The 72,089-nt window shown below is 37.0% G+C and overlaps 1 protein-coding gene across 6 annotated transcripts; it reads right to left on the reverse strand.

The window, feature by feature from the left end:
* Positions 1-1,271: 1,271 nt before the first annotated feature.
* Positions 1,272-43,200, reverse strand: GABRA1 (gamma-aminobutyric acid type A receptor subunit alpha1). 6 transcript variants are annotated; one of them, XM_067005512.1, is made up of 11 exons: positions 41,768-41,905; positions 39,501-39,588; positions 35,643-35,755; positions 27,016-27,083; positions 20,484-20,704; positions 18,659-18,741; positions 14,240-14,383; positions 9,746-9,898; positions 6,953-7,155; positions 5,807-5,907; positions 3,955-4,093 (listed from the first exon to the last, which is right to left on the reverse strand). In XM_067005512.1, the coding sequence occupies exons 2-10, from the start codon at positions 39,572-39,574 to the stop codon at positions 5,809-5,811; spliced, it is 1,158 nt and encodes a 385-aa protein (XP_066861613.1). In that variant the 5' UTR covers positions 39,575-39,588; positions 41,768-41,905; the 3' UTR covers positions 3,955-4,093; positions 5,807-5,808. The 6 variants fall into 6 exon arrangements, with proteins under 6 accessions (XP_013033995.1, XP_047920678.1, XP_066861611.1 ...); XM_013178541.3 differs by lacking the exons at positions 5,807-5,907; positions 41,768-41,905 and adding an exon at positions 43,013-43,200 and having other exon boundaries at positions 1,272-4,093; XM_048064721.2 differs by lacking the exons at positions 5,807-5,907; positions 41,768-41,905 and adding an exon at positions 41,969-42,080 and having other exon boundaries at positions 1,272-4,093.
* Positions 43,201-72,089: the final 28,889 nt, after the last annotated feature.

Raw genomic sequence — 72,089 nt, forward strand, 5'->3', positions numbered from 1 at the left:
GTTTTTTCAGTAGCTTCCAGGGACAATCCCAGAAAAAACAGAGGATTTTCCCCTATTGATGTAATATCATAGAGCAATGCCATGTCAGGGTGTCGTGCTGGACTGTCTGGTGACAGAATTTGCCATCTGGCAGAGCTGTTCTTCCACTCTGTGAAGCTGAATGGTGCTAAATGTTTTTCTCTGAGTCAAGTCCTGTTTCATCTTTGTATTTTTCACTCATTTTACTCAAGTTCTGTCCAAGAATGTCTGGGCGGTGATAAAGGAGATGGGGGAGTCTTCATGTATGCTTTGCATCTGGCATGTGAACACAGGAGGTGGATGTTCAGTGTCACTTGCCACTTCCCTACTCCTCCAGAAAATCCTGTGTGGGTTTCCATAGGGATTTGGCTCTGCGTAGTTAGGAGGAGGCAAGGAACAGGGATTCAGACTGCATTATCCTCATTCAATATAGAGGAAAGCAGAATAATTTTTGTTTTTTTCTTTTGTGTTTTTTGTTTTTGAGTGAGCCCATATTAATGCTATCTTTCCTTCTATTTTGATAAGTCGTTTTGTGAGACTCAGTTTCTTAAGAATGCTATAAATATTGTTATATACGTTTATGAGAGTCTTTCCTGCTTTGGATCCTTTGAAAAATGCCTGCCACTGGTTGTTTCTCTTTCTCTACATAAGAGTATGAGGCTTACTCCCAGGACCTTGCCCAAGAAAATTTGAGGGCTGAGTGCACTTGAATTACTTTTCCTGTATCTGGTATTCTTCTATGTGGAAAAGAAAGATTGGAGTATTTTTAAGCTATACATGCACATGTCTAAATGCTATCCCCATAACTCATTAAATAAGTGAAATAGTGTTATTTTATACCACCTGAGGTCCTGTCCTAACAGTCTTTCTTAGACCTTAGATCTGTATTTATACGACATCTACAATAAAAAGATCCACATCTTTACTAATGGTTTATTGGCCACTTAGGTGGGAGAGAGCATATTTTATTCTCTTCCTACCACATATCATATTCATTGTTGTGGTACTAAACCTCACCAATTGTTCATCAGATTCAATTTATTGCTTTACTGGAAATACGTTATGTAGACTGAACGATATTTTTTGAAAGTCAAATCAGATTTTGGAAATATTCCTGTTGAAAACACTGAACAGAAAATTACATCCATTAAACTGCATTCATTACCAAATCTACAAAAAGTTTTTGAATGAATAGCAGTTTATAAAGCAATGCGTTGTAAAAAGCAGTAACTAAAGAAAACCAAAGTAAAACATTCACTTTCATTATTGAACATTTTTAGCTTTATTATTATAGTAGAATTACAGTCTGACATAAAATAAAGAGCTTTTGCTAAACTCTGTAAAGCAATACATGCTTCTGCCATAAACAACCTCTATTAGATTTAGGTTTTATTGCCACATCACTGCACTGAGGTGCAATAAACATTCAATGTCATCTTTTTAAAATTATCTCAGGAGTAAACAGAAACTGTCCTCTATAAGAGTGTATCATTATTTTCAAGGAAGACTTACTATTATTACATGGTTTAGCAAAGCACTGTAAAAAAGCTACATAGAATACCTTGTCTTTGATAAACTCTGCAATCAAGTTTGTACAGTATAATACTATTGGCATAGACTAACAAACTAAGAGGTGATATTATGCAGTCATTGCATAGCAAAAAGCAGACTAATTAAGTAATATTCACATCTAATGTGCAAAATGCAGACCAAAAGGTAGCTATGAATTACTAGGAGGATAAAATGCCCTAAATGGACACACTAGTTTAACGCCAAAAATAACAAGATAAACAAGTACACTGAAGTTAAAGAGCCATAGTTTATTTTTTTCTATACATTTATCTACACATGATACCAGAAGATGAAAACATCCCCTTTTAATAAGATCCAATCAGATAACTTATCAAGTTTAGACAGGACTAGATGTTAGACAGTGAAGCATTAAAAAGAACCAAACAAACAAACAAAAAACAACAAAAAAACACTAAATAAAACATTAACTATTTCCATTTTTTTTTTAACGTAGAGAATGTCAACTTTCTGATTTATTGAGAAAGTTTATAAAACATTGCCTGAAACATGACTATGAAATTTGATTCTCATTCGCAGTTTCTCTGGAGGTCCATGTAGTATTGTTTTAAAATTCATTCTGTACCATGTATTATGGTTTTTGAATTGATGCTTGCACCACCATTCTTCCCATCTCTTTGAAAAATCTTTATCTGAAGTTTTATTTCTAAGAATCAGCAATAGGAATACTGTCTAGATTTTTTTAAGGGAGCACAGTACCTGCAAAATGGACATCTTGTATTTAAAGCCCTTACATATTGTTCCTACAAATATATTGCTACAGTAAAAATGAAATAAGTTTACTCAATAAAATCTATTTTCCTGTACATTCTTTTCTGTATGACTTTTTTTGTATTTAATGCTACATATATTACATCACTTATTGTAACAGTTATGTATCAGCAAATATAGCAGTAATATACAGATGAACTTCTGTCTTAATATTTCATCATTTTTACCTACCAAATATAATCCCATTCTTTATTATTTATGCATGACCTGAGCAGACCAGTCGTTAATCTAATAGTAAACATCAGATGACATTGTCAAATTGCAAGCTACTGTACACTTAACCACTTTACAAATGGAAATAATTCCAAACACTTTCTATTTATTTTTTAGGCTTTCCAGTACCAATACTTTTTTTCATCTAGGCTCTAAATATGTTTTATTGAGCATTAAGTAACATATTAAGAGCTAAGAGGTGAATCCTAAACAATGTTTTAAGATCAAAACTTTAAAAAAAGTAAAAAAAAAAAAAAAAAGGTACAATCTCATGCTGAGTATTTACATATATTATTTAAATACTATATTTTGTCGTTCTGCTATCCATAAATTTCAATCTAAAGCTTTTTTTAATGTATCATTTTATAAAAGAATACATTCAACATATCTAGAGCTTGCGATTTTTTTAACTCTCTAAAACATAGTGATGAATAAAACCTATCTGTAAAAGCATCCAGGATTTGTTTGGATTACACAGGAGATAGAGGGGACTTGGGATATGCACTTGATTGTGCAACTCATTTTAAATCTAGTCTAGTGACAACTTAATGCTTAGAACAAGACTGCAGTAAGACAGCAGATTAAAGCATTTGTTACCATTAGATCTTATGTGCTATACAGTGATAAACTGTACCTACAGTGAATAATTTCCCTTTTTCTTTAAAGACCATTTAATATTATAAATCAGGTGGTTTGGAGTATAGAAGGGACAAAGGATTAGGAAAATAACATTTTATGTTATTTTGGCAAGGATTCGGCAAATGGGAAGCTTTACATCCTTGAAAAGATTATAAACAGTGGTTGAATGGTACAGCATAGTATATGCAACATGGACTTTGTAAAGAATATTATCCTGCTCCTCACAATCCATTGAATAAAAATATCTTTTTCATGTCCATATACAATATCTATTGGGGACAGTCAGTACTTAAGGTATCTAAAATGCTTTCCTTTTTCATTATTAGATCTTTCCCTTTTTAAGAATCAGTTTGTTAAATTATATAGCATATATCCTTCTCTCCCTTGGACACTGGGTTTTTACATATACGGATATATTTTACTTCTGGTTAAATGAAGAAACCTTTATTTTCTTTAAGACAGAGGCAATGAAGCAAATGGGAATTACTGTGTGTGAAAATGGGAAGCAATTCCCAGAGCAAAAGACAAAACAGAGCTAGATGAATAAATGAGGTTATTGGTGGGGAGTTGGGGCTTTTAACTGGGGCTCCCGGTTTAAATAGGTAGCCCAATAGACTAAATTAAAGATTCCAAAAAGCAATGGGAAGGCTATTCTTGATAGTCGATCAATTTTGCTGACGCTGTTGAAAGTTTTCTTGGGTTCTGCAGGTTTTGTTTCTGGCTTAACTTCTTTGGGCTCTATCGTTGCACTTTTAGCAATGGTTGCCAGCCCAGGGTCCCTTGCAATATTAGGGGTGTAGCTTGTAGCTGCGGCTGTGTATGTGTTATTTTTCTTAATGAGAGGATCCTTCACTTTCTTTGGCTGAAAAAAGAAGAAAATATTTTATTCTTACTTTCTTGATAGATAACAAACTGAAAAAGCACCATGAACTTTTGCAACAAAAGAAGTTTATACCACAAATTGTGATAGGCTCTAAGTAAGAAGCTAATATTTGGGCACATAACTCATGCAAAATATTTAGATGAAGACATGGACAGAATCATCAGTCTGGATTACTTGTATTAGTTAAACCGACGTATGTGATTGGTAAACTATAATGAGGACTTGTACTGGTAGCTAGGCTTACTGATACACAAAATTACCTTTAATGGTAATTAGCAGTGATGATCAACTCAGAATTCAACATTGCCTTAATCAACTGTGCTACCTGACCAGGCCAAAAGCTTTAAAAGACACTTAGTTTTTAAATGTAGCTTTCCAATGTTTAGACAAATAATGTTTTTTATAACGCATTCTAACACAGTTCATACATAAAAATATGCAATAAATATATAATGTGATCATCCACTAAAAAAGTGAATTATTTAGGAATAGGCAAATCTACTAGTCTTTTTACATTAAGGATACATGCCAGAAGCATATGAATTAAGGAAAACAAAATTGAAGTTCATGTTTGAGTGTTACCACTGGTTCATAATGGATGAAATGTCATTCTGAATATAGGGCCCTAAATAGCTGTTCAATTTTTTAGCTACCTAGTGTGGTATAGACCCAGTACACCTACCTGTATTGCTAAAGCAAGAACATATTGAAAAGCTTTCAGTGGAGAACTTATTGGAAAGAGTATCTAGATTTTCAAATGGGTCCTTGTGTTTTCTAGTATTTTACTTGTGAGAGAAAAAAAAAGTTTTGTGTGGGGATGTCAGCTGGAATTCAACTGTCCAGGCTGCAGACAGTCTGAACCCTTCTTCCAGCACTGCACAAGGATAAATATAGAGAAGAGATATACTAGATTGATAAGGAGGTGTAAAGAAAAGCACCATTTATGAGAAAACAGATTAAAAAAAAAAACAGAGGGAGCTTAGAAAATCATTAGGCAGTGATTGCCCCAAAAAGCTAAAGCAAATGTTGCTCGTTTAGTCCTCTAGAAGGCAAATAATAATGCCAGGTATGATTTTTTATTACATTATTTCACTAAACAGCAAGCATAATTCTGTTTTCAAGCTGCAGCTATCCCAGGGAGGGAGTGGTTTTTGTTTTTTGTTTTACTATTTATAACAGATCAACTATAGATTTATAGCTGTATAAACAAGCCAGTAGGTTGGCTTTAGTATAAAAAGAAAAAAAAAATCTTGTTCAAGTGATGAACGTTTAAGGAAGCAGAAGGGTTCCTGCAGGACACCTGAGAGCGTGCAGAAAAGCTGCAAAAGCATCTGGACAAGTGGATAGAGGCTTGTAGAAGCATGATATAGAGTCCTACGCAGGAAGGAAACGTAGGCTGAATATTGCGTATTTACTGTTGTGTTTTTTTGTTTTTGTTTCTGAAAGTAATAGTTTTATTTGAAACAAATTAAGTGGCTGGTTATAGTAACTTATGCTACCAGGTAGGCTATGTTCAAAAGGCAATATTTAATATTCAATTATTATGTTTTATTAATACCACCAATTTTATTAAAAATAGATATCATGAAGAAAGGGGCAAAACAAAGAAGCAAATAAATGACTTTCAACGAAAGTATCATCAGTAACTGAAAACTCAATATTGACAAACTGTCGTGAAGCTCAATACCGTACTTTTAAGTTATTTCACTTTGTTCCGCAATACTTTTATGTTTGTTCTCATCTTGTAAATGTCTTAATTTTATTTCTATTTTCTCATTGAGAGTCTTATGCAACTAAAATAGAAAAAAAAAAAAGATAAAGAATATTTATATATAGGCATACATTCCTGAATTAAACACATATATTCGCATACCAATGAGTAACATCTGCTCCTCCAAATATTTATTCTGCTGAATCTCTAATCTGTGAATGTTCGTAATAAGTAATTAGGCAAGTTAAAAGTCTCTTTCAAGATCTCTTAAAAAAAATAACCAAAATTAGCTTCCTCACAGAAGGAGCTCACATGATATTTCATAGGAAATCAGAAACTTTTTCTTTCATCTCGTATGCACCCTCAACAGTTTATTGATGCATATGTGATTTACAGACAGTCTAATCCCATACCAAAGGAGTCAATGTGATGCCCTTCATTTCCTTTAGGGATGTGTGGAACAGGATTACAGACTCCCAAAATGACTGTCAATGCTTCCCCCAAAACAATTCAATTTCTCCTATATGCTAAGAATTAGGAATAACATGTTTTTTTTGTTAATAGGGGAAAAACAGTAGGCAAAAGAAAGAAAAGGCTCTGTAGTGATTTATGTGATGATGGCTACATGGCAACTCTCTTGAAGTTTAAGTTGGGGAGCAATATAATTTGAAAACTCTCAAGTACTGCAGTCACAAGATTTTCTTCTACATATATATTGAGACATGTACACTTTCTCTTGCCAAAATATTAGAGAATGAATTGCCTTCCCTTTAAAAAAAAAAAAAAGTGTCTCCTTCCTGCTTACCTGCACAAGTCAAAATCCCAGAGCCTGTTTGCAAAAATGTTTTTTTCCTCTATGAAAAATCAGAGACTATGCATATTTTTTATGTTATTAATAGCATTAAATATCATCCAGAGAAGAAGACAACATATTGAGGTACTCAGTGTCTAAGCAATTATTGTGTGTGTGTGTGTGTGTGTGTGTGTGTAGAAATGCTGTGTGGGTGAGCATGAGGAAACTTTTAGAATAATTATTTAAATTGCACAGGAGCTCTAATAGGCTAAAATATACAGAGATCATGCATGACATAATATGACCTGTTGCAATAAATATTAAGTGGTGTTACCTTTTCAGGAACGACACTTTTGCCATCCCATGCATAACCTCTCTTTGTGAAGTAATTCACTGTTGCAAATTCGATGAGTGCAGAAAACACAAAGGCGTAACAAACCGCTATAAACCAATCCATAGCAGTGGCATAGGCCACCTTGGGTAGTGAATTCCTTGCACTAATGCTCAACGTAGTCATTGTTAGGACAGTTGTTACTCCTGAAAAACAAAGTTTTTAGGTCTTTATATCAATGGCTATATTTTGTGTTTCAATTCTCAACTATTACAATAGAAGTGAAACCCTTATTTCTACCCCTAATTTTTATAGACCTCTCAACTTAAATTCACTTAAAATCAAATTTCAATTCCTGTGGAAGTTGCAGGTTCTTTGTAACATCTCTTTTATACCTTTGTTCTCTGACATTGTTTTAGTACAATGGTATTTTTTTTAAAATGGGGATGGAAATAATATGTTGAGTTTTGGACTGGATGCTACTTTATGCTTCATGGAATTTGAGGAATTATTGTTCCTGTTCCTTATCCAAGCCCTGTGAATTGCACTGCAGATGTGAAAATTTCATATTTTTAGTTCATTGTTGCAACAGTTCTAAGATAATAAGATATAAAACTTAAAAACATTGTTTTCATGTTACTCAGCCTGATTAATGGTAAAGTAGTTTATATATGTTCCTTCAAACCTATACTCAAACATACTAAGCTTTACATGATATATTCCATATATTTAAGTTGATGGTTTTAGAGATCTCTGTCCTTTTATTTACTGATGCACTCAAAATAGCAAAGACCTTATGTAAGAATGCATTTGTATTTCTGATATCCGCTTGTCCCATTGCCAATGATGCTTTTTTCCTTAGCTGGCCATGGAGCTTTCACTGAGTCGCAGGGCTGTATTGAACTCATTCTGCCTATAGCAGCTTGAAAAAAAATCTACAAGCGTAAGCTAGACATATACATCAAACTGTATTTCCACAAGTTACCTTGACAACTCTAGTGTCACGTATTGAATGTGTTTTGCTAGTTCATCTTCACTGCACTAAGTGTTATTGAAAATGTGCAGCGGTCTAAAATAGGGCAAATAATGAACAATGTATTTATGCACTGGTGTAAAGAACTTGAATTTTTAGTGCCTAGTGAGGAAGCAATTTCCTTCCCCGAGAGACAACCTAATCTCATCTTTGACTCATTATTAGTGAGCTTATATTTCTCTTATGTAGTAGCCAAGCAGGTTTTATAATGTATATGGTCTGCGTTAGTAAGTGGGCTAAAATATCTAAGCTGTGCTTCTGTATACATACATGCATGCAAAATATTCTGTGACATCTTTTCACTGCCATTAGGAAATGAAAAAACTTTCCTGTTATGTTACGAAAAAGCAAACAAAACACTATTTACTAAATAGTGCCTTCTAAGAGGAAAATTTTGAGATATCTCAAGATAACAGCTGCAACATCATACAGTATTATTTTTTATTCATTATGAGACTAGTAAATTTTGTTCTCCATCTAGGGACAATGAAGTACGGCATTGCAAAATGCTGATCTGACATTTCTTTTTAAATGGCATGTGCAAAGCGAGATAAAATAGCTACAATTTCAGTAGCTTTGAGTACAGAAGCTCATATAAGTCCCAGATAAGTTCTCAGTAATAAAACTCCTGAACTAATTTTAGACATTAATCATATTATGTAAATCAAATTTAATTATCTTGTGCTTTAAACCGTTCTTTTGTAAATGCAAATCCATACATCTACAGGAAGTCTTTACTTGGTTCATGAGGTCTAAGGTTATGCATGTTATGAATTATTTCCAGAGGTTTTGGGAAACTAAAGCAAAACTATGAAGAGAGCAAGAAAAAGGTCAATAAAAGCAGCTCTTGTTCAACAAGAGTTGAACAGTGTCTGCATGTTTCTCAACATCAGGCCTTGTTATTCTCTCCAGTTTTGCTGTGTACAGTGTAAATGCATAAACTCTTTTCAGCAAAGCAGGAGGGCCCGTGGCATCTTGCCCCAGCACTGCCCCAAGGCAGGGAAATGGGTCTAAAGGCCAACTTGGCTGTGTGTTTTTCCACCTCCTCCTGCCAAAGATGTTCAGATGTCCCACAAAAAGGCTAGGTAACATTCCAAAAATCTTAGGTTCTATTTTCCCTAACCAGATTTGTTATATATTTTTTTTTTTAACCATGTGCTTGACTTGGATTAATAGCTTCAAAAAACATGCTAGTTGTTTTTTTCTGATTTTAAAATAAGTGTTTGCAGGCAGCAGTTAAAACACCAGGGACCAACTGTATAAACTTAGAATCCCACAGACTCCCTCCTTACTGCATTCATTAAGTGCATCTTTTCACTGCTATAAGCACGATAGATGATCTCTGATTTCAACAGGAGACAGCAGCCTACAAAAGGGATTTTCAGGATAAGAATTTTCAAAGGGCCTAAGGATGTCAAAGGACCAACACCCATTGATTAATACTTTTTGACAATCCCCACCATGGAAGCCATTGCCATTTATTGGAAATGTTTTATTCATATATTTATTGTTTTGGAAAAGTAGAACTGGAATAGATTGATTGAGATATTTTCAGGTCTCTTTTTACAGTCAGTTTAAAAGCTTTTGAACTTGTATCAGCTTCTGATGTATCTTCACAGTGAAACACATTAACTGTTGTGTACTGCACTATGTACAGGCTCCTGCTGTTCTCCAATATAACATTACACATAACCACTTTTATCACAAAATTTCTTAAAATTATCTGGCATGTGATTGCCAAGGAGTTTATAGGTCTTTCTTACCAAATACAGTTCTTGCTGGAACAGATTCTCTGTTAAGCCAGAAGGACACCTGTGACAGTATCACTGTCATGATGCATGGCAGGTAAGTCTGAATGACAAAGTAACCAATCTTTCTTTTCAAATGAAAATGTGTAGTCATAACAACATATTCTCCTAAAAAACAAAACAAAACAAACAACAACAAAAAACATTAAAGCTTTTATAAATAAACAAATTAAAAGACCTTACAGGAACTCACTTTTCATTATAATCACTACTATTATAAAAATAAGAAGTCCTCAGATCAAATTGGGTCAGCTCTGAAGAAAATATTTAATAATAAAGGTTCCACCATTTAATAATCAAGTTCCACTAATAACACAAAACTAGACAGTTCTGGGAAATGCTAATTAAATTTGCATCTTTTTCATCTTCTTCACATAGTAGTGAATAAAAGTCTGCATTAACTGGTGGCTGTTTAGGCCTCTTGTGAAAGGTTTAATTCTATCAGAAGATGGAAACACACTGTAATATACACATGTAAACATCAAACAATGACTGAATGGAGACAGGAAGTCAGAAATGTTTCAGTAGGGCCAAGCTGTAGTTGTAATTGTTGATGTGATTATGTTTGTATTATCACTATTTGTGCTTTATCTGCTCTGAAGACTAAGCATCCCTATACCACTAATTCAGTTCCTTACTAAATTAATATTCTCTCCCATAGTAAATAGCTAAAGCAAGAATAATGTATAATATTTTCATTACCAGTAACTTTTAAGGTGCTACAAGAATATATGATCTGGGTATTCCAATTACATACAAAAGGCATCTTAAGTATTTATATAACTCCATAAACCATTTCTTCCAGAGGACAGCAAATATTTACAGACATTATTGACAACATCATTGAAAACAGATTTTGAAAAACAGTATATAGACGGTAAAACCTATACTTGTGACATATTGTTCACTGTAGATTGATTCTTTATTCAATAGACATTAGCTTAGGAAAGAAACAGGTGGAAATGTGACTGGATGAAAACCTCTGTCTAGATTAGAGATGATGTGAAATTACCATTATTCTCTTTTAAAACGTAGGCAACTGGAAAGAGACTGTTGCACTTGTACAGGAAAAGCTTAAATTGGATCGAAAAACTATGTCTAGACGTTGACTGCTTATGCACTGAGCATGTCAAATGCCCTTTTCTTTAATTCAGAGTGTAAAAGAACATTCAGTTGAACAACCTTTCTCAATATATAACCCTGAGGAAATCTTATAAATAAGATGTGACAATACTCACTGTATGTTTCAATATAAAATAGAAGTCAGTAGCAAAGGATGGAAAAGAGAACCAATTAAAAATTGAGAGCTAGAGCAAAGGATATACAAGGAAAATATTCTTTCAGAAAATAGGACTTCAGGAACAGTAAGGGGGGCCTTGACTTAATTTTTACCTGTTGTTCTGTAACTTTCACCAGAACAACCTACAACAGAGATTATAATTTTCTGAAGGGTGCCAGTCTTAGCTAGAAAAAACAATAATTAAATTTCATCTACTACAATATGTCATGGGAAACTATTTTAATGCAATCAGATATAAAATGTTCACAATGATGTGTCAGAATTAATTCAGTGATTGTAGCTGGCAAGCTAAGAATATAGAGTGAACACACCACTCTGCTCTGAAGCTTTACTTAGCTGTTTAAATTATGAAAGTATTTTTAACCTCTGGAAAATGAGAACGAGATTCGAAGCATGAAGGCAATTTAAAAGACAGGGATTACTCTCATCTGTTAAGACAATAGTTCTGAGCTAGAAGTCAGTTAAAGGTAATGCCATGAGCATCTCAGGCAAAACATAGGCCTAGAATAATGCTTACAGTTCAGTTATAAGTCAAAAACATTTTTGTAGGTCTCCAAAATACCAATGGACTGGAGTCATTTATTAGAATACAATAGATCTTTAATGGATTTTACTTAAATAACTATAAGAGATTAAAACACTCCAGTTATTTACTGAATCTTCAGTTTCCCATATTTTGTCTTTAATTAAAATGCATGGCGACATGACAGCTGCTGACCACTGTCCAACTTCCAACCAGTTCCTCTTCCACTCAGAGAGATGGGGGTGCTCAGCCTGGAGAAGAGAAGCCTCTGGGGAGACCTCATTGAATCCTTTTAATACTTGAAAGGGGGCTTATAAAAAGGATGGAGAAGGACTCTTTACTCAGGTAGATAATGAGAGGACAAGGGGGAATGGTCTTAAACTAAAAGAGGATAGATTTAGATTAGACATTAGGAAGAAATTTTTCACTGTAGAAGCGATGAGGCATGGGAACAGGTTGCCCAGAGAAGTTGTGGATGCCCTGTGTCTGGAGGTGTTCAAGGCTAGGCTGGATGGGAGCCTTGGGCAACCTGAGGGGGGTTGGAGCTAGATGATCTTTAAGGTCCCTTCCAACCCAAGGCATTCTATGATGACTGAATAACTAGATTGTAAAAGCATTTTAGTCTTTGAAAGACTATCTTGAAGACAACGACAATTGCAGATCTCTTTTCCTGAAAAAAATCAGAATTTGTATTTATCTTGTTCTAGACCCCGAACAAGAAAAAAGATCCTTTTGTCTTTTTGTCAGATGAGTCAATCTCCACCCCTCTAAAAACAGGGAGGGGTTTCACAGTTTTAATTACGTATGTCATGTCTTAAAACAGAGATGATCAGAGGATAAAGGTGTGCCGGAGGATTGTGTTGAGATAGCTGCCCAGCTATCTGAATGGGGAGAAAGGTGGCCATTACCCACTTCTGACCCCACCGTTATTTTGGTGAAGGCAAATGTCAAGAAGCACTTTTCCTTGAGATGTTGAATTTGAAAACAATCAATGTTTCTACAACTGTATATTCTTATCAGGTATTAATTTAAGAGAGTTGCAAGTTTGGTACTAAAAGATTATTTAACAGGCTCGGATTTAGTTTTGATAATCATTGTATTTAATTTTTTGGAATGTTTTTCTGCATCTAAACAATAGCATATTTGTTTTAGTAAATATTAATAACACTTCATTTAACTTTATGGATTAGCATGGTAAAAATTTCAGGCGGAAAAAAGGAGGCAAAATTCAAACCTATGAAATATCACGGGCAAAGGAAATGTAATTTAGTTACTTCATGGAAATATATAAAGAATTTTTACACTTCTTAGGTTTGCCTTAATTCTATTTAAACATCTATTATCTGACTGTCTTAAGAATTTAAAGGGTGCTTCTCACAATACCATCTAACTACCCTGAATTATATCTGCTATTATCTGTTCAGTTTAAATATGTTCCCAAGTTTATGAGTCTTTTCTGACTGTCCTGCTGCCCTTAAAATGCATCGAGTAAGCAGGGAATTGGCAATGAGCGCAAAAGGGCAGCCATGCAGGTTGCTGCGGTCTCTCTGAGTGAACAGCCTTCGAAGAGAAAGAGCACAGAGCTCAGGATCCTTGCAGTCCCTCACAAATCACACTGACTTGCCAGGAAAGGGCAGGTGAGGTGAATTACTGGCTCCAAAGAAATCAACAGGAATATTTCTGTCTGTGGCCAGGCCAAAAGTTCTCTCTGCTTTTCTTTCTCTTTGACCAATGCAGACCTCAGTGCTCAATAATGAATGTAGTGAATCTGTGGAAGCAGTTGTGTTGATATTTCTTATGCGAAGTCCTTATTTCTGCCATCCCACTTACTTTTATGATTACATCAACAGAAGCTTCCAAGCAGTAACCTGAATAGTGGTCCACTGGAAATTTTAGTCTATGAGAAAATTTGTTAGCTTAATAGGCCGCATGAACATACACTGAGAGGCTAAATAAAAAAATTAGACACAAGTTAGGGTTCACCTTAAAATGACTCACTTTGCTTTAAATATTTGTTCATTTAATGAATGACAGATTAGAAAGTTTGGTATAGGCAGGTGCAAGTGTACTTCTTTAGTTCCATTACAGCTGCAGGGGCATTCAGAGCAATACAGCTACGTCTGAAGGAGTGCTTCCCTCTGATTCATAGAACATTAATTCCAGTCAACACTTTAAGATCTTGTTCATGCTCAAAGTTCAGTTTATTACTGTATTCAGATTTTTGTGCCTTTCCAAAGTAATAAAAAACAAACGAGCAAACAAAACAACAACAAAACACACCCAAAGATTAAATCTTGAAACAGAAAATGCGAGGTGCAAAATTTTTTAGCCAGCTTCAACATTACATTTAACTAATACTGAAAACAAGGGCTATATGGCTATATTTGTGTATCTCACTTTTAACAGTCTTGGAGTAAAAGCTGGTGGCAGCATTAAGGTACCTAAATACTATGTTTGGATGTTCCAAATGTTTTGTTTTTTTTTTAATTTGGTGACATTTTTTTCACTTTCTAAATACCTCCTTAAGAGACTATATGCTTTTTTTCAGCATCTTATTTCACTGCCTCCAAGAATATGATCTTTGAGGTCTCATTTTGCTATAAACTGGTAAACCTTTTTCACAAACCTGTACTGGACTGAACAATTCCAGAGTCCACAGTTTGTCCAAGCAGATCATACTGGTTCAGTCGAGAGCCATCTTCAGCCACAACCACTGATCTTGCTGGTTCCCGTGTCCATTCATACACAACCTCTGCTCTGGTATAAGCATCTAATTTAAAACAAATAGATTGCATTTCAGCTTTTGTCCATCTACTGCCATATGTCTTTAACAGAACAAGGTTTTGAGCAGTACTTTGAATACTTAATACTCTGTAATCACTTGTAGAAAACCCACAATCAGCATACTGGAACTTTCTGATTATGGGGAATATAAGTGATTTTATAGGTCTATCTGTATTATGATCAGCTAAATAGCTGCTGTAGGGCTGGATTAAGGTTTGCCCTCAATGGCATTGAAAGTCTTTCTCTCCCTTACATCATTCCCACCTATATAAAATCTGAATAACCGGAAGGGAGAGTTAGACATGGAATTTCATGGGCATGCAAGGACTCCAGCTCTTATTCTAATCTTTAACTACTATAAAGAAAGACGAGCCCCAGTATTTTTAATTTGTGGTGGTTTGGTGGTGTCTGGGCCACTGTCAGAAAATAAGTCCTTTTCAGAGTAGCTCCAGTGACCTCTCCTTCAGCCTGGCTAGAGCTCTCCATTTTGTCATCACCCTCTCATGGTGCCTTTGCTGTATAACAAGTATAGCAGATAGTTCTGAGGCCGCCTAGGCTCACATGAGTTTAAATCACAGTGAATCTATTTTCCTCTTTGGTTATTTCTGGGGAATGCTCACACTTATTCAAGTTCACATTTATCAAAGTCCTAAAAAGAGCAAAAGAAAAACACTGTATTTTCCAGACCCAATTAGTCTAGCATGTTATATAGATAATTCAGTAGTATCCTACATATATCATCCAGGTGTTTTGTGCTGTTATTAGTGTGTTATTTCTGTTATTTCATGAATTAAACTATACATAACATTTTTTATCGTAGTACTGTAATATTCTTCTGCCATTTTGTGTAGTCTGCAGTCTGACAGCTCTTGCTTTGAGCATTCAGAGTGGGAGTAAGTTGTCTACATACAGGCATTGAGTGTCATTCTTGGCACCTAGGAGTATCCAAGACATGTATGGGACTGAATGTGTGATTAGAACCTACATAAAACTTGCACCCACCAGAGGCAGCTGGAAACCAGATGGGACATCTTAGGACACCTAAAATGGTACTATAAATGTGTGTATAGGTGACTAACTGACTCCTACCTGCAGGATGAGATTTTCTCTGTGCGTTTTCAGAACAGGCAAGCAGGAAAGGGAAAGGAACAATCTGATTCCCTTGACCTCATTTGTGAGTTAATAATTTTATCGTTATCAGTGTAAGAGATAACAATGATTAAAGAGGTGGTTTTGAATGGAGTGGAGTGTACTGGTAAATTAATTGCATGGCATTTGATCCCGCATTATCGAAGTGGAAGGTTACTTTTGCCCTCAGACTTCTTATTCCCTAAGCACTATAACACATAGTTAGCTCTTTTGGAAGCAGTGGTAAATGCAAATCTACTTCTTCATAATTCTGGCCTTAAAAATAATGGCCACAGTAAGTACAAGAACTGGCCTGCTAATCTAGCTAAATAAAATAAAAAAGGGGAAAAAAAAAGATAATATTAACTTTAAAGCATTTTACTTGTTCTGGATCACATGAGTAGTTTGGAAGAGAAGGAACTGATTTCCTGAGCTGCTGGGCAACAGTGGATTAGGAGTCAGAGGGAAGGCAGCATGCTCATCAGCGCTGGAAATGAGCTCACCCCACCAGGTTCACTTCTCCATTTCCATCACGGATGGTCTGTTCTCCCTCCTACCCACAGCATCCGGTTGACATGTTGCGTAAGTTCAACATACCCTTTTGCTCCTTTCAGTGCTGCTTTCCAGAGTGGCCTTAGTTTTAAACTGACAATCAGATTTTTGTAGGAAGAGTTGAGGACAGCAGCTGCCTTTCTGATTTTGTTATGCCAACATATGGCGTTTTGTTGTTCCAGAAGCCTCTTTAGCATTTGTCACATTGTACTTACATTGGAATAACCTCTAGCTCAAACTGCTATTTTGGCAAATCATTTTAGCCTTGGAGCTGTGTCAAGCATTTATTGGCCTCTACAGTATGGGCAGAGTCCTTGGGAGATATGCCACTCCTTCAAATGTGAGGCTTTTCTGAATCCAGCTTCAACAAGAGATGAGAAATAGTGGAGGATATGGAAAAACTCTTATCCAATTTAATTCAAAACAAACACTGCTGGGCAAACACTACCTTGGGGAGCTACTAAGTCTGGTATTGTAATCTGTACATAAAGAGTCTTTCATTACAATTGAAGGTCTTTTTCAGTAAATTCTTCAGTCCATTAAGATGAATCTTACGAATTGCTTTAGTTGTTTGATAAAAATGTCCCAAATGTATTGAAAGGAGATTCCCACTGAAAAAGCAGCAATTAAATTTTACAACTGTTCTCTTTTTATATGTACAACCGTGAGACCTATTTTCACAACTTGCCTGAGTCTAGCCATTTGTCCAGTGGGAGATAGTTCTATTTGTATCAATACCTAAGTATTCAGACAGAAATATTTTATAATCTGATAACTGTTATATAATGTAATGGGAAGGATGGGAGAGACCCATATCTAAGGTCATCTTTTGGACAGTGAAGTCCCCAAGCAGTGTTTGCAGTAAAAGCATGTTGCAGAAGGCATTCCCCCAGATTAGAAGCTCCTTTTAAATTAATAGCAGAAAGCAGAGTTTCCCTGAAAAGGCCTTGATCTTGTCTCATGGCCCTTCCCAGCATTTGGACTTGCTTGTTTTGTTAGGTCCTGCTAAGAACAGCTGGCTTGAAGGTCATTTGTGTTCAAAGCACAAAAATACTCTAAATAGCCTGTAAAATATAATGGCCCATACCTGCATTCTGAAATTAGAATGTTAGTATTCACCTCTGACTCTGGTGCAGAAAATGATATTTCAGTTAGAAATAACTCTGATTTTTTTTTTGATTTAAGAAAACTAATGTATATAATGATAAAAAAATACAGAATAAATTTAGATAGAAGTGTAAAATTCAGTCTGCTAGTTCACATTTATACAAAACCTGTTGATGGTTTAACTTTATGTTAGCAGGTTTTATGCACAAGTACCCGTCTTCCTATCTTCCAGATCCAACATACAGTCAGCATAAACTCCTTAAAGTGCATTTCAAGAGAAATTCAGCTCTGCAACCACTTCTGATGTAACTGGGATCCTGGGTGATTCCAGGTGCACAGATCTGCTGTTATTGGTCCAGGACCCACTGCCCTATATTAATTAACATTTTCCCCTCTTCTGTTTCACGGGAGATTTGGAAAGGTTTTTTGGACGCGTGCTGTAAGAAAACTTAGCATTCAAATAGTAAACTGTTCCTGTCAGTTATACTCCAACTTTGTATGAGCTTTTTGTTCTGTAAATCTTATCTAGGAGGCTAGTAGGTCTTGAAAGACAAAATATCAGTCCTTTCTCATTGTAAACATAGAGCTATTCAGCCCAAAGTAAATTATCACCCTGTCTGGTACCACTTGAAGAATGAATTGGGTGTTCTGTTTGTTGACTTCTAAAATGTATCAAGCCACTAAGTACCTATTATCAGTGAAATGACCCATTTCTACTAGAAAAAATAGCCACTGAGGAAACAATTTGTACACTATTACATTTTCCACACATTTTTTCTTCTATGTTTGTGTTGAATCAACCAGAGTAAAACAACTCTTCAATTTATTTATTTAATCTTAAAGAGTTGTAGCAGGGATTATATTTAATTTATGGAAATAATATGTTTAGCTAAGTTTCAAAGTATCGGTTACAGGTTGGCTACAATTCAAATCGAAATTTTTGGAAGAAATTCTTGATTTATTGTAAGTGTTGTCAGTTATTACTCTGATTTCAATTACATTATATTTGTTCAATGTGTTCCCTAATCTAAGGTTAAAAAAATGTTGCAAGTGTAGGACTCTCTTAGGAGATTTGTGACATCTTCCACTTCCAGATGTGTCACGATTGTAATATGAATGGTATTGCAGTCTAAGACAAAATTTCGTTCTAAACATAGTAAGACTATGGTAGCGAAACTATTTTTACCTAAACCAATTGAGTTATCCACAGTCTGTATTACTTCTCTCTAAAATTGATTTCGGGACTTTAAAAAAAATCAACTGTAAGATTAATATTTTCTAAGCTATTTTTCCAGAAGTTGAGTGCTACCATTTTTCTCCTTTGTGAATGTCCAAGTATGACACTGCAGGATATTTAAGACACATATTGAAGATAGGAAAATACACAATTAAAACCTTGAAGTTTGCTCAGTTGCAAAATACTTTTGTAAAGTGGCCTTAAAATGGAGAAACCTCAATTTAAAAATAAACTTACAGCTTCCAAATTTCAAGGGGCAAGCATGTGCATCCATAGGAAAGTCTTCTAAATGCATTGGACACTCTGCTCTCACAGTCAATCTATAATGTGAGCAAAAAGACACATTTATTCTAGTTTCATAGAAATAGCAAATAGACTTCTGTGAAGACACATTAACAGGCATTATACTATTTTTTTGTGATTAATAAACAGCTAGAACAGGCCCTGTCTAGGGGTGCTGACAGGCATGCTGACAGGCTACATATGTAAACACAGTAGCGGGAATGAGTCTGCCCTCTACCTTGGCTTACTATACAGCAGAGACACACTCAGACTTGTACCTTGGTGTGAGGATTAAGTTCTCTTAGAAACTAAAATCATTTCCCTGCTGCTGTCATTCAACTGGCCCACTCTGGTTGTTCGGACATTTGCTGAAATCATTATGATGCTATTGGCTTGGATGCAAGGATGTTGCTTAGTATGAGAGGTTAAGTAAACTAGAAACATTCGCTGAAACAGTCGTGTATCAAACATCAGCAAGGAATGGGCAGTAACACTTGAATACCAGGCAGAAGACTGCATTAAAGCACTTGCAAAGATGAAGAAACAGAAATGGTTATGGTCAAAAATGGAGACATGAACCACGTGCTGCCATGGTAGTGTTCTTGTGGATTAAATCCCTAGCAGCCCAAGCATTTAGGTAGACCTGGACTTGTCTAAGCACTAGCCAACCGCATTCCACTCTAGCCTAGGGAGCCTTGAATGATGTTTCAGATACATTGAACACATTTGACAAACTTCCGAAAATCCTGGAGGCTTTTTTTTCTCCAAATACTTGTATTGCTTTTAAAAGCATTTTTAGAATTGTAAAAAGAAAGAAAGTTCAATATTCACCTACGTACTGAACTATTCATCTTGACTTTGAGTCAAAAGATTCACGAACATGTAGCTCTGTAGAGACAATATACCATTTCTTTCATTGTTTAATTCAAGGTCTTTTTAATCCAGAATGTTTCCACCACTGTGTACCATTATTATTTTCAAAGGATATATTTACCCCATTGCTGACAACCGTTTAGTTCAACTTGTTATTGTCATGGAGAGAATACCCCATTTCCAGTAAGAATGATGCCAGTACAGGAATCTTTCATACCCCTAAAATTTCAAATACTATAGTGTATTGTTGTTACAAATGGAATAAGAAATGACCATTTTTAGATTCTCATGTTCTGTATTATCAACAAGCACAAGAAATGAGAATGTGCAATGAATTCTCTGGTCATCTGCTAGTTCTTAGAATCTGCTTTCTATAGGAAGCAAAGATTAGAGACCCTTATATATGATCTAGTAGGCCAGATTATGTTCAACTTTCAGTCTTTATTCTACTTCTACTGGAAGTGGTCAAAGCCAGGCTGGATGGGGCTTTGGGCAGCCTGATCTTGTGGGAGGTGTTCCTACCCATGTCAGGGACATTGGAACAGGATGGTCCTTAAGGTCTCTTCCAACCCAAACCATCCTGTAATTCTGTTTTGCTGATGGAATACTTGAAAGCAGCTCCAAATTAAGGTCCTCTGCAAACTGATGGATTCCTAATACTCTAGGTACCTTTTTAAAATCAAGTATTGAGATGCATCCAGGACATGTAAAGGTGGCACAGCAGCAGGAAAAAAATGAACACTGCAGATGTCTGTTTATCCATCATTCTATGACCTATTGTGAAAATAACTACTAAGCAGGAATCAAATTATGCTGAAAAAGGAACCTGTTTCCTGTTTGGAAAATATCTTGCTTTACCAAGTTAAATTGTCAAACTAAATGAAGGATATAATATTTTAGGGCTCACCTCATTGTGTACAGCAATGTCCCATCCTCTGTAATTCGTAATAATTTATTTGGCATCGTCATGTTATGAGCCACTGACTTCTTTCCATTGTGGAAAAAGGTATCAGGTGTCCAAATTTTGCTGGCCATTAAATTGTTTAACCGGAGAACAGTCATAGGTCCTTTGAATTTTAATCTTTCATCTTTCCAGCTTTGGCGGAAAAATACATCTATAGTGTATTCCTACACCAATTCAAAAAAAAAAAAAAGGTAATATTGTCATATGTTGCAATACAAGAACTTGAAAATTATATTCTTACTGTTCTGTAAAAGCAAGACTATTAATGAAATTAGTAATTACTAGAACGTTTATTCTTTATATTACTTACAATGTATCTGAAGCTGGTTATTTAACAGTTACAATATCATTGCTGTGTTCAATAGAGCAAATGCTGGGAAGAATAGCATATCAAAAATTAAACAAGAATTTGAGGTATAATATAATGGAAACAAAATATTTTGCCCTTTTCTCCCTTTCCTTTCACCTTCCATAAAACTGTGATTTGAAGCTGTGGAAATTCAGCCATTTTGCATAGCCTGCAAAGAATATGTATCTTAGCATAAAATAAGCCTGGTGAGACAGGATCTTACTAGAGCCTTTTGTTTTAGGTGTCTCATTAGCATAAAGAGGTAGTCAACCTGTGAAAAGTTCACACCACTAGAATTATGTGGTCTTATTTATGAGACGTGAAATGGCTCATTGGTCCATATCACTGGACTCAAGAGAGCACAAGCTGAGGATTGCTTTGGACCAACAGTAATAGTTTGGTTATGCAAGGACTGAGGCAGTGTGGAGGAGATGCATTGGCTGAATCAGTGTATATAGGGAGAATAAAACCAACAAACAAAAAACTTGCTATGAAATGAAATAATTATTTTTTACAAAGCAATAGAAATGAAGTTAAGAGGGAGACAGTGAAGTTAGGAAACATATGTTGGTGTATTATAGATAAAACATAGAATACTTTCCCACTCTGATGTGGTAAAAATGTGGAAAACTCCTGTGGATGCAGTATAATTTAATATTTACCTAGAGAAAAATCCCATTCTAACATGGAAGTGCTGTATGGGATTATCCTATTCCTTCTATCACTCATGGCCGAGATTTTGTGATGAATATCAAAAGCAGCTATCCAAACAATGTTCAAAATTACTCTGAATTATAATCATTTGGCTGAGAAGCTGAACCTTTGCTGAGATCTCGTGCCAATGTCTGATGGCAAATCCTGAAGGAAAATGGCTCTGGCACACACTGCTACAAGTAAAAGGACTTCCCCAAGGAATATGCTAGTAAAGAGAAACATTCTGGAATGAACATTTAAAATCTATCCATAGCAGACTCCTTCAGACTCATGAATTTTGTTTTAACAAATTGTAACACTCTGTACAACATAAGCAAGTGTGAGCTGCTTATTACTCGTGCAACTATCAGCAAGCAACAATAGTGAGTCTGGCAGTGGCTTTTCGGTTTTCAAGGCACGTAGTGACTAAATAAATTTATTGTGGACAATAGTAGTAGTTCTATGGGATGGTCTTTGCTGTCGTGTTTTTTTTTTCTTTATATCCGAGACCAGTGAATCATGTTGATGCATATTTAATTGCAAACATAATAGCATTTCTACTTTCTTAGTGCTTAGTGTGCTTCTGGAACCGGGATTTGTTCAGAGGAAGGGGCGTTAAAATACTGTATTTTCTCAGTGTTTTGCTAGCTCCAAAGATTTCTTCGTACACACGTGGGAAAGGTAAAAGACAAGCCCAGAAGGTGGTATCACTTCAGTGTGCATTCCCTTTTTATTTCTAGCAACTGCAAAGTAGGAGGTGAGTGGAAAGTGATACAGGTTGAAAGAAGGGAGTTTGGTTCTTCCCTTTATATGAACACAAAATTTTTAGGTTGGAAAAGATCAGAGTCTGAGACATTTGGTAAGGAATATGACAGCAGAAGACAAAACTCAATTAAAAATTAGCTGATAGGTCATACTGCACACAAACTGCATCATTTTTGGCTGAGCTTTCTCACCTCCTTAGCTTTCACTACCCACTTTAACATGTACAGTAATTCCCCTCAAATGAATACTGACACATGGATGATCTTTAAGATCTCTTACTCTGATTAGAGCTTTCTTCTACAGGAGACTGCCATGCAGAACAAACCATGTATTATAGCACTGGTCTATGTGCAAGCAGATGAGAGAGAGAAAATTCAGATAAATTCTCCACAGAGGAGATTTTTCATCTCTTAGTGTGCAAGTAAAGAAAGAAGATTGCTATCTGCAATAAATTGTATAGCATTGAATATTTATAACATTTTGTCTTACATGTGAGATCCAGGCAGGAAATAATTTAGTATTTTATACATTCTCTAATTCACTCATCTGTTCTCTCTGCCCAGAGACTGTTTATATACAGGGTAGAACACACCATGGTCTGTATTCTATTAGGTGCTGTACAGGAAGGTACAAAGACAGAAATTCTTTCCTGAAGAGCTTACAGTAGAGAAACAGTGAATGAAAGCTTACTAGAAAAACATCGTTTTGTCCTTATGAAAAAAGTGTGTATTTTTTATATGGTTCTTATTTCAGATAATATATATCAAAATTTTCACAAAATGATAGTGACTTGAGAATAGACAGTTATCTGATCATTAGTTCTATCCACCATCTGAGAGATCATACCTGAAAACTTGCAAAGTTCTTCCAAAATTAGATGTTTTTATTTTAAAAAGTGCTTTTCTCCTGTTTAACTTGATTCCCAGGTTTAAGACAGAGCCAAGGCATTCTCTTTATAGAGTAGCAGGTTATGTCTGTGCTGTTCTTAAAAGAGTGTCTTGAGAGTGGGTAGGAACACCATGTACTGCCTGATATATCAACCTACTATCTATATAACTGCCTCATTGGATTCCTGCAAACAGATGGTCTAGGTATGCTGGTGTCTCACTGTGGCTGTAGTTTCATAACATATGGCGTCAGCTGGAATAGCTCATTCCCAGCTCCCATCCGTCAGTCCTCGGCCCAGACAGCAACACATCCTTCCCCTGGTGTGCCAATACAGCTGCTAGTGAGGCTTCCCTGTGCCTATATCCCATAATGCCAGCAACATCGATTGTCGGTCTGCTTGCTGGTGCAAATTTAGGGTAGCCCTCAAATGAGTCCTGCACTTGGGGCACAACAACCCCAAGCAGCGCTACAGGCTGGGAGATGAGTGGTTAGAAAACTGCCTGGCAGAGAAGGACCTGGGAGTATTGGTTGATAGTCAGCTGAATATGAGCCAGCAGTGTGCTCAGGTGGCCAAGAAAGCCAACAGCATCCTGGCTTGCATAAGAAACAGTGTGGCCAGCAGGTCTAAGGAGGTGATTGTCCCCCTGTACTCAGCTCTGGTAGGGCCGCACCTTGAGTACTGTGTTCAGTTTTGGGCCCCTCGCAACAAAAAGGACATACAGGTGCTCGAGCAAGTCCAGAGAAGGGCAACGAAGCTGGTGAGGGGTCTGGAGAACAAGTCTTAGAAGGAGCAGCTGAGGGAGCTGGGGTTGTTCAGCCTGGAGAAGAGGAGGCTCAGGGTGACCTTATCGCACTCTACAGGTACCTTAAAGGAGGCTGTAGCGAGGTGGGGGTTGGTCTATTCTCCCACGTGCCTGGTGACAGGACGAGGGGGAATGGGCTAAAGTTGCACCAGGGGAGGTTTAGGTTGGATATTAGGAAGAACTTCTTTATGGAAAGGGTTGTTAGGCATTGGAATAGGCTGCCCAGGGAAGGAAGGGGTTGAGTCACCATCCCTGGAGGTCTTTAAAAGATGTTTAGATGTAGAGAGCTTAGTGATATGGTTTAGTGGAGGACTTGTTAGTGTTAGGTCAGAGGTTGGACTAGATGATCTTGGAGGTCTCTTCCAACCTAGATGATTCTGTAATTCTGTGATTCTGAGTATCGATAACCAACCTGTAGTATGTATGGAAGACTTTGCACTAAATGTACATAGATAATAATCTAAATTTCTATTCTGATAAGCACTACATTTGATCTTTGTCTATCTGTTTTTCTTGTATTTCACATATTTCCTTAAGCAGAAGAGTTAGCATGAGTAGGCTGTACACACATTACTTTTTCTGGGAGGTGAGTAGGAGTATTACACGAAATACTTTTCTGTAATCTTTTACTTTTCAAAATGTATGAACACCTGCCTATGTGTTTTTTGGTCACACTTTATTAAGACGTAGATAAATTCTTTCTCCTATATTAACTAAATGAAAATGGGAGCCAATGTGTTATGTGTTTTTAAGTATCTTTGAGAGCCTTTTTTCATGGGTCATTAATGCTTATGCTATATTAATGCAGCTAAACTGAGGTCTTTTTTTTAAAACATACCTATTCCTAATTTTGAAAGTAGATGATTTTGAGCCTCAATATTTTATCCCTAAAAACCAAATCCTATGCACATATCAGTTTTTCCCAGGAACATCAAATTAGGTTTACCTTCTACTTCATAATTAAATCATCTGAAAGTATCAGGGATAAGTATACATTGAAGCCTATATGTGAGATAATACCAAGTAATTCAGCAGGCCTATTGGATGCTCTCAATTTATGTCTGTATGTAGGAAAGCATATGTGCCTGTTTATTTAGCCTGCTGTTCTGTACTGGAGTTTCCTAGTAAATCTGACTCAACCAATCAAACAACAGTTTAGCCAGGCAACTCAGAAAAGAACTCTAACAAGTATTACTTTGTATTTTCACCAGCATATATGTAATATTTTTTTTTTTCAGCTCTCACAAACATCCGTGTCCTGCCCTATACTTTAAAGGAGTTTAATTTTCAGGAACTTTTCAGCGTCTACTTCCCCAAAAGACAGATCTCTAAGAAAACGGAGGAACCTCAGATCACCCACAAACTGTAGCTGCTACCGTTTTAATTCAACGCTTATTAACTAAATATATATATATGTGTGTGTATGTGTGTACTAGTTGCATGACTGCGTATGAAGTTTTCATTCGGTCTAATGGTGGTCAGTTAACTATTTCCAGACAGAACTGGGAAAGCAAGATGAAATGTTTTGCTCAGCTAATCACCAGAACACAAACGGGGGATGTCAGTGGCAATCTTTAATCCAAGAAATTTCCCATCTTTTAATGTATAATTTAGAGTAATAAGTAGGCATTTTAATTTCAGAGGATTATCCCATAATAAAAAAAAAAGCAGAAGTTATTGAATGATTGGTTTTTTTTGGAATTACTCTTCTTAAGAGTATATTGGTATAGTATCTAGACAGCATTCTGTGTATGAGCTGAGGAGATGTCTTCAGTGTGGCTGTTTCCCTGGGTTGCCTTTCAATTGTAAGACTTCCCAGCAGAATACTAGTCAAAAAGTCTGTGTTGGCCAAGCTATTCTCTCTCAACTAAATATGATGCCATTGGTTGGAAATATAAATTTGACTGCAGTTTTATAACTGTTGTTATCCATGCAGTCAGGAAAATGGTGGCTTTGTGTAAAGTTCATTCAGGAAAATAAACTATCTTGTAAAAGTTACTTTACTAAAAGTGTTTAAGACCTGTCTACATTTTTAGTTTTAATTAAATAACTGATAATTTTGTAGTGGTAAATGGAACTTGCTTTCTTTCTTGTGATAATTTTTCCTTTTATTTTTCTTTCTTCTTTATTTTGTGAATAGCTTTAGTTTAATGTGGTCAGTTAAAATACTGAAGTGTTTTCTTTTTTGTTTTAAGTTAATGAGGATGTTTTCAGCATTCATCCTAACACAGGATCCAGTAGATACTAGTAATCAAACCAGGCGTTCCCTGTCAGTAGCAACCTACTTGTGATGGCCTCATTTATATGCAAAATTTAAAGTACTTTATCCATATTTTTACACATTTTTTATTATCTCTTAAGACCAGAGATCACAACATCTTCATTCAGTCTTCTGAACCTCTGAATCCCCTGCAGTTATCTAGCAATTTGATTTTCAAATTCATGCCATAAATAAGTGACACTAATTTGCTCATTAATCTTCTCTTCTCATTCAGCAGCCAAGTTCTAGGAAACTCACTTCCCATTGATCAGTAGCTTTTAATATAAAAATACAGGTTGGACTGTATGGATGTCACACTGTAAGCGTAAGTGTTAATTGCATTTTAAGATGATGATCTTTCTCAGCAAATTGGATCAGTGAGGTGCCAGCAAGGACCTGAGCAATCATTCTCAGAAGAGTACTGATCCAAACCCTAATGCATTTCATAATATGTTACGTAGTAATTATAAGGTCTGTTAAAACACATCATTAAAGTCACTGAAGATGGTAATTTCAGGGCACTTAAACGCAGTCACAGTTAACAGGAATCATTGCGCATAAAAGTTGACAACATTTTGGAATCAACATTTTGGAATCAACAACAACAACAACAACAACAGCTTTAAAAGGAGTAAATAAGTTATTGCATAGATCTTCCATCCTTCAAATTGAAAAGACAAGAGAAAAAAAATGCCATAGAAATAGGCCATCACTTACCATATCATGGTCTGAAACAGGCCCAAAACTGGTGACGAAGATGTCAGTCTTCACTTCAGTTACACGCTCTGATGAAGCAGGAAATTAGGACAGTGAGTGTCTATCAACCGTCTTCATTAGGTCTAACCACTACCAATTCTCACAATAAATAGAAAAATTATTGGCCTTGATTAGCCATTCTAAAATTGGTCTACAATACAGTCCTGATAATTTATTGCTTTGAGATGTAATTTCACAGTCAATATTGTCAGCAACACTTTTTTATTACAGTGTTTCCACAGAACTTTTTGAGACATGACTTATGATGCTGAAGTACAGCAGCCATAGTTCTGCTGTTGTATAAATCCTGTCACTCTGACTAATAAAGCTTCTTGTCTGACATTATAAACAGTGCTAAATATTTTACACAGTACTCAAAAAGTCTCATTGGGTACTCAGTGTTTCTGGGCAAGCTGATTGCAGGTCTCTAGTAATTAACCCTAGGCTTATGAATTATGTATATAGTATTGAGACACAGGAACATAGAGGAAAGAGAGAGAGATAATACATCATGCCGTATACAAACATAAAAAATATTTTATTGGCATGAAAAGCTGCATTATTCTTAACTACAATAAAGAAAAAACAAGTTAAAACTTTACCAGATAAATATAATTTAAACCTCTCTACATCTCTTTGACATTTGTATAAACATTCTGTTTTGTAAGTTTTAGGTGGTTTTTTTTAGGTGTAAGTCTAGGTGTTTTAAATTATATTGGAACTAATGTTAGATTTCCCTTAAACTACCAAATTTGTTTTATAGGCCTCAGTGACAGATTAGCATGAATAATAATTCTGTAATCTATAATGTGTACATAACATACATCATTTGTGTATGTTATTTCACAAAGCTAGGCTTCTCTGTGATTTCTAGGATGTAAATTTGCTCAGTGGCACAATGACCTTGGCCACTTCAGAAGAACCTAACAATTTCAGGTGTCACAAGTGTTGAACACGAGACACCTAAAAACAGCACCATAGGTGCTGAAGGATAAATAAAACTGAAGGATGAAATTTTTAATGTATTATTTGTAACCATAGAAAGTAAGATACTACAGTGTGGTTGAGTTGACTAATTGTATTCTTTTGGTTCTTTGAATCCATGACTAAGAAGTGTTAAAATTACAGTGAATATTGACAAAAATGTCTCATAGGTGAAATTTCCTCCTCTGCTGTCCAGTGAAATGAAGCTACGACCCTATCATTGCTTACAACCTTTTCAACTGACTAAGGGAAATTTAAGTATTTTCCTGACAGCTGACTCTGGACTTAAGGAAGTTCACAGTGAGAATTTAATTTTCTATTACAGGAAGAAGCATGTGGTTGTCCAGAAGCTACTTGGCTTGGAAGAGTGTTCTCTCCTTCAGACCATCACTTTTACAAAGTTCAGGAGTTGAAGACTGTGCTCTTGTATGAAACAGCTAGCTAGCAGAAAAAGAAGATGGAGGTTTCATGACGTCCGGTAAGACATTGCTGAATAGATTTTTTAAGTTCCAGATACTCTATCACCTCTTAAGACCGAGAAACTAACATTATCATGAAATCTATTAGCCTTCTGGATATTGAAAAACGAAACAAATGATCTTTAAAAGATCCTTCATTCCAACTTCCAGTCTCTCTATCTCCTTTCCACTGAGGCACTCCTGTGTCATTAGGATACAACAGATGGTGAAAGATCTTCAGTCCCATTGCATTCATTCTTAATGGTACAGCCTCAGAGTCACAGCTGAAGCAAAATGGTGACCCTCTATTTAATGTAATGTGACTATCTTATTTACCTCACCCCAACACAGAATACACTGAATCAGCAGCGAATCATGTAGTGGTATCCTGAATCTTAGTTTTAAGAGATATGGTCATAGTATAGAAGTTAAAGCTTAAGGAAATCACTTGTTAAGGAAATGTTAATTATTCGTTAAGGAAACAAAATGGAAACTATAGAATTCCACAGTAAGATGGAAAATGTCTGAGGAAATTGAAAAATTAGTGGTGCCTTTCATTTCTATATAGCATTAAAGATAATTAAGTGACATATAAGTCATAAATAATGACAATAGAAAATGTAGACTCTGAACTCACAATAGACTGTTATTTTCATATCAGTTAGACTTTTGCAGACCATCTAATACCAGTCCTCATCAAGTCCAAATAAAAACACTGTGAAGATGACCAGATGATTTACTTTTTATTTGGTATGTACCTCATTTTCAAAAGCTGTGAAAAAACGTGTATGAGTACACAGAAAAGCATTAGCCCGTCCAAATATGTGTACAAGTTTCGAAATTTGTGTTTACTGTTTTACTAATTAGATGATTCAACTGTGCTTTGTTAAAAGCTACAAAAGTTGAGTCACTCCTCCACTGAACATACGTTTACTCATACAGTTGGGATATATTTAGAATAAAGGTTAACCATGTTCAGTTTGCAGCTTGATTACCATGGCAAAGCTGAAACTCTGCTTCAAATGCTCAGAATGCATTGAGATTTTTTTCAGGAACTTCAAATCCTGAGCTACATTCAATACCATCACAATGTCCCTGAGAACTGGGGAAAATTGTAAGCCATTGAACAAAACAAGCTCAGGCCAGGAGCAGATCTTACTGCCGAGGATAAATCCATCGGTTGTGAAGACACGTTAACCATGTCTCCTGACTGTACCATCTATCTCATGAACCAGAAATAGAATAGGGATAGAACGTGTAAGGATTTCAGTTTAAAAAATAAAAATAAAAAATAGAAAAGTAAATTAATGACTTACTATCTTTACATTATGTTTAATGATGTACACTATAAGGCAACCATAGGGTCCGAGTGGTTACTAATCAGCATAATAACAATTGAGTTCAACACCTAGACACTGGAACACAACCTCAGGCAATAAACTAGTTTATACCAGTGGAAAATGATTTTGATCCACATATGGCTATGAAAGCATCAGTCAGAGTGAACTGTTGAAGTGTCACTGTTTGCAAGTACTGTGTTTTTCTAATGATGCTAGACTAACGTAAACTCTCAAAATTAATAAGTAAAAACAATAAGTGTTTTGATTTAAACTCCCAGGGAGCTTATTATTTCTAGAATTGTGATTGGATTACAAATTGAGAAAAAAATGAGAAGACTTATTTTAACAGCATGAAATAAGCCCATTAATCATAGAAAACTATACATTAACTATTTCCCTTTCTCACCTGCTGGAATTTGAGCACAACGTTTATTAGAATTACTCATTTTGATAGTTTAAATTAATTCCCTTTTTTCTAATAATGCACCTGCTCCCCCTGCACATCTTGTTTAAGCATTTGCTGTAATTGTTAAAATGGTGAAGAGTCTTCCTGTTGTTTTGAATGAAAAAAGATAGATGCCTGTTTAGCAGACGCCATTCCTACTAAGAAAACAACACACACTCTAGTTGTGCTGGCTGTGTCCTACAAAGAGTTTTGGTTGAAGAACCACAGGAAAAACACTAAGAAGAATTTTGTGCTGCTGCTTTTGCAGAAGCAGAGACCAAAAAGGGAGAACGGTGAGCTGTCCTGTGATTAGTCAGCCATAGTCCATGCCACTATGAAGGGATGACTGAGAGCTGTGCAGTGTCATGCTAGCTATCCGCACAGCAATTAACAGCTCAAAGCTGCTCATATCCTCCCCACCTCCTTACTGTTGTATCAAAGCAATTTTCCTAGGGTCTTCTTACGGATTTTTACTGTTCTCGTTACATCAATGTGGTGCCTATGGTGTGGAAAAAAAGACCAAAATAAGCCCCTTAAACTTTTACAGAATTAAGTGTAGTATCTAGTGCTTCTTCACCAGATTATGAGTAAGGGCCCAGTAAAGGTCTCTCTTTTTATTTAGAGTAGAAACATTTGGGTATAACTAAATTTTTATTGCACATGAAGATCAACACCGTATTTTCACTAAAGTTTAAGTTAGTTCAGATGTGAGTTCAAATTCAACAATTTCTGTTGAGACCACAATCATCAAAAGATAAGTTTATTATACATTAATATATAATGTTCTCATAAAACTGAATTTTAAAACCTAATTAACATAATACTGTCAGGTTTATTCCCCATCATTTTAAATATGAGCACTCTATGGAAGTAATGAATTGCCTAAGATGGACCAACATTCCACTTAGGGACAGTCACACCCAGTTTTGATATACATTACAATGGAATTGCTCTTACTGATAGCACGAAAAAATATAATTCCATTCAATACTAAAGTAATATTTATAATCTATTTGGTGTGACCTAATGGCAATTCAACCAAACTATAAAAGCAAATTTCAGTTAGAAAGATTTACTCTGATCTGCCTAATCAAACCCACTCTAGTTCTTCTTAGTTCTGTATTAAACAGTTTTTTCCACTACAAAATCGTTCTCAAAGGGATAGACTGCATATATAGTTATTCTAAGAGGTCACAGAGCACCTGATATCCTTTAATTTTATAGATGGGATGTGTACACTACAAAGGGGATAGCATAAAAAAAACTGTAGCTAAACTTGATTTCATGTTACTGAATCTCAAACACCAGGTGCAAAGAATCTCCTTTGTTGAAGCCCTCTCTGCCTTGTGGCATTCCAAACCTGTCTCACTGGCAACCCAGGGCTCACATCTATTCCCCACATGAAGACAATCCAGAACAAAAGTCAATGGAACATTCATTTATCCACAAAACTTATTTTTTCCATCATTTCTTGTTTCTTTCCATTTCTTTTAAACTCCCACTGTAGATATAGTGGTTTACTATGAGAGGTCACCAAACATCGACTTCACTTTTCCTCTTTATTTGACTCCTTTCCACTACTATCTGATCCTTTATTTTCTTCAGGACTCTGTGTTTGAAAAGGGGACAGCATCTTTTCACTCCTAGTTCTACGACCTAAATAGTGCACTGAAAATTATACTACCCAAGTGACCTCACTGTTTATTTATACTTTAATGTCTAACATGATTTCCTCTTTTTCATTTTCAATACGTTACTCTATAAAATTCATCCTCCTTAATTTTTGTAAATGATTATCCTCTCGTAGAGTTAATAGGTGTTCTCTAGTGTGATTCAGAATGTTTTTAGATTAATTTTAAAAGTTCTATTTTCCAAGCACAAGTAACTGTAAATGTAGTTATTTGTCCGTGTTTATGGATGGATGCAACAGATGCTATTTCCTAGCGATGCCTGACTAAGTGACTGTGCCCACGTACGGAGGTGGTGAGCATCTAAATAACATAATTTATATCAATAATTATTGATAACAGGTGTAAATGTGTCAATGCATAACAAAGTACTTTAAAGTAAAATCAGATTAAATTTAGCCACAATGTCATTTTCTAAATGAGCATATTCAATTATATTCAATATTTTTCCCCATGGGTAACATACTTCATTTTTTTTTTAATATTCTTTCTAATGAGAAGTAATTCTTTCTTTGTTTAATGGCAAAATGCTCAGACCTGTTCACTTCATTTCAGGTATTAACTTACTAGGTAATCTGGCAAATACTAATATTCATTACCTTAATGTTTATGGACCATATGTGTTTTTTCATTTTCCTTTTGAAGTGATACCTCAAAAGATGTTAAAAAAGAAAAAGGATGATTTAAAATTAATACAGCACTGACTCCACGCTTGGTGAAAGAGTGGTTCAAAATTCAACTCTTCTAGATTTTTCATTATCTTAACACCTCGCCTTTTAACCTGTCTTTCCAATGAATATACAGTATAGCTCCGATAATATATCTTTATAATAAGATCTCACCAGGAGCTTGTTACAGATTTCATGCTGCCACTACGATCTGCTCCACCATGGTATTTCCACGTAACAACGAAACTGTTCACCCCACTCAGTAACAGGAAGTTTGTGAACTTGGGACAGAGAAATATCATGGGGTTTTATTTCAAAAAGGAGGAAATTACTCTTGCAAGCAAGTAGAGCAAAATCAAGATCAAAGCCCTTTCACAATTCATTACAATTTTTTTGGTAAACAAACCTTTTTTTGTCACTGAATTCTTCATGTATACAAATAAGAAAGGGGAAACAAACAGACTGAAGAAATTCTATCATATACCTTTTCTGCTGTAGATGAAAAAGAGAGAAATTGGTTCCCTTTTCTGTTTCTGTTCAAGCACATAATTCGGTTTTCTGTGGGTGTATATATTTGGAGTATTGTAGTACGTAAGGAGAGGTCTTACAGGGATAAGCACAGAGCTTATTGCAATCTGGCCCTTTCTGTAGGAGAAAGTAGCTACACCATGCATTGTTTTGTTTCATCTACTGATTCTCAGAATGCACAGGGAATAGAGAGTAGATAATTTCGGATAATTAGAAGACTGCTACAGTGTAATCAAGAGTAAAAAGATTTACACTGTGCCTAACAGTGTAAAATTCATCAACATAATATGTATATATGAGGGTCTCTGGCTTCTTAATTTCTCTCAGAGCTGCATCATAGCTAATATGGAATGAATGAGTTTTAGGCCTAATTCTGTAAATCTAAAAATGTTCTTGTATTAGTAAATAATAAAAATCCTGGTCTGGATTAAATATTTAATAAGAAGCCATCGGTGACACTGCTGAGAGCAAAAAGGAAACCACTATTCTTCCATGTATATTTAAAACTTGCAGCAACAGATCAAGCTATAACAGAAGGTTGTTGAACTTCCACCTCCAAAAAACATGCCATACTGATACATTGATTTAGACTTCTTGCTGGATATTTCTATGTATTGAACGTTTCAGCATATATTCCCCCATCATATAAAGTGTCTAAATCAAATACATCAAAATTGCATCATCTTGAGGTTCTTAGCTCATAGAAACCATTCAAATTATGCCTTTCCTCCACTCTGTATCCCCCGTGCTCTGCTCATTTTTGCTCTTAACTTCTAATGACGCAAAAGGCTATTAAAGTTTGTGAAGAAAGTCATTTCCTCCTATAGAAGCAGTTACATTATACGGTCTCTAAGTAAGGAGTGAATTTTAACTGGACTGAGTGATCCTTTCATGAGGTATGCAGACCTATTCTTCCAATACACCCTAGAAGTTCGACTTCATAAAACATATTTGTAAACACCTATACCTAGGGGTCTACACTAAAGTGCTGAATTCTCTAAATTGCAATCCAGAGAATGAGAGAAGAATTAGAGAAATTCCTTTCCCTGCATCTCCTTTTGTTTGCTTTTCTAGTAGCTATAACACAAATCATAACAGCTACAAAACTCATAGAAGAAATCATTGTGATCTCAGATTTTTCTTGTAGACATGTACCAGACTTTACACAGTTTACAGAGTTTCATTTATTTATTGCCTTCTGTGCTATGTTTATTTACTGTGATATAGTAGCTTACTGAATTCTACTGTTGCATTAATCACAGATTAAGGAGCATTTATTTTTACACTAATCCGAAGGTTTACAAGCAAACAGGCAAAAGTACTGGTAGATAAAAAGTGATACTTATTTTACGTATTATCTGAAATTGCACACAAAAAAAATTACGGACCAACCCATTTTTAAGTGTGTTTCTTACTGGACACTTTATAAACAGATTTTTGTCTCTAGCCATTCCTTGACATCAATGAAATCAAACTATGGAAGAAGTTGGCTCACAGTTCAAGAAATATTGCATGATGGTAGCCTTGAGTCACAGAATAAGCTTACTTGTAATTATCTTTCTTTTCATCTGCAGGAGATGATATCAAAATTCTTAATGCAATGCCCTGTTGTTCTTATAACGCAGTTCTCCTGAGAACTAGTATATGAAATCAGTTGAACTATACTTTGTGGATTAGGTGGGTTGCTTTGTTTTGTTTTACTTGGACAATCCAAAAGAAAAAAAAAAAGTGATGTGTGAAAAAAGAAATAAAGCTGTCCTTTCCATGCACTGGAAAGAACAGATTTTTAAAAGAACAGACATTTAAAACATCCAACTTTATGAATAACGTCTTTGTAAGACCCGGTTTTGGGCTGATATCACTGAAGAACATATCAGAGTCAATTGGAATGTAGAGATGCTGATAGAGTAGGCTTTGTAACAACATTTTTATAAAGATGTAATTGCTATGTGGTTTTATACCTTTTTATGGATTCAGCTCCAAGAGCAGAAGAAAGACATTTTACCAACCTGTGAAGACAAAATGTTAAAGAAACAAATTCTGACATACCCCCAAAAAACTTACAAACTTCTCTGAGACATTTATGTGACTAAGATTGATTGATGTTTTCTCTTTGAAAACCAAATCCTCTCATGAAGACACTCAATAGGATTTTTGCATACTTAGATGTGCGGTTTAGGCCTAATTCATAAACTTTTGTCGTTCGTCAGATCACATCTTTTATTCTTTGTACATTTGAAAGTTTAGTAAGTATTCAGAGGTCTTCTTGAATTGTGAACCATTTTCTTCTTTTTGGGTGCATAAATGGGTGAAAACAGTATGTAGAAGACAGCATGGCACTTGTGAAAAAAATGGATATTACATATCAGCATTATTTTATGTGTATATAAATTGAATGAAAGTAAGTATATCTTAGAAAAATAACATTGTTTTAACTGATTTTTCTCAAGCATGTAACCTTGAAAATTTTAACACACCTCCCAGTCCTGGTCTCAGGCGGTTATCATAACCATCCAGCAGACGGTCCAATATTCTGGTAAACACTGTGGTGTTGTCTTTAAGTTCATCTTGTGATGAGGTTTGCCCATAGCTGAAATACAGAACAGTTAAAATTGAAAAACAGTAATCAACCAATAACCTTACAAAACAGTAATTCCAAAATGTATTTAATCTTACCGATTTATGGTCACAAAATCTCCTCCATGAAACTACAATATAGAGCTTTATAGAGTCTTTTCATTTAAACGTTTTCTTTTTAATTGTATATTTTTAGCAAAATCTTACAAAACTAGTGCCTTTCAATAAATGGTGAGCAAATATAACTTAAATTGCTTAATGTTTATTACATTATTCATTAATGTTTACAATATTCCAATGTGTTCTTCAGTAAAAGGCTCATTTACCAGCAAAAGTCAATGTGTTTAATTCATTATAGTCATAAAGGGTTTGCATAAGAAAGATACAGTAATTTGGAACACTGATATTTAAGTACTGAAAATAAATGCTAAAACAAAAATAAAACCCCACAAAGATATCCTTACAAGTACATAAGTAAATCATTTTGAGTGTATACTTTCATAGAACAATACATAATTTTGCTTTATTTCCCATTTTTCTGTAGTGATTTCATTCGGAAGAATGCCTCCAATTTTTCCTTACAAACGTGTAATGGAATCATCTGTTGATATGGAAATCTGTCATAAAGCTTCACTTACAAATCCCTAATGCACATCTCTAAGTCAGATAAAGGTACTGAAATTTTCCTTGAATGAGGATAGAATTAAGCTCTTTGAACTCAGCTACCAAAATCTTACTTCCATCAGTAGAAATCAGAATGAAGTCCTTGGGCTTGCTGGTTTCTGTCTGCTGTAAATGGCATAAGAATAAACCTTTTTTTGTAAATCTGAAACCTTTACCAAACATCCTGTCATGGATAATTCCCTTAATCATAGATTACAGTTGTCTTAAAGCCAAACCCGGTACTATTTTTTCGTTCATTGCTGGGAAGACTTCCATTATCACCACGTGTAGTCATCACGACTGAAATACAAAACGCTGCCTTCCAAAACAGCGCTTTCGCACACTTGCTGCTGAACTGGATGAACAGGTCAATACCAAAAGCTTCTTTTAGGATCAGGTCTAGCCACACAAGCGATTCTTTAGGCAGCCTGTTATCCGTATGGCTCTGGTGCTACATGGGTCTCAGTGCTCTGCCAGTCACTCCTGCTCTAACCAGCAAAGACCATCTTGCAAGGGATATTACTGATATGCAAAACAATATGTTTCTGTTAAAATACCTGCAAAATTATTTTATGGAAACCACATCAGTCAGGTATCCTTGTGTATCTCGTGTGTATCAAATCATCTTACTTATATCAAATCCAGGAAGAAGGAAGAAAGGTACTCTGATACTCTGAATGTAGGTATTCTGGCAATGCCTCCAAGCTATTTTGCAGTTCAGATTTGAATAAGTAACGGTACAGATTTAGACAAATTTTAAAACTGACACTCAGAGTATGTGACTTTGTTGAGAACAGTTTTCAGGGTATTTTAATGCATATACATCACTGTTCCTAATGAAGAAGACAAAATCTCTAACAGTTTTAAAAAAATAACAATACTATGAATTCCTTCTAGCCATATTATATAATTTCATTTAATAAAAATTAGGTTGGTCTATACTTATTTTTTATACCCACAGTTGCATTTTAAGTCACAGATGTTATTTTTTTATTTTTCCTATACGTTACCAAATAACAAGTTCTCCTACTGTCTCCATTGAGCAGTATCTCTCAAAGCATCTTTTCTCATACATCTTACGTAGAATTGCAATAGAGAACTTTTCACAGGATTAAATTCTATATTACTACTCACCACCAGTAAACAAGCTGCTGCACATACATATCTCAAGGATAGCAGAAGGTCATCAGGATTAAGGTAGCAAAAGGATATAATAACACTTCAGAAATTCTAGGGGTAAATAAATGCGTATGTTTGCAGAAGCGGCATCAGAAAGATAGTTTAGTGGCAGTGCAATGTGAAAGGATGCAATACAATACGCCGCTTCCATTCTGGCTGACACATTTGTCAGTACCCTTACCTGTTCCTTTCACCATTTTTTCAGAGGCAAAAAGCACCATTAGGGCTGCTTTTAACTGACATATGGTCACAACAGGAAGAATCTGAACATTTGTATACGTATAAAGTATACTGTAACTCCACAGGGACTGTGATTTTTCAGTCAAAACAGTCATGTTAAAATATTCCTAATGCCATTTTGTTTTTTTGTGTGCTTGTTTTGTGGTGTTTTTTTGTTTTGTTTTGTTTTCATGAAAAGAAAGAATATGGAAAGACTGTGTTTTCCTGCATCACAGACACTTTATCTAATTTGATGATTTTTTTTCTTAAAGAATTAACAGTGATCCAGAAGAAAAAGCAAGTAATGTTACTATGACAAAATGGCTTTAAAACAGATAAATTTAATGTAAATTGTGTACATTTTGAGGAAAAATTAACTGTATATGATTGTGTTCATATTAAACCATAGTGTAATAAAACACTGTGCACTATCTCCATCTACAGGTCATTATAATAGTGACACACCATAGCATTTTTAAATACTAGTCAAATGCATTTAAATTCTCATATTAAGAATGGACTTGCATACATTACAGATATAATACATATATAGGTACACATACAGATACAGCTAAACAGTTTCACAAAATTCTCTAGGTAGGCCAAATGAAATACTTCGTGAATACTTCAAATCTCACCTTTCTTAATATATTACCAGGATAAATGTATTTCTTATAAAATGTTATGTTTATTCCAGATGACAATTGTTGCATGAATCACCTGCTTTTATTTTTTTTTTTCCTCTCCCCAAGAGAAAACACTTGTGCAGATGAACCTTCGCCCCTTTGCCCACACCACTCTATTTAAATACTTCAGGGTAGCCAGAACGTAAGTTTATCTAGAGCCACTAATGTATAAGAAGACACTATGGACATCAAGGCCAAATACATCCTTTAGGTATCACTACTGACAATACAAAACTGATAGTGCTTTTTGGTCATTACGTATCTTTATTGGCGGGACATTAATATTTTTAAAATCCATAAATATGTTTGTGAGCCTTCTTGAATCCCTTTACTGAATTTTGAATTGAATAGAGTACTTCAAGTATACTCTGAACTGCTTTGTAGTCTTTAGTTAATCTATTAGTTGCTAGGTAAGTTGTCATACAATTACGAATGATAGTCACTTTTAGATTGTGACTTCAACATATATTTCATAGAGATTCAGTACAGCATTGTCTTTCAAATGCATCAACTGCTTGGGTGTTTGAGCTTTGAAATTGTTTCTTATTCAAGCAGTCCCCCTTCCCCAGGAAGGTCTGCTTTGGCTTTGCAAGAATAGGTACTAAGTCAGGTCACAGTCCTGACCCAATCAAAAAATGAAGTTTTTCCTTGCTTGTAGGGATAATAAAGTTAATAAGTAGCACTTAAATTTAATTTTTAAAAGAAATAAAAAACAGCTAAATTACATTTTTTTCTTCTAAAGAAACTTTTACTTCTGAGCAGTCATTCCATAAGAGTATAAAGAATTGCCTAGGTGTTTTAAAGGTAGTTCAATTTGAAAAAAAAAAATGTTATGCAAACAAATTGCAGTTTTCTTTCAATCTTCTCTTAGATTTAGCTGGGATTTGAACAGGGATTAACTTTCCCCAATACACTGAGTAGTAGTACAGCCCTTGAAATATTTGCTTTATGCTGTTGTATTAAATGCAAGGTTCCTAAAATATGTAGGTGCATTAAAAAGTATCTCCTCACCTTCTTTCAGTCAGTGCATTCAGGAGGAGGCTCCAGGCCCAGAGGCAGTCACAAAGCACCAATATTCTCTTCATGGTGGACTCTGAAACTGGAAGGAAAATAATCATCAATGACTCCTGCATTAAAACAGGTACTGTGGAAAAAGAACATCCAATTTACGCAACTTTTACAGAATAATTTGATGTCAGACAATGACCTCACAATACTGTATCTCATTCAGTATAAGGGAGCATGGCCTTGGCTGTTTTGTTTACTTTCTGCTTTTGGACATGGAAGCCTTGGGTGGGATTTATTTTGTGGTAAAGAAGCATTCTTGTCAGCATTATTCTTGAACTTAAACAAAAACAATTACAAGTTAAAGCTGCTGTCCCCAAAGTCTGTGAGAGTTCTTACTCAGTTTCTCCCAGTGTTGCAAAAGCGACAAGGCAGATCCCTAATGTTTCCAGAGAACAAGTGTAATTGTTTCTTGTTTGACTTGAACCAGCCTGAGTCCTTCCACAGCTCTTGGAAGGTGTCAGCATGTGGCTGTGTGACTGAGGAGAGCGGTGCTTCCCTCTCAGCCACTTCTTCGCTTTGGTATGATGGAAGCAACTTTCTTCTACAGGTAATACCACTCCGCCTTCCCTGAAATATTTGTGTCAGAGAAGGAGTACAATCACCAGATTCTGACTGTAATCTGCTGCTAGGTATGCACACTAACATTTTTGTCAGGCTAAATGGCAGAGTTCATAAAGAAACCATGTGCTGACAGCCTATACACCATCTCCTAAGTCTCTACCAGTCTCTGATGGCTGCAAGGAAGTGTTTTTGCATTAGCAGCCTTTTCCTCCTCTCCAAACATTTCCTGTTCTCTCCCCAGAGTGAGTTACTCTCAGCTTACCTTTGAGTAGAAAGTAATAAAACCCAGAACGTTTCTTTTGCTTTCCAACAAATCATAAAATACAAAGTTAGCTGATATTTGTGGGTTTGGCGTTCCAGATTCAACTGATTGCCCAGGAGATGCTGCAGGTCTCTTTACATATCTATACTGTGTGCAGGAATCCAGATGATTTTTAGCATTCATTACACTAAATAAACAAAATTTGAAGCCTGTATTTTCCCCCCGATAGTGAACTGGAGTTTTCCAAGTGCCTGAGAATATGAAGCACTGTTCATGGAAATGTTTTGTATCTTTAAATAAAGCTACCCCAATTCACTGCACGCTCTCAGGGACAATTTAAATCAATAAAATATCATTACAAAGCTGCATGTAAGCAGTGAGATATAATTAATGCGTTTACAGACAAATGATCGTCAGATAAGCATTGAGTGGGGCTAAGCTAACCTAACTGGGTGGGAAGGAGGTAGATGTGGCAGGAAAGCAGGAATAAAGATTTTCAGGGACGAGACTGCATCTCAACTTGCGCTGCGATCAGCCCCTTACAGAGAGAGGCAACATCTGTGGCTTCAAAATTTGCCTTCTCCGAGTCCTGCTAACTTCTGCCTTTGCAAAAGCCTTCTTGGGATAAGGAATGGAAAGTGAATTATTTTGAACTATCTTGATCTGTTGAGCTCCGCGTGCGCTCCCCTCCAAGCCCCCCAACACCAGCCCCTGCTTCAATGAACCCATAAAGGCACTGAAAATCCCGGAGAAGGAAAGTTTCTTGCAGCTGGAAAAAACAAACGTTAAAGACTTGCACGGAGCGTTAGACAGCAGCAGCCCCTGCCCCCGGCCTCCCCAAGCCCGCAACGCCTGTGCAACCAGCGCTGGTTTTCCCCTTCAAAATGGGAGAAAGCCACGCGTCTGGGAGAATTCCAGCAGCGCCCACTGGAAGGAAGAAAAAAAAAAAAAAAAGGAAAAAGGAGCAAAAAAAAAAAAAGGAAAAGGAAAAGAAAAAAGGAAAAAGAAAGAAAGAAAAAAGAATAGGCATTTTGATGCATTGTGACCCCCGGTGAGAGATTTGCACAGTTCTGAGGTGCAAATCGCGACTTGTTTTCCTCCCGGCATTTCAACTTTGTATTTCCCCCTCACCCTGAGCAAGCCACCCCTCCCACCGCCTCCCTCGGAGAGAGAAAAAAAAAAAAAAAAAAGGCAAAAAAAAGCCCCCAACCCCATAAACCTTTTCCAAGGGGAGCGGTGCAAATCCGTCCACGCTCAAAGGTAAAGAACCCCAAATAAATTTAACCGCCCATCGATCGCTGCGGCTTTTCCAGCCGGAGGGAGGGAGGGAGGGAGGGAGGGAGAGGGGGGGAGAGGCAAAAAAACAAACGCCAGCGGCCGCCGGTACCTGCGGAGAGCGGGCGGAGGAGCCGCGCCTGGCCGCGGAGCCCGCAGCAGCAGCCGGGGGCGCGCTCGGGGGTGCGCGGGGGCGCGCTCGAGTGCAGCCGCCCTTGCCAGGAGCCCCGCGGGTCCGCTGCCCGGCTGTGCCGGGGGTCCCCGCCCGCCCGCCCGCCCGCGGAGGATGCGCGGCTCTGGCCCCGCCGCTCACTCCGCCTCGGCCATCGCCGGCGTCGCCGCTGCTCCGCTCCTCCGGGCTTTTAGCAGCCAAATCTCCCTTGCCGATATTCCGGCCGCCGCTCTCTACAACAAAAGCTTTCTCTTTAGCAAGACAGTAGTAATACGTCCCAGGGTAAACCGGATGTGAAATAGGCTGTGACTTCATGCCAGAGAGATTTTATTTTAGAAAGGAAGGTGGTACCAAGCTCTCATCTAGAGACCAATCCGCCCATTTTTTATATGCAGCACAATTTAACTTCCAGTGCTCTCGCCCTAATCCCTTTCTCTCTGGCTGCAGCCTCAAATCCTTCTCCAATCTGCAGCATTATTATTATTGGGGGGGGAAGCCGCACGGCTGCGCGGGGGGGGCTGGACTGGGAACCTTTTGACACCTGCAGTTTACAAAATACTATTTTAAGGGCCGTGCATTACAAAAATACAAGCGGCTCGCGTTAGCGTTCAACCTTTGATCAAACATTTAATCGCGGCACAAAGATGAATGAAGGCTAGCTGGAAACGTAGAAGATGCAGCACTACGCGTGTGCGCCTATAGACCGCATATGCCTACCGAGCCGGGCCGGTAGCCTATGCATGTAGCCAGATGGGGCCAGGGATGCTTTGCAATCCTAATTAACCACAGGTAACCTGCGTTTGGGGCCAGACCCCAAGAAAACCGGCTCCGGGACCTGCTGCCCCCCCCCCGGCGCTGTCGCACGCCCTTTGCCGGTGGGTGCCGCGTTTGCAGGGAGCGGCCCCAAGGCTGTGCCCTGCGTGTCCCGCCTCGACCCCCGGTGTCCCCCGGGGACGCCCCCCGCAGCCCCTCGGGGCGCTGCAGCCGGGACAGCTCTCCCCGGCTCCCGCTTCTGTCCGGGCCACGCGTGGGCTCGGAGGAGCAGGGCCGGGCTGGGACCCCCCCGGGACCCTGCCGGCCTCCGGGAGCAAAGCAGGAGCGCTGGGAGGGCGCCGCTACTCGTGCGGAGAAGCGAGGAGAAAGTTGGGTGCAGCCGCCCCGCGAGCGCGCCGCGCAGCCGCTCACCTGCGGGCACCGGGGCTCGGGCTCTAGGCACCTCTCATTGCTCCCAGCCTTCTGCTGAAGTGGCAGGCGCTGCGAAGTGCCGGGAGCGCAGCATGGTCAGCTGCCTCAGCTCCGCTCGGAGTAAAGATAATACCAACTTCTCGCTATCTGTTACTTATAAGGCACCGCCAGCATCCATGGGGGGAGAAAAATCCTCGTATCACATGCACCTACTGGATCTCAAATACTGCTTACTTTCCCTCCTCCCCTCCTATTGCCATCACCGATCGAGTTTCTGCTCCTTCCTATGATGCTGCTCCAAGGGATGCAAAATCCACATATTTTGCCAGAGATAACTTGAGTTGGTATCCTATGTCACACTTAACCTATCTATTGCAAGCTTTACCCAGGTTTTTAAATCAAATATCGCACAGTCTACACATCCTCACAGAACACATGATTTGTTTGTCTTTGTAACAGCATGAGAAGGATTTGATTTAATCCTACAAACCAATGACATTCATAGCTAAGGCTGGCAATAACTTCCAAGGTGGCAGTCATTTTGGATGAATGCCTGACTTATAACAGGCTAAACACTGCAATGATTTCCCTAAGCACAAGGAAAGCAGATTTTATTTTTTTTTTAATCAAAGTCCCTTAGTGCACCAAGTCCTGACAGTTCTTATGATCAGCATTAAATAGCCACAGGTTATTTCAAAGAGATCTGCAATGGACTTTTTACTTTGTTTCCTGGCATCTCCAATGTAGTTCATCTTAGTTTGCTTCAAGGTTGTTAGCAGTGCACAGAAAAGTAGGGAACAGGAAAACCTAGTGACTTCCCAAGGGAATTTTAAGTAATGAGTTTTCAAATCACGAACATGCAGACTGTCTCTCAGTGGCTAGAGGTGTTTTCCAAATATGCAATGTTTTCACATTCTTTGCTAATATATTTACTATGCTTTTATTCTTGTCGTGAAATGTCAGAGTTTTGCTTAAGCAACAAGTATGCTGAGGTCCTTACCGGAGTTTACAAAAACAGTGCAAGGCTTTTTGTTAAAGTACATGGAAGTTGTGTACTGTAAAACCGCTCAGATTCCTTGCCCTGTCAATAGAGAGTTAATTACATTATCTACAATGACCTTGTGTGTGTATACACACATAATCTCTTTTAGTCTCAACGAACAGTGTGTTCGCAAAAATAAATACATTTTCAACGTAGCTCCAGTATTTCACTTTCCCCTTCATTTCGTATGAACAAATAAATTTTATGTATATTTGCTGTATTTATGTGTCTGTAAACAGAAAGACAGACAGACAGATGGAGTAAAGAGTGAATGATTCAATGGCAGAGGTTCATGCACCTCTGTGCCATAAAGAGCAAATGGGTAGCTGGAATAGCTTCAGAGCCAAAGAGTCATAACCTCGCATCCCACATTTGCCCCTCTTGAATTATTTTAATTGGTATATAAACAATGGCAACTGTTTTTATTTTAGAAAAGTGTCAAGGGTTACACAGGATGGTCTTTGCCTCCACGGACATGAGTGCTGCATGCCAAAGGATGACATGTTTTTCAGAGTTCTCCCTGGGTGAAAATATTGACCTAAAATTGGAAGTGGCTCATTCTGTCTCTAATTCTCATCTGCTCAGAAAGTAGGACAAAACTATTTTTCCTCCATGGCTGAGATTCCTGTCCATCAGTGCTCACATGTAACCCAGATTTTCTCTTTTCTTTTCAAGGGCTGTTATCACAGTTATCATGTCATTCCATAGTAAATGCTAAAAATATTTGCATGTAATCAAACAAATAGGCTGTTTTGTTATGGATTGTGGTAACAAAATAACCGGCTTTTACAGGAAAAAAGCACAGAAGAAAATGCCTAGTCTTTTAAAGACAAATATAATTTGTTGTTAGCAACAGGAATTCTCTTTCAAAGAACAAGTGCTAAGGGAAAGACACATGTCGCACGATGCTTATTTTCTTTCCCTGTCCTACCCAAACACCAGTAAGGGTAATGCATTTATCAAGACCAAGACTGTTAGGGATTCACTACAGATCTGTTGGTAACTCAATATAAGCTAATGTGCATCTCAGTGGAAAGTGTTATAGTCACATTTGGAAAAGAAGAGATCAAGAAGATTATTTTTTTCCAAGCCAGCTTTATGATTCCAGAAAGTTTTCAAAAAGATGCTATGATGTTACAAGATAGTAAAGAGCTAAATCCTTTAAAAACAGTGTTATTAAAGCTAAACAGTCAGCCCAAACTAACTTGGCACGACTTCTACATGCAGTGCTCTGAGCCCTAAAGTTAGTGTAAGTGATTACTAGCAATAAAGTTAAACCGATTGAATCCTATTGTGGCAAAATAATTAAATTAAATTAAATTAAAATTGTCATAGAAAAAGATTTTTATAGTAGTGAAAAAGTTTAAAGTATTTAACTCCTAATTTACCACTATTTTTTGCTTTTGAATTTCTAGTAAACTCTTTTTAAAATCTGGCCTATTGCTTGAGTGTCTGCATCCTCTCTCTTTATAGGTGTACATAACACCTATACAGAGGATTTATACAGGTCACCAGGGCAGGATTTTTTTTTTCAACATTTTGTTTTTCATATTGTTCTTTTGTGTGCTAAATATACATATGTTTTGTTTTAGTTTAGGAGTCTATATAAAACAACTGACATTCTACAATGGACACAATGTGTCCTGAATAGCCAAGGGATTTGAATAAAGCAAATGAAACTCAGAGATTTACTGGCACACAGCAGATCAGATGAAGAATTAAAACAGAAAGCCCATCTGCTCCAGAGCTTTGAACTCTGTTATTTACAAGTCTTGCTTGTGTGATTAAACAGAAATATTTTGTTAAATATATGATTTGAATTTGATTTGTAATTTAATGTGCTTCAGAAATTTATCAAAGAATAGCTATTGCCCCTTCAGTAGACATAATAAAAGTGCTCTTTAACTTTATTTTTTCCTTTATTTTACAGCCACGGTAAAGAAAGCAGGACATATCATTGTCAACTCATGTTTTTACAAAAGGCACATGATGAGCTCAAACAGAAGTTCACTCTCATTACGCCTCTTTTAGTTCACAGTAGGGTTCTATCCAGTGCCTCTTTCCTCTTCAAAAGATGAGTAGAAAGAGAAGAACTTCCAGGGAAATACAAATGAGAATCTTTACAAAACCAAGTTGCACTATTTTCAAAGAGTCAATCTGAGATACAATGCCCATTAAAGAAATATGAGCTTTCTAGATCTGTGTTGAAAATTGAAAGTGGCATGTCTTTGAACCCATTATCTATTAAAAATGGAATAAAGATGTAAAATATCTGATGCCCGGAAACTTGGAGATGATGATTTTTAAAGTCTCCAAATGTGATGTTTCAAACGGAAAACCTTACTTTCTCAGAATTTCTAATCCACAGAAACAGCAATTTCTTATGCCTTCCCTTGCTGTTGCCAAACATCAACCTGGAAAGCCAGAAATGAAGGATTCTTTCCTAGTTAATAGGAATTCTTGCCTGATGTCAGAAATGAAGAATGAGATAATCTTCTGTTTTCTAAAAACAAAGAAACAAAGCAAACAAAGAAAATCCACTGCAGAATTAACAAAAACCACCACAAACAACAAAGGTTAAAATTGGGAGCTTGTAGGTATTACAAGAGCTTGGTAAATCCAGTGGTGATCACTGATGAGATCTTTTTCAGGAAGCTTTTCTTGCAACAGCTGGATTTATCTGTATTGGCATACAAACACCATATGTGTTTATTCCCTGTTCTCTAACTCACTGCTTCTGATGAGGTAAAGTATTTACTGTATATCTACAACTTCCTGGTGCTTTCATAGAACTGTTAGTGTAAATTTAGCAAACCTATTACATCTAGAAACCTCTTCCACAGAGTATAGAGTGTGCTCTTGTCAATCTACTGTTCAAATATACTTCAGAAGTGAGTGATTTTCTGGCTCATTGGCCTTCCAGCTCAACATTTGGAAGGAAATGTTTGTTTGAGACTCAAATCTTTGAATTATGACTGACAATTTGGTGTACTAAACGACAGTTCATATTCCTAAACAACAGTTCATATTCCTACGGACTAATGAGCTACCCTGTAATTTTGTAATTACTTAAGAAACAAAATCAATCCATAATGATGATTTCTCCTAAAATCAGATCAGGTAAAATCTATGTAAACAGAAGAACTAGACAGTTCTAGAACCTTCAAAGTTCCTGAAAGTTGAAACTTTTTTTTTCCTTTTAAGAATTTATATAGCAATAGAACATTCAGTCCATTAATAGGCCCTTGTTACTTACTACTTGCAGGGAAAGAAAATCAGTGAACATGAAAAGAAGATAAACATTTCCAGAGATTAGAAACGGTAAAATACATTTTTTAAATGAAGAAAAACCTACAGCAGAGAAAAACACAGTTCACCGTTTTCCTAGTATATATATTTGCCTTTGATTGAACTAAAAGATGCAGTGTCAGAATATCTCAGCCTGAATTCAGATAGATGCTTAAAATGCGTTTAAATCCATCCCTATTCAGCCAAACACTTAAAAATCCAGGTAATGCCAATAGGCCATAAGTATTCTTAAACGAGTTTAAGATACAGAGATGAATTTTGCTGCTTTGGAAACCAAATACCCTTCTGACTTCTTTGGTGACCTTGGATACATTTAATTTCTTGGTGCTTTTGTCTAAAATGGGAACACTGCAACCTGTGAAGTTCAATTAGCCAAAATTCCTGTAGATTTCGGTGGGATTTTTTCCAGTGAGTGTAGTGCTACGCTGAAGCTTTCCTGCAAATACTGTTTAGGAACTGTGGAAAAGTTTGAGAAGCAAATGTAATGCACACTTGTAATGTAATGTAACTTGTAATGCTTGTCAGGTGCTGGCTCCCACTGCTGTAGAAGCACACCGTGTTTGATTCACCTGTCCTCTATTATACACCTTTTCCCACTTAAAGACGGTGGCCAGGAGGCTCTTCTGATGACTTTGCCTTTCAGCTGGATACACGATATGCTTCCTGCCTGCTGATGTTGCTGCACAGAGATATGCTTGCTCAGTTGCAGTATACAGGCAAAGGACTCTTGCATACGCTGTCTTGATCTTGAGTTGGAAGCCTGCTGTAGAAAAAAATGGGAATATACTGGGACAATCATTAACAAAGTGGTGGTGTTGTAATGGTACAATTTTATGTACAGCTTTTGTGCTTGTCTTTTCTAAGGTCCTTATCCAAATGGTCCTAACACAGCTCTTTTGTATTTTCCTTACATTTTAAAATTACTCATGTTTGGTTTGATATCTGTTGAGAATTACACTGACAATATCCTAAAAACTGCTGTGCTGGGATGATTGAAGGCCCAGGTAGTGGCATCCATTTACAGGCAGTCTAAGAGCAGGGTGAGTTGCATGCAAGCTCTTTTCTGGCCTTAGGCTCCTGGTTTCTATGCAATAGGCTTCTAAGGTGGGATTTTTCTGATTTATTCTTGGTTTCTTAGTGCTTGTTCATTTGCTTTTACTGTTGTAGATTAGAACCTGGTTTATATGTTTTGATTTTCTTTGCAGAGCTCTCCAGTCTTAGGCAGAGCTGAAGTTTTGATGTGAGTGGTGCTGCTTGATGAACTTAATTTTTTCCTTAATTGTTGTAACATTTCCTGTTTTACATAATTCATTCATTGAAATATCCCTCCCAATTGCTATATCTATATGCCAGTCTTTGCTGTATGAAATCTGCATTTACAGTAGGCTTTGTGGTTATATTGGGAAACTATTGTTTTCATTCAAAAAGAGCTGAAATAATTTCTGGGCTATAGAAGCAAAAAAAAACAAACAAAAAAACTATTTTTGTTTTACATACACTCTCAGTGAATGTAGATGTTAGAATTGAAACTGTGTTGTTGTAATCAAAATCTGTGCTTTACCTCACTAAGGGAAAGCTGTAACAATATCATTTCTGAAGGCCTTTGATAATCCATAATGATCCAAATGCTATTTTAGAATGAAACCAGTAACTTTAAAGTTGAATAGCATAAACAACTTTGTAGATGTCTGGATTGGGTGCCCAGCACACAAACTGGCACAGCTGTGCTCGGTTCAGCTGGGTTGTTGCAGCAGCTGTGGATCTGGTCCCTGCCTACTACCTTGTTTAAACAAATGAAGCAATTACTATAAACATCTAGGTTCGCTCTGGTAATATGTGAAAAGTCAGCTATTTAATATGAGGCTGTTTTTAACTTTCATAGTATTTACTTGCTTCTTTCATAAAAATGTTAATGTTTACCTAATCATTTTGGTGTGCACTCTTACCTCGTTGGAGGTTTTGTGTACTAATATTAATTTCTCTTTGCTTTAGAGTTCAGCCAGTATCTCTTTAGTCAGTGGTGGTTCTTTAAAAAGAAGCATCAGAGTAATTTTTCCTACTGCTGCAAATCAAGAGAAAATCTACTGAGGTTAGAACGTTGTCCAGGGTAGCAGTCACTGGTGTGAGTTAGAGGGAAACATCCCTTTTTTCCCCTTTCTTGAGTCAATTCTGCTGTGAGGAAACGGTCTCTGTATTTTTAAGAGTAATTCAGAGCCTGGTTTTGGAACCACCTTCTCAGTTACCACTGTGTACCCTTACTGAAGGGAACGAGAGTACACAATATTAGCAGGGTCAGGCTGTTAATTGTTAATACTTAACAGTAAGTATTAACAGTATTAATACTTAACAATAAGTATTATTGTTAACAATATTTCACAGGCTGCCAAGAAAGTTGTCTGACTTTCTCTTTTCATGGTAAGGTAGTGAGTAAAGGAGTCAGCTGTTCTTTTTGAAAGTAAAACTCTGTTTTTCAGGTCACTGAAGGTAGAGTTCATCTAACACCTCTTCAGCCATGACTAATTAGATTCATAAGGTTTTTTCTAGACACCATTTGTAATCAGAGAGGTACGATGACTCAGTTTACTCTTTTAAGAGATTGTTGGAATGGAATGAATCATTTTTCATAGGGTTGTTTTACTTTCTAGTGGCTATAGAGTAATCCAAGAAGCGTAACTCCTAATAACCAACTAGAAATTAGACATTTATTCGATCAGATGCTATCTGAACAGGAGTAAACATAAAATATCTTGTTTAGTTACAATTTATCCAAGGATAGATGTAGTGGATTCAAAAATGGCTTTTAAAACTTTCTCTTGAAGTCACTTAAAGATTTTCTGTTGGCCTCAGTAGTTGGTCAGTTTCAATACAAGTGATATCATATAGAAGAGTGCTTATTGCTTAGTCTCTTAAGGCATTTGGTACAAGAGTAAGAGGTCTGCTTTCCATTTATTTGGATACAGTTTTCTGTACGTAAAAATACTTAAAGTGTGGCATATAAGCATATAGTATGCGCATAATTATATACAAAGTATGGAATTGTCTAAACCCATTGAAATGCTATGGCTTCTGTCTTTCCCTTTTAATAAAATGGGCAATCAAGGTCCTATAGTGAATTGCTAGACAATACTAATAAATATTTAGTTAAAACTTAGTTACAGAAACGTAATGGAGGGTTCTAAAGTCAGGTCTATAGAATATTGTTGCTGTTCTGTAACAGGTCTAGACTTTTTCCACAATTTGTTATTTGTATCTGATTGATTGAGAGTTCAAGGTACAATAAAGAAAAATATGTAGCACCACAATATTTTGATAGTAAGCCAGGTACAATGCTGTGACTCTGTTTTGGTTCTTTCTTTGGTGGGGATTGGTGAACATTGGTGTATGAGAACTTGCCAACGGTGAAAAGATTTTCTGCATTGTGAATTATAGATGCAGTGTTATTTACAAACATACATAATTTAAGCAAAAATTTGAGAAGCCTAAATGTTCAAGTGGATTAAGTCTCTATCATAAAGCAATTGGCATGTGATGTACTTGTCCTAGTAGTGTGCAGCAAGATGTTTAATTACTTCTTAGCAGTGTCATGAACTTCTCTCATCTGTCAGGGATGGCAATAGCCCTATGACTGCAAAGCTGCTGGTACTTCTTGATAACACAATTTTGCTCCAGTAGCTCAGTTTTGATTTGCTCCAGTAGCTAAAATGTTTCAGAGTTTCTCTTATAAAACAAAGCATGGAGTGAAGGCTCTCTGTAGACAATGATCCAAAGTAAGCAGGTGGGACAGCAGTCCACCACGTGGCTGCAAACAGAACTGCTAAGTGAACAAAGTGGTTACAGGAACCTCCTAAAGCTAGATCCTTGGCAAGTAGTGATTAAAACCGGCTCATCCTTGGTCTCCTACCACTCCCTGTAGAGAAGTAAAATGGAAAGAAAAAGTAAAGAAAGTAACATAAAGTTAATAAGTTCACTAGAACAAAATATCTGCTGTACAAAACTGCAGATTTTTGTCTTTTAGAAGAATTAGCCAAAGGTGCTTATAGAAATAATTCTGTATATAACTTACTATACTTTTTTTCACCACTTTTTTTCAAAGAGCAAAATATGCATGCTTCCCCACCCTCCAGTTCTCTAACAGTCTTTCTTGTTTCAGTTGTTTTCTTGTCCTTTGAATTAAGTTATATAGATGAAATAATAATTGGTCATGTAAGCCACTCGTATTTTTCCCAGGTTGGAAAATGCATGTTCATTCAGCATTGCTACTTCTACCATGTAATACTGAAACTTTTCCCTGAATATTTTGCTTTATACACAGGAGTTCAGATTTTCCCATTAAAGCTTGAAGGTCTTTATTTTGTTGATACCATAGCAAGTATGCCTATTTTAGGAATTGTCTGTGTCTTTTTCCCCGCATAAATCAGCGTGGCTGTGTAGAATAGTCAGTATTGTCTGCATCATCAGATCTGCTCACTGTCCTAAGCATTAAACGTACAGAATGTTCAATAGGGTCCTAATATCACTTATTTTTTTTCCCTTTCCTGCTGTATATTTAGATTATAGTGGAAAAATAAGGTTAATCAGGTGAAGTTACTGAGCAAGTGCTGTCAAGCAGTTGAAGCAAGACTCCTTTCTAATTCATTGCATCTTGATTGTAAAAGTGGTTTTGTTGTTTTAAGAACTGAGACTACTTGGATAACTTCTTAAACTAGCTAAGTCGAATGCTCAGAACTGGTGGCTCATCCTCTTTAGCAAGTCAAGGAATTAATGATCATGTAGCCCATCCGGTGCTTTACTCCCACTTTCTATCTGAAACAGACCTTTCAGTTTACCTTGTGTTGTGGTTTAACCCGGCTGGCAGCTAAACACCACACAGCCGTTCGCTCACCCTCCCCCCTCCCTCTCTGGGATGGGGGAGAGAAACGGGAAAGTGAAGCCTGTGAGTTGAGATAAAGACAGTTTATTAAGACAGGAAAATAATAATAACAATAATAATAATAATAGTGATAATGGTAATAGTATTAACAATAATAATGTGTAAGAAAACAAGTGATGCACAATGCAATTGCTCACCACCCGCTGACCGATGCCCAGCCTATTCCCGAGCAGCCGGCCCCCCCACCCCGGCCAGCCACCCCTATATATTGTTTAGCATGACGTCAGATGGTATGGAATACCCCTTTGGCCAGTTTGGGTCAGCTGTCCTGGGTCTGTCCCCTCCCAGTTCCTGCTGCACCCCTAGCCTGCTCGCTGGCAGGACAGAGCGAGAAGCCGAAAAGTCCTTGGCCTGGTGTAAACACTGCTCTGCAACAATTAAAACATCAGCATGTTATCAGCGCTCTTCTCATCCTAATCCAAAACATAGCACCCTACCAGCTACTATGAGCTACTTAACTCTGTCCTAACTGGAACCAGGACACCTTGTCAGAGTAGGACAAAAGGTCCTTCTGTAGAATCAGTATTTTCTGGTTTGGTTGTCAGTGTGTACTGAGAATCAGGACCTCAGAAGAAAGAATGAGCTTCAAATATAATTAAAACAACACAGTCCATTAGCAGGAATAAAATACAAAGCCCCTCTTGAAAGGTGAAGAATTGTCCTGCTCTTTCTCTATGAACATTTGCATAATTTATCTATAAAACCATTTATGTCATTAATCAATGATTGAAATGCATAAATTAGAATGCAATCCTGTGATTTAGGGTACCTCCTGTAAACTGTTGTTTCATTTTCTGGTGATGCATGGAATGCTTTCCTTTTATTTTCCTTTAGTCTCACTAGAAATGAGGAAAATACTTTGAACAAAACAAAAGCCCCAACAACTCCAGCACCTGACAAGAAACATCTCTTATGTACTGGTCTACAAATGCTTTGCAATTATCTATCTTAAGCATGTTAGCAGTGCTGCTGAATTAATCAGGAATGCCTGATGTATGTTCATGTGCCTCTTTAGTTAAGTTTAGGACTTCAAAATGTTTTCTCAAATGTTCTTTTGGTTTGTAAGGGTCTCCTTTTGTTATTTTTATTTTCTGGAAATTTGTTGACAGAACTTGACACCAATGGTGAGACAGTGACTGTTTACACATAGGGAAAAACTAAAAAACAACTCTTAGAAGGAAAAAAAAATCCTTCATTTGTATGCTATTGTTGTGGTTTTAACCCGGCCGGCAGCTAAACACCACACAGCCGTTCACTCACCCTCCCCCCTCCCTCTCTGGGATGTGGGAGAGAAACAAGAAAACTGAAGCCTGTGGGTTGAGATAGAGACAGTTTATTAGGACAGAAAATGTAATAATAATAATATGCACAAAACAAGTGATGCACAATACAATTGCTCACCACCTGCTGACCGATGCCCAGCCTATCCCCGAGCAGCCGGCCCCCCACCCCGGCCAGCCACCCCTATATATTGTTTAGCATGACGTCAGATGGTATGGAATACCCCTTTGGCCAGTTTGGGTCAGCTGTCCTGGGTCTGTCCCCTCCCAGCTCCTTCTGCACCCCCCAGCCTGCTCGGTGGCAGGACAGAGCGAGAAGCCGAAAAGTCCTTGGCCTGGTGTAAACACTGCTCTGCAACAATTAAAACATCAGCATGTTATCAGCGCTCTTCTCATCCTAATCCAAAACATAGCACCCTACCAGCTACTAGGAGGAAAATTAACTCTGTCCTAGCTAAAACCAGGACAGCTATGTATATTGAAATGTATAAATTAAAATGTAGCATGCACTAGCCATTTAAATACTGTGAGCTGATTTAAATCATTTAAACTGGGGGGGCTGGGGGGGGGGGGAGGGAAGAACACAGCTTACACTTCAGCAAATTACATGTCTTCATGTACAATCTATTCTTAGAGTAAGACCTGTTACTGAAAATAGTCTGATGATAGTACTGTTTAAAAGTGGTAGAACAATTTAAAATGTTTCTTGACCTCAACCAGGTTTTATAGGGCTAGATGCTACATCACAAGGTGAGTCTCTTACCTGTTGGATTTCAGTATGTGTGTATATTTCAAATTCTTAGTCAAAGCAAGTGTTTATTGAAAAACAGCCTTGGACTCGTACAGAAGTCGAGTTGACCCTTACATCTGCAGTACGACAAATTATTTTGAATATAAAATTTCTTCAACTATACCTTCTGGAATATTTTGTGTATACTTAAATATTAATGTTACTAGCACAAAGTCAGAGGGAAATAGATGTGTCAAAAGTTTAGTTTTAGTGTCTTTAGTGAAGAAATGGCATATGCAGTTTTACAACTCTTAGCCTATTCTATTTCTTTTGCAACATGAGTTATTAAAGATGTTACACAAAAATGAAAAAAAAAAGTATGTCAAATGATTAATGTTATATAGTGAACAATATTGCTTCCAACATCCAACAGAAAAATACTGATTGGAAAAAATCATGTTTAAAATGAAATTGTAACTTAGAGTATCATTCAACCAAATAAATTTTGCAGATGTATAAAAAGAAGCAGTTTTTGTAGTTAGAGTGAATGCCTTTATTTCAGTATGCCAAGTTAAAAAAACCTTTAGAGTAACATTGCTGAAAGAAAAGCTATTTAAAGGACCACTGCAATGGAGAATGACTGACAATTTGGAGCAGTACAGAAGGGACCTCATTATTTTTTTTACAGGAGGGAGAAACTGTAAACCTAAAGATTTCAGAGGCTGAGAATCTTCCAGTGTAATCAGGAAGTCCTTAAAAGAACCGTCTTTTCACCTATAACATAGCAACTATTGCAGTTGAAATCTGAGCGAAGCCTTAAGATACTGTGGAGAACTGTGAGATGTGTTCATAAAACATCTCATCCTTGTGGAATTCCTGATGCTAAATTTAACATGAAAATACAAATATGCACACGGTTGTCCTCATATAGGGTAATAAATAATCTAAGACCATCTTATTTGATAGTGATGATTATGTAATCATGGTAAGAATTAAATATCAACATCAGAGGAATTTATATCATTAATACAGTAGGAGTAGCTTGGAAGGCTTTTTGTATGCAGTAATATGGAAAGTGTGCTTTACAGTATGTAGTAAAGCCATTAAGTAAGAATCCAGACCTGAAAAGGTATTTCACATAACTGTTTTTATTCTACATTAAAAGCTAGGAAAAATAAATCAGAGGAATTACGTTTACTTTGAATCTTTGAATTTGATGGATTCTCTCATTGTTATAATAATGTAAGACAGCTTCCCCAGTCAAGTGACAGGGGACAGGCAATTAATAGGAATGCACAATAGGCAAAATCCCTTCATCTTGACTTAACACAGGCTTACTGCTGTGAAGGAAGAAATTTTAAGTCAATGAAAGCTGTAACTATTCATTTGTTACCCTTTTCATCTCTGACCATCAATTGTAGCACCCACATGTATCTTACTCCTTAATAATTCTATAGGATTTTGTAGTGTCATGTACACCTGTCCCTACATTCAGTAGGGGAATGAAAGGAAGTCTTTATGCTCAACCATTTGACAGGATGCTTTTTTCTTGTTTCACCACAGGCAAAAACCCATAGCTTGGTCTGTTCAGGTGGGTTTGTTTTGCAAAGGTGGACAGTGTAGATTTGAGCTTGTAACAATTGTGGAAAGAACTTTTTGACAGTGAGTGTGCGTGTTTTTACTTTTAAAGCACGCAACCATGGGATGAGAGTTTGCCAAGTTAAAGAAATTTTATAGTTAAAGGTGTACCAAGAAAAGAGACAACACATACACAGAAAGTGGAGGTGTATCACAACAGCTGGGGAACCAAGGTGAAACAGTCCTGATGTAGCTGTTGATCCTTTGACAATACAGGTAGTCGTGCACTAAATAACATGGTCCTTATACACTGCTGCTAGATCCCTGGATAGTACGTGCTTCTGAATTAAGCTAAGATGAGAATCCATCTAACCAGCAAAACTTCTTGTGGATCTTGATACAACAAAAGAGAGAGAATTGAAAGCCAAAGCTACGAAACACTGAAATGCTGTCAATTATGAATTAGGAAAAAAAATGCCACTCTGTTAATGGGTCTGATCTTCAACTCTGCATCTATCATCTTCAAGAGACGTAATGTTTGTTGCTCCTCTACAGAAACTGTGCTTTAAAAGAGCATCAGCATTATGTAACTTTAGTATATGCATTATATTCTCAACTACTAATCTTAATCTCCCAGCACCATTCCTCAACTATTAATACATTGAATTACATTCTTATACAGGGCTAGAAATGTAGTAACTGTAAACCATAAGAAGCAACTGAATATTGCAAACATTTGTATTGTGAAGCTTCTCATTTAACTCAGAATTTTCAATAGTTTGTTCAGAACTGAAACTACTCAAATTAGTAAATCAAGGCTTCTGAAAATCAACGTCTTACTGCAAAAAACCAGAGTATGCCTAACCATTACAAAGTATCAAGATTTTATCCTTGGTCATTTGTTGTTTTTTGGTGGTGGTGGTTTCACTATTATTTTTTTTTTTGATGGCATAATTAAAGTTGCATTTAACTCATGTCCTAGGTAATTTAGTATCTAAATCATAACTCAGAGAGCTCCATAAATTCTGTTCATCTAGGACACTCATTAGGCAGTGAAGGGATATGTTCTTGATCTTAATGACTAGTTATGTCTTCTCTATTCTGTCCTTTTTGGAAATTTCCAAAACCCTGTGTCAGAATTCAGAGGAATTAAAATAAAGCTTTGTTTGGGATCTTGAAACTTGTCATTCTCCCATCTCAAAGCCCTTTTCAAATATCTGTGGAAGACTAGCATAAGACCTGACTAGAGAGAACTAATCTCCCCAGGTAAAATGTGTGTGTCTTTCAGGAGAGGTTTTGCAGGTATTATAATTATTTTTAAGACTATGAAGAGGCCTATGAAAAGACATGCACTCAAAATACCCTTATTTTTGTTCAGTATTATCACTTTCAATTCATAGCTTCTAACACTAAACAAGACAAGCACCAGCATTAATTTAATCCTTATCTTTAGTAAAAAAAATACTGCACTGCATCTATACTTTACTAACATAGCTTTTGGCCAAATGAGTAAACCACAGTTTAAAAAAACAAACATCGTCTTGTAAAGCAGATTTGTTTACAACCTATAGGAATTCTTTGAAATCAAAAAGAGGAAAATTAAATATAGCCCTTTTGATTCTTCCCATCTGTACCACAAGACCACCCGACCTTCACATCCTATTGCATGAGGTCCAGCCACTGAAGTTCCAGTCAGTCAGTAGTTGGGGTTAAAGCACAGGAAGCAATGAAAAACATTTTCTATTCCAGTCCCTTGCCAATTTACATCTAGAGAACAGCGATGACAATTATGTTTGACCTTTGTTTTTCTTGCCTTGACTTTCCATGTGATTGCTGTATGTTTATCGAGTTCAAGGAAAAAACTTGATACGTAATTGAAAGTATTGATTGCCAGTAACTGATTTGCATGTCAGGATATAAAACTTCCATGAATTGGCAAGCTTATTTGATGGTGTTATTTTGGATAGATTTCATGAATGAAGACTATATTCTAAGATAATATGAATAAGATTTCAATAGGAAGGGAAAAATGTTCTCTCTCTGTTGTTAGTAAAATATAAGGACCTGAAATCTGTTTGTTATTGTTCCTTGATGAGATTGGCTCTTTGCCTATAAGAAAGGGGGTGGGGGGGGACATGTTGGAAACAAACTCTGAACTGAAACCTTGTGGTATCAGGATCTGGAATTACACATCCAGCCGTTCATTGCCTGAAGTCTGTGAAGTCTGAAGTGCAAGCATATCCTTTGTATTAACACATGGAGATGCATAAGTTTTAACAGTGGAGAAGTGCTGCATAGCTACATGACAGTCAGACCCCTCCCTGTCCTGGAGCTTTTTCTTTTAACCTGAAGGGTGTAACTGGAGCCCATCATGTACTCTCCCAGTTGGCTTGCCAGTTTATCCTTTCAGGACCATATTTAATTTGAAATTTGGCAGCGGTGAGCAGAACCTGAGAACAGAACCTTTTGATGAAATTTAATACCTGGTTCGAGATTTAACTTTATTGTATTTCTGTGCTTGCTTCTGTATTTAATTTTGAGTTATATGGCTACTAGTCTTCTGTGAAAAGAAGAACCCTTCTGTGGGGTTCTTTTTTTTTATCTGACATGCTTAGACATGCTCACAGGGAAGCACAGTTTTCTGGGTATATGGCAAGATTCATCTCTAGGCATCATATTTCTTATGCATATAAGGTCCAAAGCTGTTCTCTCACAATAGATGCTTCTAGCATTATGCTGGATGTTCAGTGGTCTCTCAGATGAGACTGGTGAAACTTTAATAGTCTTGTGACTCTCTAGGTCTTGAAGACTTCCAACCAATCATGTCTCCAATACAGCTGAAACCAAGAGGAAAAAGTTAATTGATACCAAAGACAGATTTGGATGATTTATTTTCACCCTTCTTAAAATATCAAGTCAACCAAGGTCATGTGTGAGGGCACTGTAATGTAATCCATTTTGGGGTGCAAGTATTCATCAAGTTCCTGGGGAAAAAAAAATATCCTGTTACAAGGGACATCTAATTACCAATAAATTAATATTTTTAAGTTGTGTTAGATGTTGTAATAAAGAGTACTTTTATACTCCTGCTAAATATACTACAGAAATTGTAGTGCTTTGACTCCGATTGTTTAAATCGGATATCAAGCATTGCTTATAGTTATATGATCTTGATAGTCTGTTTATTTAAGCTGTATGTCATGTTATAAATGGCAAGCAATCAAAATTATGTATTCAAATTCTATGCTAGTAAAACTTTAAATGTCTTGGATGTTATATGCTATAGTTAAATTAACATTTTTAAAAAAAAGGGGGGGGTCTTGCATGTATTTCTTGTCCTTCTAGAGTAAAGCCTTGGTCTCTTTTTCAAACTTAAAATTGAATGATCTTTTACATAAGGATTTCTTTACAGCGCCAGAGCATGACAATAACAAGTGGAAAAATACACTGTAAGATAGTCAAACCCACACATTGCTAATATATTCTGTCTGTAGGAAAAATTGCTCAGGTCGAGGTTTGCTTAGAAGTGGTAAAGGTCTTAAGCTTGGTGTTTTGTTTAAAACAATTCTGTTGTTTGTATTACCTTAATTAACTTTTTCTAGGAATTAACAAAATGTCCCAATTATATGTTAATTACCCAGCTCTTTATGTAATATTGTCCATGTCAAAAAACCATGAGCATGGATTCTGACACCAAAATGATCTTTAGCTGTAGCCATTTCTTCCATGCGCATGCAGGTTTGTTAGCAGGTTGTTTACTCCAGGGATGGTAACAGAATAGATTCCCTGGAGTCCCAGGTAGAGTTCTTGATTTGTAGTAGAAATAACATGCTTCAAAGAATAGATCTTCACAAGAAGGAAGAGTCAAGGGAGATGGTGGGGTTTGTTTTATTTTTTCTGAAATTTGAACTGAAGAACATTCCTAAAATACAGTAAAATGTGAGTGAATATTTTCAGAAGGAATCTGTTTTGGCACTGGAGTAATATTATTCAAAAATAAGAGACATTCTTGCAGACAGTAGTGTCATTGGTCTAATCACACAGTTAAAGATGATGAAATGCATATGTATTTTTCAGGATGAGATGCAAATGATATAATAAATGGATAGATTGAAATTGAGCTGCCTATAATTAAAACAAAAGTATTTAAGTGCTTCCCACTTTTAGTCAATGGCCAGGTAGAAGTGTTCAATTTGGATATGAAATACTTATTGCTTGATTCTGTGATTATAGAGTATGATAATTAAAGGCTGATGAATGATTTATTAGTTCTCTTAAAATATATACCCACTTTCAGTTCTGCTTCTACTCTTGTTCTCTTGCTAAGCTAACTATAGATTTGAAGGGGGGGGGGGGGGGGGGGGGATGAAGGGGGCCTAGCCAGAGATTGTATTGTCTATATTTATTACACTTAAAAAAAAGATATCAGTGGGTATTTTAAAATGTAGTGTTCATTAAGCTTCTATTCTTTTTTTGCTGCTAGTCTCATTCCTATTCTGTGCTTAGCATTATCAAGTATAAGTACCTATGAGTATGGAAGCAGACATCTATGGTGTCTTGATGTTTTCATCTGCTCTTACAGTCTGTCACTCTTGCTGTGCTGACTGGGATAGTGAAGCAGGCCCTGCGGCAGGGGGGACCAAAGCCCTGTTCTGTGCCTCTTTCTTGGTGACTTCATTACTTCTGTGCAGTTAGCTTGGAGACACCTATCCTCTGGGGATTACGAAGCCTACTCACCCACCTACTTGAGGATTGAGCTGGGGCCAAGAGTGGTTATCAAAGTAAAGTTATATTCTTCTGTGACCTTGAGCCTGGAGCATGACATTTATTTAAAGAATGCAAGTGATTCCAGTGAATTGAGAGCAGCTGACACTGAAGTATTTTGTTGAGCTGAGGCATTAGTAACGATCAACCTGGATGGTCTCTCTCAGTGCTTGGGCCAACTGTACCCTGGAGTGCATCAGGCACAGCATTGCTAGTTGGTCAAGGGAAGGGATTGTCCTGCTCTATTCTGCGCTGGTGCAGCCTCATCTCAAGTCCTGTGGGCAGTTTTGGGTGCCACAATATCAGGACATAAAATTGTAAGTGATCCTCCAAAGGAGGTCAACAAAGATTGGTCAAAGTTCTGGAGGGCAAGACATATGAGGAGCAGCTGAGGTCTCTTGGTTTGTTCAATCCAGAGCAGAGCAGGCTGAGGGGAGGCCTCATGGCGGACTGCAGCTTCCTCACAAGGGGAGCGGAGGGGTAGGCGCTGAGCTCTGCTCTCTGGGGCCCGCGACAGGACCTGAGTGAATGGCATGGAGCTGGGACAGGGGAGGGTCAGGCTGGGGGTTAGGGAAAGGTTCTGCACCCAGAGGTGCTGGGCACTGGGACAGGCTTCCCAGGGGCAGTGGTCAAGGCCCTGAGCCTGCTGGAGTTGAAGAAGCATTGGGACAACCCTCTCAGATGCGTGGTCTGTTTTTTGAGTGGTCCTGTGCAGGGCCAGGAGTAGGACTCAGTGATCCTTGTGGGTCTCTTCCAACCCAAGATATTCTACAGTTGTATGAATCTCCTGTTTATGTAATGTGTGTGTGTGCATATATAATTATTTAGATCTTCCATACAATGTGAAAGAAAAATGACAAATATAAAATTAATAGGAATTGTGTAAAGGTTTTTAAATATTTCAAATAGTATTTAAGATCTAACAAAGTATATAATCCATACTGTATGACAAAGTGAGAAATGGTTATTTCTGCTAGGATGAAATTTAAGTACCTCAAATGCAATTGTATCATCAAATGAAATCGGATTCTGTTGTACCACTGCACATAAAGAAAATGATATTCAGAATAGGTCACTGTTCTGTGAAGCAAATGTGGACTAGCGTCAGGTAAGGATGTGTGTGTGTGTATATATTGCAATGCATATATGTATGTTGGTGTCCCATTTTTATATCTGATTAATTCAAAGGAAACTAATATAAATATCTGACTTGTAGCCATGAATACTAAATAAAACTTAGATCATCAGAAACTTGTATTATTCTATATTTATACATATAAGTCATTTTTTCTTCCTTTAAACGCAAGGCATGTCCTGGCTGCAGAGCCTTTGGGTCTACTTGTAAAAGTCACTTCTCAGGGCTGTAAAAGGGAACTACTACAATAATCTTTGACACGTTAGTAGAATCAGCTGTGTTCTTGTGAACTTCCTCAAATTGTAGTTTGTGAAGAGAAATCTGGAAATACCTGGCTGTTTGGTATTTTAATATTCCTAATTTGCAAGCAAAACCTGAGAAGAGCCTGCAGACTTCCTCCCACTACTTCTTCCCAGTAAAATGTAGCTTCCACAGGAGTACTGAAGCCTAATTTCCCATATCATGTGTAACCTTCAGGTCACTGATATCTTCTGTAGTGATTTTGAGATAATGTAATATATCTGCTCCCAGGCCTTACCTTTGCCTATAGTGTACAGAGCCCATTTGAAGTGGAGGGTGATGGTTCTCCAGCAATGTGCTGCTAGTGCTTCAGTCAAGTGCAGTCACAGGGCAGTCAGCTTTTAACAAGATCTTTACTCTAAAAGGTTGGAGGGGCTGTATGCAAACTCACAGGAATTAAGGGAGAGGGTCTAAGAATGTCCTGGCTCTGGACTCTGTTTACAGGGCAGGAATGACAGGGATTCTATTTTGCTGAGAACTGTTTTATTTTAATGTTAGGAGAAGGCAAAGCCACTTAGCAGACAAACTTGCACGGGGTGCCCTTGCTGAAAATGTTTATGCTTTCTCATAAAGGGATGCTGTGCATGCTAATATACCAGTGCAGTGCTCAGATGGCGGAGCTGGGAAAGCAAAATAGTAAAGACCTTGTAGGGAGGTTTTCCTCCTTTGGGAACATCTCCTTTGAAAATACCTGCCACTTTGGGCAGCCTGATACATTCTGAAAGCAAAAGTATTTCCCTTTAGAAGTCTTTCCATAAGCCCCAGGGAAAAGTTATTTCTAGTAGAGATGATTAAGCAGTATTCAGAGAGGGGTGAACTCCATCAGAGATGGGGAAATCAATCCTACCTTCAATTCGGTGGTGGTATTTTAACAAAGGGCTTCTGAGAGCCCCAGAGAGAGCCCTCTGGCAGAGACAGTGTTCATGTGCAGCGTCTGGAAGAGCTGGACAGGAGGATACTTACATAGCAAATGCCTGCTCATGCCAGTACAGGGAATTTCTGTTCCTCCCCACTGTTAGTGAGGTGTTTAAATTCACTCGGTAGTCTGAGCACGAGTTCTTTTTCAAAGAGGTTTACTGCTGAAGGTTATGCTATGCTTTGCAGTCACTCATGGTTTTTTAAGTGTTAGAGTTCTGGATGGTGAAACTACAAGTAATTTCTACTGACCGTGATCCACGAGAAAATGTGAACTGGATTCATCCTTTTAGAGGGATAGGAAAAATGACTAAAGATTATAGCAAATCTGTTAATTGATTCTGCAGAAAAAAAATACTGCAGCTCCTTCTGCTATATACTCTATGCCAATTATTTCCTACCTTTACTACATTTCTTTAATTTTGGAATGTGAGAAAAGCCTCTGGTCTCCAATTTCAAAATATTTCTGCGTGGAAGGTGAGAGAATAGAGGAAATTATCAATGAGATTTGACACATTTTGTTATGGATTTTGTTTTAAGATGGAAGCTATTTTGACAAACAAGAATATATCATGCTTGTACAGTGTTTCAGATTCATCCATTTCTGATCAGTATTCATTCTGTACAGTATCCACTTAATCTTCCTTGAATTAAATGAAACAAGGGAAACAACAGAAGTTCCACATTACCCACTGGAAAGCAAGTATTGATGTTAAATATTTGAGAGTTATGAATTTTTGGGAAGAGCTCTTCTGCTTGCTCTGGAAGGATATTACAGATAGTATCTAGATGGAGTCTTGAACTGGCAAATTAGTCACCTCTGAGAATAAAATTTCCTTTTGAAAATTGGAATGTTAATTATTAATCATCTCCAGACTGTCTCCTGGAGTTTCTGTGAGTTTTTCTTTATTTGATTATATACATTTTTGACTGATTAACCAATATTTTTATTCTTCTCAGTCATAGAGAGAGACACCTGCTGATTAAAATGGAATCTATTAAGTGTAGGACAGACTCATTTGACAAAGCAGTTTAAATAGCACAGAAATAACAGGAAATGCTACAGTTAGAGATGTTTGAAACATAATTTAGAGGAACTTTGTCCTCAGTCTGGTGCACACTTACTGAAGACAGAATTTCCAGGCCAAGACAGATTCCTTTTTTTAACCTCCTTTTCTTTTTTTGTGTCTAAAGAAATGGAAGTTAAATCGAAGGGAAAAAATTCTTATACAACATCCAGTTTTCAGGGTCTCTTGTTTTTCCGTATAACATTGTCCTCCCAAGCAAACTATCCCTTCCTTCCAACCAAAAATGACATCTCAGGTTTGCTCCATAGCTACAATAACTACCATGATGGGCTATGTGTGACCACACGAGCTCTCTCCGGGTAACTAAATCTAGTGCTGGAGGAATGCTGATGAAAACAGACTTGTTCATCTCCTTCCTTCATGTGTAAGTGTTATGGTATACACTGAAAACATTAGACCTTCTGAGTTGTGGGCTGGTGCTTGAATTGTCTTTGTGCCTTTTCAGTGGGAACGTAATAGAGTCCCTATGGAAGAAGAAACAAATGTGTAGGTCTGTCTCTTTAATTTTTCCCCATATAACATGATTTAGTCATGGTCTGAGAGGGGAGACTTCTTCAGGTCTGATGCTAATTCAGTAGCTAAGGTTGGTGTGCACGTGTACTTGTGCAAATCCAAAGGTTTGGAAGCAATTTTGCCAGAGACTGGCAAGTGATTGGTTACCTTGAAAACCTTGTGGAAGGTGAAATAATGTCTGATACTAAACTGTAATTCCTTATGAATTTCAAAACTGTAAGGAAAGGACTGTCATAGGGAGACAAACTCATAAAAAAGAATAGCTTTTAATGGCGATATGCGTTTACCTTCTTAACTGGATGTAGAATTTTAGCTTTTTATTGTGTTATGAGACTAAGGACAGATAGGATGATTTGACTTTTTTGAAAGAGCTAAGAAAGACGTTAAAATCACACTGACATATCAGCATAAGAAGCAATACTGGTCAGTACTAAACATATTAGAAAAGTGGCTACTGTTCAAATCACTTCTGCTGTAATTCTGTTAAACTGTCTGCTCTGTTTATTACATGCAGTGGCACAGCAAGAAGTAGTCTTTTTACTGCAGCATACCATCATTTGCTTTGAATGTTAAATCCTTTCAGAATAAACAGGAATTGAAATTACTGAAGTGACTGTAGTCTGTGAAAGAGTTTTGCACTAATGATTTCTACAAAGGGAATTCAGCCTTGTTAAAAACTATGTAAACAGTAAGAAGCAATTCTTAAGCCCTCTGATGTCAACTGAAGCCTTTCTATCTCAGAAATTCATATATGTTTGCTTCAGAAAAACAGCTTCTCGACAGTGGAATGCTCACAGCAATTTCAAAAACAGCAAAGCAATTAGTTTTCTTAGTCTGAGGTTGCTGAGGCTATATAAAATGGGAAAAAAAAAAAAGTTCTTACCCAACGGGTTGGGAAGGGGAAGGATTAAGGGTGTCTTCCCCTTCAAAAAAAAAATCAACTTCAGCTTTCAAATCTCTCAATGAATCTCACTATCCTATAGCCTTATAACAAAGTCATAAAAAGAATACTAAATTTGTCATATCATAATGATCTATATTGTCTTTTATCTAACTCATGGTAATGTTTCACTTAAACATTTATTCATTTCTCAATTAAAATAAATATGGGTTGTCATGCTGAGCCCTTCAAACAGAAGAGGTGGTGTTTCCTCTCTCTTGCAAGGGCTCATCCTATGACTTCATGCCTAGAACTGTGGGATTTTTCTAATTTTTGTATTGCATTTCTAGCAATGAAAATGAAGACAGAATTGTCTACCCATAGCATATAAAAGATCTGAGAATGGTACTTTGAAAATTTAATGACAAGATGTTTTACCTTTTTTCTAACTGCCCTAGATGAGCACAGTATACAGCTCAGGCAAGGAACAGGCACTCTTGGAACAGGCACTCTTCAGAAAGGAACATGAGACAATTTTATCATTAATCTTCAATCAGAGAATACTATTAATCTTCCAAGTGGAAGGGCTGTATTTGGTTAAAAGAGCCATACAACAGCATATTTCTCCCCTTCCTTTTTTGTTTGGTGACTCACCCTACAGACCTATTACTGCAAAGCTTTATTTTGTGACACTCTGGAGCATGTCATACCTAGAAAGCACAGTAAGGCTTCAGAGGACTGTGCTTATTCTTGGGAGAAACAAATTACCCTAAATATGCTAATGGCTGCTACTGACATAAAAGAATTCTTGAGGCAGGAGGAAGCCTTCTTCACCAATATTAGGAATATGCAGAGGGAAGAATGAACGAAGCCATCCGGTGGTCCTCACTGGTTAAAAATGGTTATTAAAATAGTTATTCTGGATCTGTTCTGTAACTTCCTGCATATGCCGTGGCTCCTGACTTGCAGCGGACTGACTGCAGACTGAATGGTTAGGATGTGTTGTTTAAGCGTTTGCCCCAAGTGCAGTACTGCAGCTCTTCTGCCATGGGAACAAATATTCTGGTGAATCAAGTCAGATGATGGGGGAGAGGGTGGTTCTTAATGCCATGAGTTGATGGAAACAGAAAGAAATAGTTTAAAAAAGAAAACACTGTTGCCCAAGGCAAGCTTTTATTAGCATTTCATGTCTTAGTTCAGTTCAGTGAGTAAATTCATTGCTAATGGTTCACAAAGAAGTGACTGCAATACTTCCCTTCCGCCCACCTTCTTTTACAGGAGCAAGCTGCCTGCACAAAAGGTTCTGTTGTGGTTCATAGTCATGCCTTTCAAAATGCCCGCTTCCCATAGCTGACACAGAAGGTTAGGTTAGCACACAGTCCATTTGCTGAGCTATAGTGACTTAGAGCATTTGAGGATGGGAGCATGTAAGTTGTGAATTTGTTTCCATTGTACATTATTTAACATAATAATTGAAATCTAGATTATCCTCTTCACAGCAACAAATGTTTTTTGCTGATCTGCCATTTTTAGCTGGAGAGTCTAGAAGGTCCTGAATGTTCTGCTTGCCACTTCTTTAATGTAAGATATTACATAATGTATTTGTCTGTTATGTCCTTGGAAGAGGACTTCTTGTTCATTGTTTACACGAAACAGAAATGCACAATTCTCTGACAGTGAGAATCTAGCTAATCAGTATGACATTTGCAAATGCAATCACTGATTACAGAAGGGCATGTAGAGATTGAGCTCAAACTCTAGAGTCATTATACAATATCACCACAGCCAGAACTATAGAACTATAATACCTGAGGATTTTTTCCAAGTAGTCTGGCTTCTCTTCCAGTTTTTATCAAGATCTGCACAGTCTTTTGACTCTTTTTACCCCACAGTTATCTCTGACAAGTTACTTGCTTTTTTGCTTAGTGTTTCTAACCCATGGTTGTTATGTGGAGATTGAGGCTGGTGATTTGGTGACCACTGAGTCTGGATGGAAACTGAAGTTTTCCCCTAAGCTGATCAATTCTGTAGTAATATGCAAAATGTATAAACAGACCTGCCGTTCTCCCATCTGCTCATATTTGCAGAAGTTCAGGAGCTATCAACCAAATGCCTCTTGTCCACTGATTAGTAGTCGTGTCCCCCCCCCATTGGTAAAGTTATTCTTTTGCTAATTTTTCTCATGTTTGTCATACAGGGAGCTGAAAGTTTGGCTTTGAATCTTCTTTTTCCTTGGTTAAGGAAAGGATGTGCAGATTTGCAGCTCCAGAAATATACGTCTGGTTTTCAAACTATTAGTGGCCTATCTTTTCATTCCAGATGGAATAAAAAATTCTCTTTGCAGAGCAATTCATTTTTTTTTCACTTGTATTAACCTCATTAGATTTTTTTATTAGCAGAAAGAAAATGCCTGAGTAGTACAGCTATAGTTCTGACTTAGTGAGAAGCCCAAATACTGTATTCTTGCTTACACTAAACAGGAAATATGATCAGAACTCAGCCCTTATCTAATACCTACATCTAAAAGGCAGGAATAGAGTTAGGGCTAGTTCTCCAGCTGAGATTCTTGGTAGAATAGGTGAAGTTGTTTGAGATACTTTTGCATAAATGTATAATAGCAGCAAACTCAATACCTTCAAAAGGTGACCTGGGAAAGATGAGCAGTATGAAGTATTTCATTATTACAGACTTGCAGCAAGCATTGGAAATCTCGGAGTTCAGGATTCTTCTATTCCTAGCTCTACTATGCAATTCCAACACAATTTAAGCAACCTATCATGGCTTGATTTACCTGTCTGTAGGATGGATGAAAAATTGAGCCAAACTTCAAAAATATATTAACAGATTTAATACTAGATAAGTTCTGCTTTTCTTCCCATTTTTCTCCTAAGGAGTCTGGGACTGCCACTAGAGGAACAGTGTTTCGCTGCCACAAAGGACTGAGCATTGTGTGGTAATGACAGTAGAGAGAAGGACAAGTTCATCTGCTCTGGTGCTTTTTTGTATAATACTGAGGATATTAAAAATCCATTTTTTTTCTTTGCCTAGAAAGTATTAACACTGCACTGCTGAAGAATAGTAAGGAAGGGCAAGCAATTGTATTGATTCAGCACATCAAAATGTTAAGAATGGGAGGTGCTTTACAGCAAAGAGTTTTAAGAATCTGATATTCCAGATCTCCATCCAGTATCAGTTGCAGCAAAAACTCTCTGAATAATTTGCATAGCAACTGTTGCTAAGAAAAAAACTGCAGCCTAAACCAAAATTCTGATAAATTCAAATCCTATCAGCATTTCCAGCAGCTGGAGAAGACTAAATATACATAGTTCAAATGGCTGGCTTCCTCCAGCAGTGGTATTTTTAGATGCTTCAAAGAAAAATAATGATTCAGAGCACACAAATAATTCTTGCTATATATAAGCTTGGGGGGTGGGATGATGGGGGGAATGGCCAGATCAAGTCAACAGAGCACCTAGGTTTCAGGTATGTTATCTGACCATGGGCATAATTCAAGTCTGAGATTACATGCACCTGCTCTAAGTAACCCATGCTTCTGCCTTTCCAGTAATTATCTGCCCTTCTTACCTAAAATCCAAATGGTGAAATGGGTGCTCCCAAAGGCTTCTGCATCAAAGCGTAAACTTTCCCATATTTATGAAACTTACCATGGTAAAGGTGATCCCCAAGTTGCAACAGGAGGCTGTAGAGAGTCTGTTTCCTCCGTTCACACCACTTCTAGCTGAGTTTGTTTCACAAGTACTTCAACTAGCGTATCTCCCTAGAGATTTCCTCTGGTGGAATGCTTTTGGGGAAGGGCCTCATAATACTATCTAGAATTAAATATTGAAAGGTTAAAGAAACACAGGGACTATTCCCTTAAGGAAAATAAAAAAATAGGGTGCAATGCTTTGCTAAAACCACATGTGCTGAGTCAAAGGAAAGGCTAGATTTGTGTAACCTGTGAACAACACTACTCAGTGAGTCCAGACCAAACAGATCTGAAATTGGCATGCTTCAGTAAAGACTTTCCTGAGCTCTGGTCCTTTAGTGTGACAAACCTATTCTATCATAGGCAAGGTCTTGGGTTAGCTTGTAGTCTGCACTGGGTAAGGTGATGACCAGATTGTCTAGCAGCGGGAACTAAGTATATTCACACTAAACCACTCCTGTCAAGCAGGCTATCTACTGCTAGTAGCACCGCTAAAGAAAAGACATTATTTCTTTAGGTCTGACTGTATCCGGTCCCAATTGTTTCTGCACCCCGGACTCCTTCCTGGGTAAGAAAACGAGAAGCCTTGACTCAGTCTAAGTAGTGCTCAGTGACAACTAGAACAAGTGCTTTGTCAACGCTGTTTTCATCACAAGTCCAAAGCATAGCACCATAAGAGTTGTTATGAAGAAAATTAATTATCCCAGCCCAAACCAGCGTAGTGTGTAATAAAGTATTATCACTCCATTAAAGCTGTAAATGCTGAAGATTGTGTTGTTAAATGAAGACAAACTAAGTGGATTCCTCACTTGTTTCATGATATTCATTCATTAAGGAATATAATAACAATGTTCAGTGTTTTATGAAACTGAAAATACAAGTAATTTTATTCTAAGCAAGATATTTTCTCACACACCCGCTATCATTTTCTATTACTATAAACTGTGGTGTAATATTAACAGGAAGGACTGGCAGTAACTTAATGTTTTAATACATGTTAACATGTGCTCCTGGATATTTAAGAAAAAAAAAAAAAACAACACTTCTTCTAGTATAATAGTTTCTTTTATGTTACACCCATGTGCAAAAATTGAGGGAAGCTGAAATATAACTAATAACCAATTAAGTAAAATCTTCGTGCTGCAGTTCCTGGGTATTCAGTATGCTAGTGTTTTCTAAAAGGAACATTTTAATATTCTGCAATGCAAACAAGGTCATAATGTCATGCAAATTAACTTCCAGATTGGAGAGGTCTCCCATTCACGCATTCGTTATGCTCCATTTTCATGGTTGCTGATGACTTGAAAGCATTTAGTTAGAACCAATGTCTTATTGCAATAGCAATGCAGTGAAACGATAGATGTGTAATATATTCCATAATCGTATTCCTTACTGGCACATCAGCGAGACATGTTCCTTAACATAAGTCTGACAGCTCATGATTATCAAAATCAGTGGCAAAACTTCTGGTTTGGTAGCCCACAAGAAGTTGTGTGAGCAGATGCTACAATAAAATGCTTTTTTTTTTTTGACATGAAACAATGCAACGTTGTTGTGATATTGAGCAATAAGGCAGAAAATGGTCTTTAGTGTTGCATAGATACTACTTTTCTAATTAAAGGTGTAGGAGAAAAAAATATCAAGCAAATTCAGGGCTTTTTTTTTTCCTCCTTATCCCTAACGTTGTATTTACCAGTGACTTTAAGAGTAGAACAATAACTGTTGCTGAGACTTCTTCAGAGGCTTTGGTAAACAGTTTTGTGATTTCTCTAAGTCACCTGTTTACCAGAAGCCATATAAATCACACTGTCACCATGAAGAATAACAGAACGGTACATGAAATTTCATAAATATATGATGTGCTAGTGAAGTTTTGTGAATTGGTGTAGATCTGCTATAAATACAAGCAGAAAATCACCATTTTATATTTGTTTCTGTAGAAATTTCTGCTTTGTAAAGTTTCAATTTTGAATATATTTACTCCTTCACTACCTGAGCCTCATTGATGTATGTAGGGAAGTAATTTAAAAATGAGCACATTATATGAATAGGCCATATAAGTGTAGTGTGCTTCTCTGTTCCCTGATTTCCACACTGTCTCTTCCTGCCTAAACAACACATCTCAAAACAGAAGAGGTATTCTTAATTGCAGAAATAAATATCATCAGAACCCTTTTCAGTCAGAGTTTATGATAGGTCGATTCTGGTTTTAATGTTTGAAGGGTATCTGCACAAATTAATGTCTCATAATTTAGGGTTCTGTCCAGATTAATTATTTCTGTTCCGCTTTCCCAAAACGTGTAGCAACCCCATTCATTTCAAGAAAACATAATTGCTTTGGAAAAAGAATATTTTTTATCAGAAAGAATCCCACAGTGTTCCAACAGTGAATAAAAAAAAAAAAAAAAAAAACATTTATGTGCTACACAGGAGCTGCTATGTAAATCTTTCTTGAAGAGACATTTTAAACTAATCAAGAGCTTGTAATATCAGGATACAATTCCTAAATATTAGTGACCTAACACAAATAGTGAACAACTGCACAGATGAACACTTCCTGCTTACTCTATTAAAAGTTTGGAAAATCACTTTTTTTTCACTTAGAGGTGCTTGGAAGTATTTGCATAGAACTTGGCATCAATTCTGCTTATTTCATTAAGGAAAAGGTTTCAGATTGGTGGGTTTCTGTTCCAAGTTTTAGTCTTGTGTTGAAGTTCTGATGAGGACTAGACAACAGCAGCTTTGGAAGGGGGGAAAAAAAAAAAAAGGTAGTATGAAGGCCATACTGTACAGAACAGGATAATCACCTAATTTCATTACAGATAGCAAGAACCGCATTGTTCTGTTTAAAGGAATGGAATTTCTCAACAAATTCTTTCCACTAACTTGATCATACAGTGTCAC

The sequence above is a fragment of the Anser cygnoides genome, chromosome 14, assembly GCF_040182565.1.
Source record: "Anser cygnoides isolate HZ-2024a breed goose chromosome 14, Taihu_goose_T2T_genome, whole genome shotgun sequence".
NCBI lineage: Eukaryota > Metazoa > Chordata > Aves > Anseriformes > Anatidae > Anser > Anser cygnoides.

Coding starts and splice junctions, on each gene's coding strand:
- GABRA1 (XM_013178541.3), bottom strand. CDS start 39,574: ATGAAGAGAATATTGGTGCTTTGTGACTGCCTCTGGGCCTGGAGCCTC. Junction 27,084..35,642: donor CCTGAGACCAGGACTGGGAG/GTGTGTTAAAAT, acceptor CTGCTTCATCAG/AGCGTGTAACTGAAGTGAAG. Junction 18,742..20,483: donor ACATTGCTGTACACAATGAG/GTGAGCCCTAAA, acceptor CTCACATTATAG/ATTGACTGTGAGAGCAGAGT.